Below are 72,089 nucleotides of genomic sequence, written 5' to 3' on the forward strand. Positions count from 1 at the left end.
AGGTTTCCTTTTCTACTTCAAACCCCAGGTTCCTCATTCCTATATTATGCAAGATCTGAATTTCTTTATTCTCCTTTCTGTCAAGTCACAAAATCCTATGTCTTTTTTGCAACCAGGATTGTTATTAGGGCCTCCTAAACTAATTCTGTTAGGGTACTAATAATGGTCAGTAGTTTATGTATAGCTCTTTATCTTCAAGCCATTGACTTAATACTGTCATAGTAGATTCTAGATAACGCTGCCTTTGTGAGCCATTCTTTAGTTAGTTCCATTTCTCAAAAACATGTAGCAAACACCTAAATTATAATTATTCTTGATTTAGTAGTACTTTATTCTTCCAAAGGTTTTATGCAGGCTTTGCATCCTTGATAGCTTTCTAACCACCCACAGCAATGGTTTCAGCCTTAATTTAGAAAGGATGCACAGCTGTGCCTCCCCTCAAAATTCAGGGACACTGACAGCCAACCCTCCTGTCTTAGTTATCTAGAGCTGCTATAGCAGAAATACCACAAATGAATGGCTTCAACAAACTGAAATTTATTCTTTCACAGTTTAGGAGGCTAGAAGTCCAAATTCAAGGTGCCAGCTCCAGGGGAAGGCTTTCCTTCTCTGTTGGCTCCAGGGGAAGGTCCTTGTCATCAATCTTCCCCTGGCTTAGGAGCTTCTCAGTACAAGGACCCCAGGTCCAAATGATGTACCCTGCTCCCAGCTTTGCTTTCTTGGTTGTAGGAGGTCCCGCTCCTCTCTGCTCGCTTCTCTCTTTTATATCTCAAAAGAGACTGACTGAAGATACAACCTAATCTAGTAGATTGAGTCTTGTCTCATTAACAAAACTGCCTCATTAACATCATAGAGGTAAAATTTACAACGCATGGAAAAATCACATCAGATGACAAAATGGTAGACAACCACACAATACTGGGAGCCATAGCCTACCCAAGTTGACACACATTTTGGGGGGACACAGTTCAATCCATAACACCCCCCTACACTCTGTCCCAAGACTCTTGCACTTAATTGGTGTATCCAGGAATGAGCCCAAAAGCCTTATACTTGTATTGCATCTCTCTGTCTGCCCCAGGACTTGGTTAGATTTGTCTGCCTACTTTCAACTTTAATTTTTTTTTTCCTGTAGACACTATCACTCAGCTCATTCTTAGCTACATACACTGTAGTCTTGAGACATTCTCATTCATCTCTACACCTAGACAAAAAGTACCTAGTCAAGGGTTCCCCTCCATCTTTGCAGCATAGAAACCACTTCTCCAGAAGGCAGATAGTAGGTCCTATTTTTTTTTTATATAGTAGGTCCTCAATAAATACATACCTGTTGCTGTCGAGTAGATTCCAACTCATAGTGGCCCTATAAGACAAAGTAGAACTGCTCCATAGGGTTTCTAAGGAGTGGCTGGTAGATTTGAACTGCCAACCTTTTTGGTTAGTAGCCGTAGCACACCATGGCTCTTAACCACTGCACCACCAAGGCCCCATAAATATTTATGGTATGTATGAATGGATGAATGAATGAAGGAACAAGAGTTCCCTTGTAACTTCAACCACTCAAAGAAAGCCAAGAACCTTGGAGTAAGTCCCCCAAAAGTTGACTCTCCAGATAGTCTGTCAGGTCTTTCTTTGAGTTTATTAACTTGCAGTTTATACATAATTCTAACATTATTGATATTCTGATTTTCCGACCATAAAAAAAAAAAATTCCCGACCATAGCCAATGAGAATCCACAAATTAGAAGATCAAATTAGTGCTGCAGGAAGTAAACACCCTGAGAGTGGCAACAAGCAACAGCCTGGCAACAAACCAGGAAGAAAACAGAAAAACTAAACAGACAATCTAGATGATAATAGCAAATTCGAAGAATAGACTTGTGAAACAGCCTTGCAAGTGTCATGTTTATGAACATGTTCATGTTCAGAAATAAAGCACTGAATTATTAAAGAAAAAGCAAAATATGTTTAGCATAACCCGGAGTTTTTCAATCTTGGCAGTGTTGACATTTTGGCTGGATAATTCTTTATTGTGAGTGACTGTCCTATGCACTGTAGGATGTTTAATAACATCCCTGGCCTCCACTGAACTGATGCCAATAGCAATCCACCCTCTCTTGAGTTGTGACAACCAAAAATGTCTCCAAACATTGCCAAAATCCCGGGGAGAGGGGCAAGCAAAAAATTGCCCTCAGGCAATTTATAAGGAATTATATAAATACTTCCACCTAAAATTGTTAGAATTTTGTGAATGGGTCTTAAGTTTTAAATTCAAATATTTTCGTGACATTCCTCTGGGTATATCAGTGCATTCCTAGATGATTGTCTTAGTTATCTAGTGCTGCTATAAGAGAAATACCACAAGCTGGTGGATTTAACAAACAGAAATTCATTCTCTCACAGTTTAGGTGGCTAGAAGTCTGAATTCAGGGCGCCAGCTCTAGGGAAAGGCTTTTTCTCTCTGTTGGCTCTGGAAGAAGGTCCTTGTCTCCTTTCAGCATCTGTGGACCTGGAGTTCCTTGGAGATCTCCATGTGTCTTGGCAGCATAACAGGTAATAATTCAGCATCAGAAACAACTCAGGATACCATTCTTCGGTCAGGACAGCTTCTCAACCAGGCCAGCAAGCAGGCCTGTCTCGGCCCTCGGCCCCTCAGCCCCTCAGCCCCTTGGCCCCTCAGTGTGGCCTGGCCTTTGCCCTGCCTGAGCAAGTGTTACAAAGCTCTTCAGTTCCACCAATAAGTGCCCACAGATACCCCACTCCACCGGTAAGCCTTGATCCGAAGGTGTTCAGCTCTCTAGGGTCATGGGTCAGCCTAGCTCTGCTAATAAGTACCCAGAAGCACCCCACTTCACCAGCAAGCCTCCTGACAGAAGGTGCTCAGCTCTCTCTTGCTCTATGTATCAGCACACCCACTGCACTGTCTCCTGCCGGTCTCCTGGTTCTACGGCTGCTGCAGCAGCTTCTCGTCATCTTGTGCTGTCCCTGGTGTTGCAGCTCTCTGTCTCCTGGGTCTAGGGGGTTCTCAGTGCAGGGACCCGGGTCCAAAGGATATGCTCTGCTCCCAGCTCTTCTTTCTTGGTGCTGGTGAGATCCCCTGTCTGCTTGCTTCTGTCTCCTTTTATCTCTTGTAAAATAAAAGGTGTGGCTCAAGTAAAAGTGTGCCTTGAGCCAGGGCATGACTTCAATCAAACCCTCCTGTAAGGCAGTGACTCAAGATACACGCCACCCTAATCCTGCCTTATTAACATATAACCCAAAACCAAACCAAACCTACTGCCGTTGAGTCGATTCCGACTCGTAGAGACCCTATAGGACAGAGTAGATTTGCCTCACAGGATTTCCAAGGAGCACCTGGAGGATTCGAACTGCTGACCTTTTGGTTAGCAGCCAAACTCTTAACTACTACGCCACCAGGATTTTTCACTAACATATAGAAGTTAGGATTTACACCACATCACAAAACAGAGGATAATTATATCAGGTCACAAAATGGAGGACTACCACACAATACTGAAAATCATGGCCTAGCCAGGTTGACACATATTTTTTGGGGACACAGTTCAATCCGTAACATTGATGTTGGATAAATATAGATTTTTAACTCTTGGTATTTACCTCTGAATTTGCATTTAACTGTAAAGTCAGCTTCGATACGTTATCTATCTCATATACAACTTTTTAACATATAATATTTAAATCATTTAACTCACAGGTCACTTGCACAATAAAACTCATATAGCAACCAGAATAAATTCCTCGATGCCTTACTGAGAACTCCCCAAAGCTATGGTCACCAATGGTATTTTCTCTACCACTTGCTGATCTGAAAGGAAGCATTTGATCTTCTAACCAGGCTTTAAGTGAAGAAAAGTTTAACTTATCTTTGCTATTCTGTTCTTCAAAACCAAAGAACATATGCCCATTACATATCAACTTATCCAGCTGGTTAGCCAGTCATCCATTCTTTCACTTGCCATTGATTAGGTTCTTCTGGACATGTCAGGCACAATGCTAGGTACTGGGAATAAATGAAGATATACAATCCTTGAGCTACAGTCTAGAGGTGAAGACCAAGGAGCAATTAGGAGATCCCTGTGTAATACAAAGTGCTGTTATGTAATTACGTGATGGTTGAAGCTGTCTGTCAACTTGGCTGGGCCATGATTCTCAGTGGTTTGGTAGTTATGATGTAGTTTGGCAGCTTTTAAGTGATGTAATCACTTCCATAATGAGATCTGATATAAAATGATCACCGCCATGATGAGATCTGTTGTGAGCAGCTAATGAGTTGAAAGGAGGTATACTTGGGGGTATGGTCTGCATCCAATAGAGGTGGACTTTCTGGCAAAGTTAGCTGGCTTTTGCCCACTCTGGATCCTGCAGCTGACTCCTGTTTATCTGACCTCTAGTTCTTGGGACTTGAGCTAGCAGCTTACCTGCTGATCTTGGAATTCGTCGGCCTCCGTAGCCTGTAAGCCAGAGGCCTGAGATCTGACCTTCTGATCTTGAATTCCCAGCACCTGCAGCTACATGAGTCAGGAGAAACCTCTAGCCTGATCCACAGACTTGGGACTTTCCGGCCTCTACATCCTCATGAGCCTTTTCCTTAATATAAATCTCTCTCTTTGTATATTTATGTGCTGCACTGGTTTTGCTTTTCTAGGGAACCCAACCAAAGACAAAGTATTACAAGTTAGTGCTATGAAGTGTGGGAAAGAATGACTCCCAACAAAAGTGGTGGGGAGGAGCTTTGGAAGACCACTCCCACACAGAAGTACCCAGAAGTGACCGGAAAGTTACATAGTCCCTTTGGCCTTTGAAATGTCTTTTGGGAGATGATTATTCTTAATCTTTTAAGGTGTGAGGCTTGTATAGGGCAGGCGATAAGGGTGAAGCAGCTTCAAGGATTCTGCCCCCATTGCCCACAATCAGGCAGGAACGTAGGCATTTGCCTTACAGAGTTCCACAGACTTTTCCTGAAGAGCAAGACCAGTAGCTCTGTCTCTTGACAGGCATCCTGGAAATGAGTTGGCTGGCTTGTGACGGTTTACATAGCTTCCACTAATAAGACCAAACACCATGTTTTTCTCAAGATATTCTTGATTCCTCTGAGATAGGGTTACTCACCCGCCTTCCCTGTCCTGGGGCTCAGAAGCCTGCCCAGGGCCCCGGGTGGTTCATGAGCAGAGGCATGCTACTGCTGCCACCATTTCCCACCCCTGTGGCCTCCATACTCCCCCCATACAAACTCTGATCAGGCAACTGCTTCTCTAAGTGCTTGTGACTGTAACACTGAAGAGATCTGAAAAAGCAGATGCGAGAAACATGGAAGAGATGAAGCTGGGGAGAGAGGTCTGGGGAAACAGCCAAATTTCTGTGAGTGGACACTGCTTGGCTGACTGATCACTTGACTTCTGACCTGAGCCCCTGGGAAAACTCACCACCCCTCCTTCATTTTATTTACAGCTTGATGCAAGCTTCCTATTTATGTTAGCATTCTGACTGCAGAGGGCTTTTGTTTGGCCAGATACTGAAACCCGAGGATTCTTTCCTCTCTGTGTCACCAGCTACCACTGTTACAGGCCTGTCGCTCTGCTTACATCTCAACTGAGCTTCTAGGTCTTTCCATTTGGGCTTCTAAATTGAGATATGCTGAGATATTTGAGACACAAAACCTTCTGTGATATGATTCTGGAAAACTCAGCTGTACCCCACCCATTTTCATCGCTGTTCATTAGGAACAGAGCAGCTAAATCTGTGTAATGAGTATTTGCTCCCTGTTCAGATATTGCACCCAGGGAGGGAGACAGCAGATACATGAAATGCGCTTTGTGACTCTCTGGAACACGGTGACCCCCGAACCCAGATTAGGCCAACCGTACCCAGTTTCACTTTTGGTTAGATTTCTGAATGACGAGTCTTTGATTCAAATCCACTTGAAATAGAGAGAGAGGCCGAGGAAGTCAGGGGGCCAATGGGCAGGTCAGTGTCTTCTGTGACAGCTGGTTACAAAGAGTGGCAGCAAATAACAAAATAAGTCCTGCAGCAAGGATGAGAAGATCCTCCATTTGAAAGTGAGTGAACTCTGACTGACTTATCTGCTACAGTCGTGTGACCAGAAAGGAGGAGAGACGGAGTCACCCAGGTCCCTTCAGAAACATGAGTCGCCCTTGGCACAGAGTTGTTTTTGCTTCCAACACTGCAGAACACAGGAGTGAACCCCACGACACCGCCCTCCCGACTGAGCGACCGCGGAGTACCATACCAGAGGTTTCCATTTTTAATTTCCGAGAGGAACAACTGAGCTTTCATGAATAGGAATTTGCTAATGTAAATTGAGCCTTTGTACGAAAGCTGACAAACAGCCCTGGAGACAGAAAGCACAGGAAATATTTGTTATGGTCCACGGGAGAAAAGGCTGTGCAGACAAAGCCCCGTCTCTTTTCAATCAAGCCTGGCTTTTCTCTATCCAAATATTAGAGGGATGTCCTTTTTATTTGCAGAACAAATTGAGCTAATGTTTTATTTATTTATCCTACATTCATAGAGCTGGTGAATAACACCTAATTATTTGTTTGCTCTTCATACCTGTCAGGCAGGTTGCTGCCAATATTTCAGAGGAAGCCTAAAAAAAAACCTGTTGCTGACGAGTCTATTTCAACTCATAGCGACCCTATAAGACAGAGTAGAACTGCCCCATAGGGTTTCTAAGGAGCATCTGGTGGGTCCCAACTGCTGACCTTTTGGTTACCAGCCTTGCTCTTAACCACTGCGTTACCAGGGCTCCTCAGAGGAAGCTGGTACCAGATAAAAAGTAATCCGCATCATCACAGCTCAACTGGAATACTAAATGAAAACTGAGACACAAATTAACTGTGTATTATTCTGCTGTTTTATGCGCCCTGTTGATTCTGACTCATAGCAACCCAACAGGACAGAGTAGAACTGCCCCAAAGGGTTTCCAAGCCTGTAATCTTTATGGAAGCAGACTGCCACATCATTCTCCCATGGAGTGCCTGGTGGGTTTGAACCCTCAACTCTTCAGTTAGCAGTTGAGCACTTAACCCCTGTGCCACCAGGGCTCCTTCATTGGTGCATTGAGTTTAGCAAAATAAAGGATTTGCTGCTCTTGGTGTCCTTTTGTCTTTGGTATTGGGCTGGTGGGCTTTCATCTGTAGCCCTTGAGGTCTGTATCCCTTCTTCCATACTTGAGGGCAGTACCTCAGGAGTACTCAGAACTGCTATTTTGAAGTCAGCCCTTTGAGATCAAGTATTGTTTTTAAGTGAACCTGGCAGATTTTGCTCATTATATCAATGTGTTTTCCAGGAAGGGGATTAGAGACAAGAGAGATACGGAAGTTTGAAGTAAAGGTAATGGTGGAGAGAGGAGAGCACGGGGCCTTCAGAGACGACAAGAAAATAACGCAAGAGAATGGAAGAGCGTCTGGTTGCTGAATCATAGGAAGCTGTGGAGAAGCATGGAGAAGACAACTTGCCAACAAGTTACAGAACAATCCTATTACGGTAGCCAAGTGAATGACAAAGAAGAGATACAAGGGAAGGAATTGCAGCGTTGAGTTAATACTTGGTGAAATATCAAAGTAAAATGTTTGAAATCTCATCAACGAAGGACATGCCCCAGTTTCTAACATAAGTGATATTTTTCTGAAATAAGGTATAGAAAAGCAGTCCTATTAAAGGAAAGAGAACGTCTTTCATTTTTGATGTAGGCCTCTCCACATTCTTTAGTTAAGAATGTAAAACTGAATCTCTTAAAATGAGCGAGGTTTTAATACATCATTCTCATTTTAAATAAGTGTGTTTTTTTTTTTTTTAGAAAACAGTATTTTGGTGGTGAATTTTGAATCTTGAAGAATACTTGTAGTTGTAAAGATGGGAACTTTTCTTGTTGGGATTTGATGCATCTACGAACTTGCCTGGGATGAGTCCTGGCTCTGGCCCACACATTGACCCTCAAAGACTGAGAAAAAGAACCTCGAACAGCTTTAACAGTTCCAAAAATATACAGTGGTGTTAGTACAAATGATTTCGAACTTTAAACCCAAGTGCTATGGCTCTATAGGAACACAACCCCAAATCAGGCTTCTAAAGTCTGGTTTCAGAATGTGACACATTGCTGTCTTGTCACTGTGTGTTTTACTTATCAGGCAATTGCATATTAAAGAAGTGGGAGTAGAAATCAAGATCAGACAACACTCCTTAAGCTGGCCAAATTCTCCTAATTCCAGAATCTTAGTCAGACCCTCAGGAACCCTGGTGGTGCAGTGGTTAAGCATTCAGCTGTTAACTGAAAGGTGTGTGGTTTGAACCCACCAGCTGCTCCACGGGAGAAAGATGTGGCAGTCTGCTTCTGTAAAGGTTTACAGCCTCGGAAACCCTATGGGGCAGTTCTACCCTTTCCTATAGTGTCGCTATTAGAAGGAATCGTTTGTGGGTTTGGCGGTAGATCATCTATGGAAAAAAAACAGGAGATGAGCTGATGGAGACCAGGCCATCCTGTATGATACACTCTAAGACTTCAGGCATCGTGGAAGCTGGACACCTGGGTCTGCCACCTTTGTTCCCAGTTTATCTTCAGCCTTTTTTCCAATTTACCCAGCTCCCAACTTACTTAGAGTAAATTGGACATAACTTGGAACCCTAGATACTTAACCAATAGTCACATTTGCAGATGCTGAGGACTTGAGATCCTGCCTGTTGTCATTGTTGGTAGTTGCCTTTAAGTTGATTCCAACTCGTGAAGACCCAACATGTGTCAAGAGTTGAACTGTGCTCCATAGGGTTTTCAAGGCTGTGAGCTTTCAGAAGCAGATCACCAGGCCTGTCTTCCAAGGCGCCTCTGAGTTGGTTTGAACCATCAACCTTTCGGCTAGTAGTTGAGCACTTAACTGTTTGCGCTACCCAGGGACTCCTTCCTAGTTAGAAGCAAATCCCTGACATGAATGGCTGCTATCAGGGATGAGGCGGTCCAATTGTTTTGCAAAATAGGTTCTTTCCTCTAGAAACTCAGGTATAAATATTATAATATGAAATGTTGTGACATTAAAATGTCATAAATCATGGTTCATATTTTAAATATTATTTGCAAAAATATAAAACTGAAGTAACTAGATTGTCCCATTGATGAGCAAGGCCATTTTAGAGCAGGCACACAAGATTTTGAAATAGATCTTTTCAGGCATAGAGACCTTGCCCTTGGATGTGGTCAGGAAACTTGAGCTATGTTCTTTACGAATACGGTCTACGTCTTACTATTCTTTATTCTGAAGCCTAGCTCAGTGCCTGGGTGAAGGCTAGCGGGCAATAATAGTTTGTACAACTGAACTGGGGAGCTTCCAAGCTGGTTCTGCTTGTTTGCTGTTCACTCTATACACTACCACCATAGAAATTCTCATGATACACTGCCTGTGAGATAAGCACTGACCTCTCGATTTGGCCTTCCAAGCCCTGATTTCAGGTTTTATAATCTACAACTCTTTTATGCATTTTTTTCATTAATTGCACAAGTATTTTCCGAGTGCTTTATATACACCTGTAATGTTACTAGCTGCTGTCAAGGTGGCTCTGACTCCTGGTGACCTCAAGTACTGCTGTACAGTCCTGTGCCATCTTTACTCACAAGGGATATTCAGTCCGTAGCGATGGCCACGGTGTGTTTTTTGTGTCCTCCAGCCCAAGGGACTCATCTTCTAGCACTACATAGGACAATATTCTGTTGTGATCCACAGGGTTTTTATCGGCTAATTTTCAGAAGTAGATGATCAGGCCTTTCTTTCTAGTTTGTCTTAATCAGGAAGCTTTGCTGAAACCTATCCACATGGGTGACCCTGCTGGGATTTGACATGCCGGTGGAAAAGCTTCCAGCATCATGGCAACACAAAGTTACCACACTATGACAAACTGACAGACGGGTGGTGGATACTTACAGTAGCTCCTATTTATGAAGAAGAAGGACATCACCTGACCACAATGACCTTAACATGAACCACTAAACTGACAATTACAATATAGCGGGAAAAGACCGTGAACACAGTGACAAGGAGAGGTGAAGAAGGTGGGTGCTGGATAACCATTTTACCCAACTTGACATCTCCTTTCATTCTCAGGCTGGCCCCAGATTCTTATCTCAGTTCCTAACCATTCAAAGCATACTTTCCAGTTAAGCACTCAGCTGCTAACCTAAAGGTCGGTGGTTCAAATCCACCAGCCACTCTGTAGGTGAAAGATATGGCAGTCTGCTTCTATAAAGATTACTGCCTTGGAAACCCTATGGGGCAATTCTACTCATTCCTATAGGGTTGGTGTGAGGCAGAATAGACTCAGTGGCAACGGGTTTGGTTTTTTAGTATATACATATGAAACGAATGGGTATGACCAACACTAAAGCCAAGATGGTGCTTTCCTGGTGGGGCGTGGAGGAGGGAGGGAAGAAGTAGGGGAGGGAAACAAACAGTGCTGGCAATGATTTATTTTTAAAATCATTTGGTAGGTACACAGACATTCACTGTATTATCGTTAATATTTTTATGTGTTTAAATAGCCACAAGTGTATTTTTTGAAATGTTATTTTGACTTCTTAGTATTCTGTGTTATATGCCTTGCTCTGGCTTCACAAAATATTCTTTCATAAAATGAACAACAGCCCAAGTGTCTTCTACTCTATTCTGACCTTGTCTAGCAAGTTTGCCTTATTAAAACAGTCATGCCCTTCAACGATTTGTAGTTACTAAATGAAACCCTTTTGAGAAAACTGATATGTGGGTCAGGCTCCACCATCTAACAGTGTTCACCTTTCCAAACTAAAGTCTGTTTTTGCTTGGGCGTACCTTTCTTTTCTTGTTTATATTTTGTGGTGGTGAGGAGGATGGTTAGCCTGTCTTCCCATGGCAGTCCTTTCATTTCTGGGTCAATACCTAGACTATCTTCATCACCATACCTTTCCTGAGGTACTGCAAAAGACCTCTAAGCCACCTTCAGTGATCGAAGACAAAAGTTGTACCAGGAGAGGTTAGGCTTTTCTGCTTGGTCCATAGTAATTTCTTGTGCTTTTCAGTTTCAGCATATCTGGCTGATGCTTTTAGGGGCCAGTCTCCAAGAATCATAAAGGTTCTTTGTTTTTCTCCTTTTAGCCCATCATTATCAATAACTCCAAGCCTAGCAGACACCAAAATACCATTCAGATTGCTTTTCTTTACACGAAATCCTTTTCCCACATTGAACTTCATCTGTTGCTTTTGTGGTCACCCCCACAGCCCCGTAATACCTTCCTTCTGGAGTTCAGTTTTCTCCCTTTGTCTTGGTATTTCATTCCTTGGAAAGGCTTGGGTCACCTTGGAGCATTTTGATTTCAGTTTGCAGGCACTCACTTCTAAACCCATTGAATCAATGCACTTAGGTTGAAATTGTTTCTTCAGCCCATCTGTCTCTCCACTAGGCTGTGGCCTCCTTGGAGGAAGGAGCTGGGTTTTTCCATGCCCAGCGCTGCGCTGTACGTGGCACTAAGGAGATGCTCGGGAGACATGTTTACTGACGTAAGCACGACCAGTTCCAGAATTAATCCTGGCCTTTCCTCCGGTTCCTTGAGCACTCCTGTAGTATGTCTTCATGCCTGGATGGAGTTCTCAACGTTTACCTTAGCCAAGGGGATTTTTGTTCAAAGGAAGCATAAGCTGTATAAACTGGATAAACCACTCTATTCACCCAAGATGCAAATAGTGACAGCTATTATTTTTCTTAGTCATCACCACAAGCCCTCACCTCACATATTAACCAAAAAAAAATTTCCAGTATGTTCCACATGAAGCTTCCCTTCCAAAAATAAATAAATAAACACAAACGCAAAGCAACAAAGTATTTTCCAGGAACCCTAAGGGGTAACCGTCCAAAGTTATTGGCCTGGGTATTTGCTGGTCCTGAGCATAGTGGTTGCAGATGGGCCCTGCAGCGTCTGAGGGTCTTTACTCACTCCTGCCAGGAGCCGTCCCAGGAACAGATTTCTACACTGACTAGCCATGGTTTTAAGACAAGAGGGGTCTCCTTGGCAAAGGATGTCCTCACATCTGGGCTGCCCAGGCCATCATTCTTAGTTCTTAACCCTTCTGTGACTCATGGAACACACGGTATCCAGCCCACTTTTTATGCCTCTTGAGTTCTTTAGGAGTATACTTCTCCCACTGAAAGCATTTGCCTCCCTCCACTGGGGACTCATGTAATGGTGAAAGGCAAAAGAAATGTTTGTTGAAGCAAAATAGCTGAGGTATTAGGCAAAACCAGAGGTGCCACATGTATCCAAATGAAAGACACCCTGCAATAAACCTGCTACCCAAGACCGGTGGGCCAGACGAGCTCCCACAGATCATGTATTTTTACATAATGTTTCTCAAAATCTATACCAAATATTTAAGCACACTCAGTGACTCAGCATGTATTCCATTACTGAAAACACATGGTCTCAACCAAAAATTGAAAGCAGGAAATAATTGGGTCTTGAAAGAGCTAACTCAGTTCCCAAACAAGGCTGGTGCAGCGTATGACCTGTAGGGACCACCTCATGGCCTCAGAAACCCCAGCCCTCTCTTCTGGGGTTCCACCCTAATGGGTCAGGCAGTGCAGTTTTTCCTTGGAAACCCACAAAACACAGAGTCTAGCTGCCTTCACCCCTTTTCCATAGACCATGGGGCTACCCTCCCACCCTCTTAGCATGGGCACCCTCATTGATTTCCTTTACAGGGAGGTTGTCTACAGTAACCCCAAAATGATAAGCCTGTCTCTTTTTCACTGGAGAAAAGGAAGAACCTCACAAGCTGATTCTCTGATGAGGCCTCCCACTGCAGAAAAAAAGTCTGACAGGCAAAACCAAATTAAAGCCAGGCTGCTCTGGGATAGCTAAGGGGACTTACCAGGATCCCAGGAACTCCCAGAGCGAAGTCTGGAAACCATGGCTTTAGTGGACGCTGCATGTTTTGGAGCTGTTTGAAGCCTTGATCACAATGGTTTTCTGAAGCTCCATCTTAGACCCTCAGGTAACCAGTCTTCAGAAATTGTTTCTTGCCACCCAGAAACCCACTGCCATCGAGTCAGTTCTAGCTCATAGTGACCCTGTAGGACACAGGAGAACTGGTGCACAAGGTTTCCCATGCTGTAATATTTATGGAGGCTGACTGCCACTTCTTTCTCCCGCGGAGTGGCTGGTGGGTTCAAACCACTCACCTTTCAATTAGCAGCCCAGTGCTTAGCCACTATGCCACCAGGGCTTCTTTTCTTGCCCCAGACAAGAAAATTTGGAGTTATTTGATTTGTTTGGAGCTATTGTAAAGAGGAAAATTCCAGACATCTCAGTTTCTGTTCTGCTAATGGACAGGTTGTGCCCCATAACCAAAAAATAAAAATTAAAAAAAAAAACCCTTTGCTGTTGAGTTGATTTTGCCTTGTGGTGACCCCACGTGTTACAGGGTAGAACTGCTCCATAGGGTTTTCGTGGCTGAAACAGGCCTTTCTCCTGCAAAGCCGCTGATTGGGTTCAAACCACCAACGTTTTGGTTAGTAGCCAAGTGCAAACTGTGCCACCCTGGGCCCTTTCATTGGATTCTCCCTAACCATAAAAGGTAAAAATGGGGTACCTTGTGCTCCGTAAGAGGTCATTCAGTGTTCAAATGCTCTATTCCAGTAGTCACATTTTACAATCAGAATTCACCTCCTCGGTCAGCATCCCTGGAAGGAGCAATTTGGTGTCTTTGCTTGCCCCTCTGTTGTAGCATTTATTTCATTCTATCATGTATTAGCAGCACTTGTTTGCTTATCTGTCTCCATTTTAAGACGGTGACCTCACTGAAGACTGGAACACTGTCTTTTTGTGTGTATGTGCGTGCTTTACATGAAGGTTTACAGGCCAAATTAGTTTCTCATTAAACAATTAATACACATATTATCACATACTTTGTTATCAGGAGGGGCCAGTCCCTAGAGGACAGCATGCTTGGTAAAGTAGAGGGTCAGCAAAAAAGAGAAAGGCCCTCAATGAGATGGACTGACCCAGTGTCTGCAACAATGGGCTCAAGCAGAGCAATGATTGTGAGGATGGGGCAGGACTTAGCAGTGTATTGTTCTGTTGTATGTGGGCTCGCTGTGACTCTGAACCAACTAGACGGCACCTAACAACAACACCACAGTTGTTTTGAAGAGAATAGTTTTTTTTTTTAATTCTCCCTACTCCCCCAGCTGAACTCTTTGGTCAAATAAAATCTCAAACAGAAGTCCTATGAAAGCACAGCAGTGCTGGCTGACACTGGACAGGAAGGGGGCTGAGCTCCCCGACCTGTGGGCCCCTCCCCTCACCTCCTGGGGGCCCCTGAGACAGCTCTGTGGAAACCCCAGGACTCCAGGGAGAAGAGTTAGAAAACCACAGGTGTAAACTAAAGGACTCTAGAAAACCAGTCTGCTCTGCAGCAGTTGTGCTCCGTTTTGGGGGCATGTGGGTTATGTTTCTTCAGCACCCAGCGTGCATTTATTGCCCTTTGAGGCTGAGTTGGAGTCAGCTGGGCTGTAATTTCGGTGGTGTTGTAATCACTTCCTTATCAGAAACCAGAGGCATTAGGGGTTCAAATTAAAAAGAAAAGTCACATCCTAAAACAATCCATGGGAACAGAGAGCCTTGCGTTTCTTGTGGTATTTGTTACATTTATGAGCATTCTTCAAAACCAGGGAAAGGCAATCTAGGCGTCATTTTAGCCAGACGCACTTAAAATGCTTCAGAAAGAGACTGTTCGAGGGATTTTCCACTATTATATAAGCATCCTGCCACTCATGGAAAGCCGCTTCAGAACAGGAGCTGGTGGGAAAAAAATAGTGCAGGAAGGAAGAAATCTTAAAGCAGGGGCTTAAATGGTGATAAGCAGACAGAAATGATTTAGTGTGTGCCAATTTACAGATGATCTAGAATGATTTGAAGCACACTCCATCAAGGAAATTGGGGGAGTGAGGAGAAGCGTGTCCATATTTCATCCACCAACGAGCATGGGGAAGCTCACTGGAATCATACTGATTATGTGAGCTGTCCTTTCCCCCCAATGAATGGTGTAGAGAGACCACTTATGTGAAAAAGTGAGAGAAGAGACACGTGTGATACTCAACCAACAGAGAAATCCATGTCCTTGTGTTACCGGTGCCTCTACGTCTTTAATTAAATAAAGTTCTTGCCTCTCACTGGTCAAAAATCAACAGGTAAGGCACGGAGAATTTTCCACATGAGCAAAGCTTTGTTGAAGAGGCTTGCAAGTGGAGATGAGGAGGGCCTGGGCAATGCTTACCTCTGCCTCCCAGAACAAAAGACTTGCCTGGGTTTTTAAAAATTCTTGGGGAGGGGGAGGAAGATTCATGTTTATTCAGAAGCATAGGCGGGGTTTTCTGGCAAGTAGCCCATTCTGAGTGGGGCTAGGTTAAATAAGGTGTGAGGGCAGCAGCTTTTTAAGATGCCTTTAAAACGGCTCCTGTCCCGGAGGCTTCTGGATCTGTAGCAGGACTTAATATGGGGTGTAGCACCTGTGCAGTTGCCTGTTCCTGGAGTTCGATTCCCCAGCTGCAGCCCCTCGCTGCCCCTGGTGGAAGGTCACACAGCCATCACAGGTGGATGTTCTGCCCGTGTCCCTGGGGCTGGTTTCGTCTGGCTGCTTCTGAAGGCAACTTTAAGGAAGTTTGTGGGCTGTTTTCTGGTAACCTGCCTCGCTGTTCTGGGGAACGGCTTAATTTCTGCACCCTGGCCCATTTCCGGTTACTTTGTTGCTTTAATTTGTTTATGCAAATTGCGGATTTGGGGGCCCCTCTGTTCCCTGTCTTACTTGGTCAGTGTTATCCATGGCTTTTTCATAGCTTCATTCTAGAGACACTCTAAAGGCTTGGCAAAGCAAGCTAAAAATCAGAAAATAATCTTCACCCATGTTTACCTTTTACGAATGGGGAAAATCCAGGGAAAGGTCCCTGGGTAGCAAAAATGCCTTTCTTTCAGCTACCAACGAAAAGGTTGGTCGTTTGAACCCACCCAGTGGCATCTGGGAAGAAAGTCCTGGCCGTCTGCTTCTGTAACGATCAGAGCCAAGAAAACCCTATGAAGACCTGTTCTACCCTGTAACCCTTCGGGTCGCCATGATTGGGAATAGACTCAATGGCAAGGGGTTTGCTGTTTGGTTTTAGGGCCTCTAGTCCTGGTGATGAATCAGATTCTGCTCACATTTACGTGTGCCTGCCCGTGTCTCCTTGCTGGGCACTTACATACAGACTGCATTTAGTATTCTGTGAGGTATACTTGGCAGAGCCCCCATTTTTCAGGGGTGGAAGCAGAGACTCATAGAACCTGGGGGGTTTCCTAGTAAATGACAGCACCAGAATTGAAACCAAGGTCCTCTCTCTTGCTCCTGGGTCCCAATGCTACGGTCTCCAGCAGGAATCGCACTCCCGGAGCTAGGCCTGGGGAAAAGGATCAGCTGGGTGAAGCTGCCATTGACGCATTTCTCCACCCTCTGTGTGCCTTACATAGTCCTTCTCCCAAACTGCTTCTCTCCCATTTGTTTATAGCCCTCTTTCTTCCATCTAAAACAAGCTCTATTCCTGTCTTCTGCTTTCAGTTTCCTCTCACTGTTTGATTGTGTAGCCTCAGCCTTATTAAGACTCATCTATTCTCAGGAGGAGGAAATGGAATGTGTGGCTAACTGCCTCCATGAACAATGGCCTCCTTTACCACGAGACCAGAAGAACTGGATGGTGCTGGGCTACCATTACTAACGTTTTGATCAGTGATTCTACAGAAGAATCCAGATCAAACTGGGGAAAAAATCTGGAATAGAATTTCAAATTCTCATGGAATCCAGACTTTCTGGAGCAATTCGGGCTGGATAAACCATTGAAACTATTGTCTTGAGATAGTCTTTAAGCCTTAAACCAAAATATCCCCTGAAGTCTTCTTTAAAACCAAACAATAGCTTAGCTTGATTAACAAAGAATGTCTTCCTTGAGCATTATGCTCTTTTAGGAACTATCTATATGGGATCAAACTGACAACAGTGACTGGAAAGATTAGATAGGAAGCTTAAGGGGCAGAGAGTTTTTGATGGTGGGGGAGGAATAGTCTGGAAAAGGACGGTGAGAATGGTTGCACAACTTGAAGAATGTAATCAATGTCCCTGACTCGTACATGGAGAAATTGTTGAATTGGTGTATGTTCTGCTGTGTATATTTTCAATGACAATGAAAAATAAATTATTTAAAAAAAAAAACTTAACCTATTCTCTGCTCTTTTTTTTTTTTTTTTTACAGTTACTGCTTCCAAAGATTTCTATCAGATAATCTGACTAACTCTAAATGTAAGAACTCCCTCCAGGAAGATGCGTTCATTTTGGCCAGGATTTTATACAGACAATGCCTTAGCCCAGTAGGAAACTCTCAGAGTGAAGGAAGAGACTTATTCAAGGGGACATTCTCTGCTTCCTCAGTTCATTTCTTGAGGACTGTTGAGAGATGGCCTTCTGAAGTGCCAAGGGGTGGTCCTCTTACATGTTGACTGTGTGGAGCCCACGGAAACTTAAGCTTATCCAAAAGGCCATAGAACTAGCTGTGGCAATCGTTTTTTATGTAGGTTTCCAGAGCAATTTGTTCTACTAAATCTTCATGGCCTCTGTTGTGGCGGCTCTTATATGAGTTACTGGCAGTGTTTTAGGAGGTCTGGATGCAGGGAAGGATGCTCTAACTGCAGCACCACACTCCCCTGCACCCTCGTCTGTCGATGGGATTCCTATAATTTTTACGTTGTATTGCCAGATGCTAAGAGTTTCGTGAGTCAGTTATAGCTTGATTCATCTTTCTCAGACACCAGACCAAGAATTTATTTCAAGCCATCACTTTTCAAATATCCCACACTGTAGGTTTTTTGAGGGCAGTGGTGGTTTAGTGGTAGAATTCCACGCGGGAGACCGTGTTAATTCTTGGTCAGGGCACCTCATGCATGGACACCACCTGTCTGTCGGTGGAGGTTTGCGTGTTGCCAGGATGCTGAACGGGTCTTAGCTGAGCTTTCAGACTAAGACCGACTATGAAGAAAGACCTGGGGATTGCCTTCCAGAAATCAGACGATGTAAACCCTACGGATCACAGTGGTCCTATCCCTTTGTGCATGGGGTCACCATGAGTATGAGGCTGACTTGATGGCAGCTAAAAACAACATACGTTTTATATAATAAATAAGATGCCGAGGACAGGTGTTTTTCCTTCATGACTGTATACCAGGGCCTTATCCTGCATAATCGTGTAAGAGGGAGGGGGAACTTACACTCAGGAGGAAGAGGGGGTGGTGGCACTCCTCAATAAGATAGTGCCTAACTTGATGGGGTCCCTGACTTGGCTGTTAAACGTTAACAGGGAGAGATAAGAGAAAAAGGGTATAAAACCCTAAGAAAATGACTAACGGGGCTCTCAGATTCTCTCTGTGTCTGAGTAGCCTGCTTGATGCTCCCTAGTCAAGTGTACTTCTGCTACTAACCCTCTGCTTGCTAATAAAGCCCTAGCTTGCTTGACACTCTTTGTCTTGGTATTTGAATTTTTTTCTACACCGAAGACAGGGACCAAGGCTATTCTCTGGTAGCACTCAGTGGCTACGCCACTGCCACAGACAAGCAATCCCAAGCCTGGACACTCATTGAAGGCATGGACCTTTCTTCCACTGTCAGGTGCAGCAATGGGGACTTCCCCTCAGAGAGGCTCACTTTCATCTGCAGCCATCGAAACTATCAAAACCCCAGGTACTGGGTAGGCCTTGCATTTGTGCTCAAGTTGAATCATCAAAATGGAGAGTTCAAGAAGATTCCATGTATAGTGTGTCAGAGGATTCCATCAAGGCCTGGATACCCATGATTCTTTGTCAGGATCAGTCTCTATAAATCTTTTTTAAAAAGTGCTTCAGTTATGATTAAAGTTTATAATATCCTCCACTTGACTTTGTTCTCAGCCTTGACTGCCCATTAGAATCACTTGGTGTCAACACCACTTGGGAACATATTAGAAATACAAATTCTCAGGCTCCACCCTAAGCCTCCAGAATGAGACCCTCAGGTGTGGGGCCGAGAGCAGATGTTTACCAAGGCCTTCAGGTGATTCTGATGCTCAGACAAATTTGAGCATCTACCCCCATCTCAGGTCAATTCCTTCAGAGTCTCTGAGGCTGGGCAAGGGAAGCGTCGCTGTTTTAAAAGTTCCCCAGTGGCTTCCAATATACAGGAAGGAAAGTTATAGCCCTGCCTTGAAACAGAAGTGGTTACTAGAGGTAGGATTAATGGGAATCATCATGTTTCAGAGACAAGGAAAAGAATTGGGAGGAAGCATAAGGAAACAGATAAAATCAAGCTAAGCAGAGATTTACCTCTGTTTTATTGTCTCACATACTTTGCACATGTTATCAGGAGGGACCAGTCCCTGGGGAAGGACATCATGCTTGGTAAAGCAGAGGGTCATCGAAAAAGAGGAAGACCCTAAACGAGATAGATTGACACAGTGGCCGCCACAAGGGGCTCAAACATAGCAACAGTTGTGAGGATGACGCAGGACCTGGCAGCATTTTGTTCTGTTGTACTTGGGGTTGTTCTACAGCACCCAAGCAACAACAACAAAGTCAGATAGACCTGGGTTTGGCTCTCAAATCTACTACTTATCAGCCATGTAAACTTAACGTCTCTTAGCTTGGGTATTTTTTTCCTCTTTAAAGTGGAGATAACAATCCTTTTGTGGAAATCGTATGAGATGATGGACTAAAATGTCTGGCTCAATCAGCAACCATTTAATAAATGAGAGCCATAATCATAGTTAATAATAAAATAATGGACTTAAAACCTGACCCGAGGCGAGGAGCAATGAGTAGAATACAACTTGCACCTGTAAGCTTCAGAAAAAGATAGCGCCGTGGACAGAGGTGAGGAGAAGCAGGCAGCCATGGCTATTGGGTGAGAAGAGGATAGGGCTGGATTTAGACTTGTCAGATGTGGCCTTGAGACATCCAAAGGGAATCGTGTTGGCTGGAGGGCTGTGAGGTTGAGATTTCGCAGAGGAACGGGGCCTGGAGATACGGAACTGGAGGGCAGGTTACTGCTCTGAGAGAACATGAAGATGGACCGGTGGAAGTCAAACCCGAGAAGGGACCCCACTGGGGAGAAAGAGATGCTGGTGAAGGATTCATGAGTGGTCAGAGAGGTAGTTGTTGAATCAGAGGATTTATAAAAATCAAAAAGATGGCCCCTCAGGGAGCTGTATATAGAATTCTCTGGAGAAGTTAAGGCGTACAGAAGTCCTCAGGTAAGGAGGTTGAATCACTTTATGCTCGAGCATCTTAGTAAGAAGACAAGTATAATCTTCTTTTCCCACTTCTCAACCCACTGGGCTAATCTACTTAAAGGTGGGACCCATTTCTTGTACATTCCCATCTCTATGGCATCTAAGACAATGCTTAATTCAATAAGCAAAGTTTTAAAGTGAATTGGATTGAAACTGGGAGAATTTAAGCCCTCTTTTTTTTTTTTTTTTGTTTAGGAAAAGTGATTTAAATTTGGGGGCAATTTTTTTTTTTTATTGTTGTAAAAAATATATACATAACACAACATTTGCCAATTTACCATTTTTTATGTGTACAATTTAGTGGCATTAATTACAGTAATCATGTTGTGCAGCCATCACCAATATTCAGTGCTAAATTTTCTAACCCCATAAACAGAAAGTCAATGCTTCTTAAACAGTGACTCCCAAGTTTGGGGGCAATTTTGAACAAAGCTTTCTTTTTCCACCTTTATTTTTGAGGTGTATGTGGGAAGGTAAAGGAGCCCTGGTAACGCCGTGGTTAAAGCACTTGGTGGCTAACCAAAATGTCAGTAGTTCAAACCCACCAGCAGCTCTGTGGGAGAAAGTTGTGGCAGTCTGCTTCCATAAAGATTTATAACTCTGGAAACCCACAGGGCAGTTCTTCTCTATCCTATGAGGTAGCTATGAGTTGGAATCAACTTGATGGCAGTGGGTTTGGGCGGGCAGAGGGGTACAAGAGTGGAACATACGCAGTAGAAGCCACAGGACAAACGCACGTGGGAGGGAGCCCCCAGGCCCCATTTCTACTCCCAGTGTGATACTTAATTATCTGTGGCTCAGGGTATGTTCCCTGGACCATGTTTATATTGATTTCTTCTTTAAAAAAAGGTAGCCCTGGTATAAAAAAATTTGCCCTCACTTTTAAACAATTGAACCAGCCCCTAAACCCATTGCCTTCCAGTCAATTCTGACTCATAGCAACCCTATAGGACAGAGTAGAACTGCCCCATAGAGTTTCCAAAGGAGAGCCTGGTGGATTCAAACAGCCAATGTTTTGGTTGGCAGATGTAGTACTTAACCACTATGCTACCAGGGTTTCCAAGTCTTGGTATAGTCTATATTTGCATGCTTGGGATTGGTAATTGTTACGAACTGAATTGTGTCCCCCAAAAATATGTATTCTAAATCCTAACCCCTGTACATGTGGATATAATCCCATGTGGGAAAAAGGTTTCCTTTGTTATGTTAATAAGGTTATATCAATGTAGGGTGTGTCTTAAACCAATCACTTTTGAGATATAAAACAAGCAGATTAGGCACAGAGAGCCAGCAGAGATGGGGGAAGATAGAGGCCATACCTCATGACGTTCACACAGAACCACACCAAGGAACAGAAGCTGCAAAGAGACAAAGGTCTTCCTCAGAGCCAACAGAGAAAGTCTTCCCCTAGATCTGGGGCCCTGAATTGGAATCTAGCCTCCTAAACTGTGGGAACATAAATGTCTGTTAAAGCCATCCGCTTGTGGTATTTCTGTTAGGGCAGCACTAGATAACTTAGACAGTAATTAAGAATTGAAATTAAAGCCATAGGTCTTTTTAAAAAATCTTTCTGTTGAATGGGTTTTACAAATTTCACTCTGGTTTCTTACTGCTGATGTAAAAAATAACCACAAACTTAGTGACATCAGACAACACTAATGTGTTATCTTGCAGTTCTGTAGGTAGGAAGTCTGCCTGAGTCTTATCAGACTTAGATCAAGGCGCCAGCAGGGTTGCATTCCTTCCTGGAAGCTCTAGGGGAGAAGCCAATTCCTTGCCTCTTCTAGCCACTACAGGCCACCTGCTTTCCTTGGCTCATAGCTCCCCTCCTCTACGTTGAAAGCTGGCAACTTCTGGCTGTGTCTTTCTCATACTGCCATATCTCTGGTTCTCTGTTCCTGTCCTCACATCTTTCTCTGACCTCCTCTTCTGCCTCCTGCTTCCACTTTTAAGGATGTTACATTGGACTGGATAATCCAGGATCATCTTCCCATCTCAAGGTCCTTAATCCCATCTGCAAAGTTCCTTTTGCCACTCAAGGCAACATATTCACAGTTTCCAAGGACTAGGATGTGGGCATATTTGTGTGTGTGTCAGAGGGGCATTACTCTGCCTACCACAAGGAGTAAGGGATGAGTACATACACAATCACAGGCTTTGGGGGAGAGCCTGCACTTTTCTCAGGGTAGATAGAGAGATACAGAGCCTGGTGGTGCAGTGGTAGAGCTTGGCTGCCAACCAAAAGGTTGGCAGTTCAATCCAACAGTCACTCCTTGGAAACAAGATAGGGCAGTTTTAGTCTGTCCTATAGGGTTACTATGAGTTGGAATTGACTCCGTGGCAACAGGTTTTTATAAAAAAACAAAAACCCAAATCCATTGCTGTCAAGTCAATAGGGTGGAGGGGAGCTATGAGCCAAGGAAAGCAGGTGGCCTGTAGTGGCTAGAAGAGGCGAGGAATTAGCTTCTCCCCTAGAGCTTCCAGGAAGGAATGCAGCCCTGCTGGCGCCTTGATCTGAGTCTAATGAGACCCAGGCAGACTTCCTACCTACAGAACTGCAAGATAACACGTTAGTCTGATGTCACTAAGTTTGTGGTTATTTTTTACATTGGCAGTAAGAAACCAGAGTGAAATTTGTAAAATCCATTCAACAGAAAGATTTTTTTTAAAAGACCTGCAGCTCATTAATTTCAATTCTTAATTACAGTCTAAGTTATCTAGCGCTGCTCTAACAGAAATACCGCAAGTGGATGGCTTTAACAGCTGGTGAATTTGAACCACCAACCTTCTGGTTGGCAGCCAAGCTCTTAACCACTGCACCACCTATAAACCCATTCCAAACCCTTTGCTGTCGAATTGATTCTGACTGATAGCAGCCCTATAGGACAGGGTAGAACTGCCCCATAGGGTTTCCAAGGAGAGGCTGGTGGATTTGAACTGCTGATTTTTTCGCTAGCAGACAGGTGTAAAAACAGTATTGGAGAGGTTTCTGCCTGGTACCATGAGAATGTGTGTAGACTGCCCCACTCTGGTCCTAAAAAAAAAAAAACTGGTAGAGAATTAGTGAAAAAGAGGGCAGGGGCAGTCACCGCATGGGGTAATAAGGCAGTCATTCTGGTTCATTCTGTGGAACAGGGGAAGTGACATTTTTCTGAGCTTGGGCAACCTTCCATTCCTCTTATTATTCCATGAAGGTCAAGAAAAGTCGTTTGCTCGAAAATGCTCTTTGCAGAATACTCAATCTTTACATAATAGCCTAAAGGCCATAGGTCAAAAAGCCCTGGCGCCTAAAACAATCCAAGACTCCCAGATTCCCAGTCTCATTTGGTAAATGAGAAACCCAAGGCTGAGAGAGATGACATAAACTCCCCAGAGTAGAAAAATGACTGTTTTGAGTGTGTTTTAATTAACATAGGAAGAGTTACCAGAATTTAAGACTGGCAGATGGGTGTTATTCACCTGGAGAGAGGTGGTGGAAATAACTGTCTCAGTCAGAAGCATCTACGAAGAATAAGAAGAAACAAAATTCCATTTTCAGGTCATTAGCTTTCATTTTGTTTTAAGGTGCTATGTATCCCAGGAAGATGGAGCTAGTGGGCTGCCATCAGTAGAATGGGCACTTGTTCCTCCCAAGGGTGTGATGGCTTGTGCCAAGCACACACTTGTTCAGCCCCCGTTATACCCGAGGGACACCACCTAAGTGACAGCAGACCAAAGTCACGCATGTTCTCTGTGCTGCCAGAGAAGGTACTGGCTGAGGGCTGCACCCAGGAGCGGGGAGCAAGAAACTGCCGAGTGATGTCATCCAAGCTCAGCCACAGGCCCTAGTCCCGGAATGCGCTCTGAGCTCCTGCGCGCTGCACCCGAACTGCCACCTTTAGAGAAGGTTGCCTTTGGGATAAGCATTGCCCTCTCCAGGTTGTACTTTAGTGTACAAGTTCTCTACCAGACCAAAACTAACCCCTTTGCCGTGAGTCGATCCTGACTCATAGCGGCCCTATAAGACAGAGTAGAACTGTCCCATAGGGTTCCGAAGGCTGTAATCAAGAAATCAAATGATGGTTTGCATAGGGCAAATCTGTTGCAAAAGACTTCTTTAAAGTGTCAAAAAGCAAAAATGTCACCTTGAGGCCTAAGATGCCCCTGACCCAAGTCATGGTATTTCCGATTGCCTCATAGGCATGTGAAAGCTGAACGATGAGTAACGAAGATCAAAGAATTGATGCATTCGAATTATGGTGTTGGTGAAGAATGTTGAATATACCATGGTCTGCCAGAAGAAGGAACATATCTGTCCTGGAAAAAGTACAACCAGAATGCTCCTTAGAAGTAAGGATGACAAGACTTCATCTCACATACTTTGAACATGTTATCAGGAGAGATTAGTTCCTGGACAGGGACACCATGCTTGGTAAAGTAGAGGGTCATTGAAAAAGAGGAAGACCCTCAACAAGATGGATTGACACAGTGGCAGCAACAATGAGCTCAAACATGGCAACGACGGTGAGGATGGTGCAGGACAAGGCAGTGTTTCGTTCTGTTGTACATGGGGTCGCCGTGAGTTGGAAGCGACCTAACAACACCTAAAAACAACAATCGTTACTGAAGCCAGCTATCACTGACAGCGGCTGGTGGGTATGAACCACAGACCTTTTGGTTAGCAGCACACATTAAGCTTATTCCAGAATTCTGTCTTCAGCTTGACTGCTGAGCGACATGGGGAGTGAACCTGAGATCTGGGTCTTCTCAGAGAGCATCCTATAATTCCTTAACACAAAGTATTCCTCAGGCTGTGTTCTGGGCTATGGGCTGACTGCAGCTTAACAGAGGTTAACAGGCTCTTGGGGTTCATTGGATCTCAGCACAAGATGGCTGTCTTCAGATTGCTGAAAAATCCCTTTTATAGAAAATGCAAAATGAAACCAATTCACGTACACATTGTGTGCAGCGTAAACAAAAGCCTTTTGCTATTTGAATGTTATTCAAATACAGGATTATAAGCTGTGTTAGCAGTGTACGTTACCATCTCAAAGTGCAAAAACAAAAAAAGATCCAGTGTTTGAAACAGTGGACTTGTTATTTGATCATAGAAAAGAAAGGTGTTTTAAAAAAATAATTCAAAATCATGGAAACTCAGGTGTGGAAAGCACTGGAGAGAACATTCTAGACTAATCCCTTCTCCTTGCCCCACCTCCTACACACACAAAAACTCGAATCCCTTTCAAAACATCTCTAACAAATGGTCTTAAACTCCTTTGCCGACAGGCATATTCCTTCTTCCTGAGGCTGCTGGCTCCATTTGTTTTGGTGATAAAATAAATCCTTAACATTTTAAAATGCAGTAAAAAGCAGAGCCGGTAGGTTTGAGTCCCTCAACCCGCCACTCTCCCACTCTCAAGCAAAGAGGGCCATATTAGTTTACTGCTGCTGCTTAAAACAACACAAATCTATAATCTCATAGTTTCTGGAAGCTAGGAGTCTGAAATAGGTTTTGGTGGGCTTAAATCAAGGTGTCGGCAGGGCCGTGCTCCTTTTTGGAGGCCTTGGGGAGATCCCCTTTCCTTGCCTTTTCCAGCTTCTAGGGGTTGCCTGCATTCCTCATCCTCTAGCCGCTTCCTCCATCATCAAAGCCAGCAGTGTAGCAGCTGCGTTAATCTCTCCCTGACTCTGATCCTCCTACCTCCCTTTTTCTCTTATAAGGACATTTGTGATTACTTTGGCCTCACCCGGATGATCAAGGATAATCTCCTCATCTCAAAATGCTTAGCTCCATTACATCTGCAAAACCCCGTTTGCCACGTAAGGTAATATATTCACAAGTTCTAGGGATTAGAACTGGGCATCGTTGGGAGCCACTATTCTGTCCACCATGCAGACCCAGCCCCGTCTTTAAAAGCAAGTTGGGGTAATACTTGTTGGAATCTTCATCTAGGGGCTGAGGAGATAGAGGACAGGACTGCAGCAGTAGAGGTAGAAACTTATGCACCACCTCAGTATCCCAGGCCCTCAGGTGGGAGAAGCTGGATGGTCTGCCCCTCCAGGTGGAGATGACGCCAGACCCCAGGCTCTCAACCTAGTCCTAAAGAGTCCTAACTGCAAACTTGACATGGAAGAAATATGGACTCCCTGGAAGGGATGCTTGGACTTAGACAACGAAGATATCAACAGTGGTCTATATTGGCTGTGATCCTTAAGCTTTTCATAGGCAAATTTTCAGAAGTAGATTGCTAGGACTTTCTCTCTTTCTGGGACTTTTGCATGACTTGGGGGATGGTGGCGAGAAAGTCCCATTGAGGACTGAAAATGAATTTCATGGCATCCTGGAAAATAGGGACTCGGGCACGATTACGATTTAGAAAAATTAAGTAATGTGACATTTTTTCTCCCAAGTGTAGAATTCTCAGTCTACAATTGTGCCTCACTAATGATGATCCTGGAGCCCTGGTGGTGCATGGTTAAGAGCTCAGCTGCTAACCAAAAGGGCAGCAGTTCAAAACCACCAGCCACTCCTTGGAAACCCTATGAGGCAATTCTACTCTGTCCTATAAAGAGTCTCTATGAGTTGGAATTGACTTGATGGCAATGGGTTTGGTGTTTTTTTTTTTTTGCTTTAATGATCATCCTGTCTATTAGAATTACCCTTTAATGGGCAATTCAGAAACAGCCTGAGAGTTGGCTTCTGCTGATGAGGTAGGCAGGTCATTCAAGACCCACCTCCAATTTCATCTTCTTCTAAAAATCCTTCTCAACAACTCTAGCCAAAGGGACACCTCCCTCTTCCTATAACATTTACTGACTCTCATCTGGCACTTGGCAGATATATCCTTGCGTTGTAATTATCTTCTATGAGCACTCATTCAACTCCCTAACCTTCCCAATCTGATTGTAGCCATCTATGTGAAGGGGCAAAACTGTGAGTTCTACATCCTTGAGTCCATCTTAGCACCTGATGCCACAGCAAGCATAATAGGCTCTAAAAAGAGATTTATTGACATCGATGATTCCATTGAAGCTCAAGAGATTTTCATCTGGAAAATACAAGCCTGTGCAATGAAAACAAGAAGGCACATGGGAAGAAGGAGACCTGGGAATAATGGTGTTGGCCTTCATGTCCTTTGTCCAGTGTACAGTTTTCTAACCACCCTAGATTTCCCCACCATACTCCATTCTCGATGTAGCTGCCAGGGTTGTCTTTCTGAAAAGCAAACTCTTCACTCCTAAGGGCCTCACTCTTAATCTGGCTTTCACAATTTACCTCTATTCATCCTTCAAGTTTCACCTTCAGACCACTCCCTTTTCCTTTACCTCTTCTACCTGCTTTCAGTGACCCAGAATTCCCTCTTCCTGACAACCCTGACCTTCTCATAACCCAACACCCTTGCAGATACATCTCTCTTATCAAACTCCTAGCGCTTACTCAAGACCCACCTTGTAAAGGCTGCTACACTGTCCCAACTGAGTGTTTCCTCAGAATTGTGTCTACCCCAGTGCTTCCCAGGCCTTAACAAGTGTGAGAATTCCCTGGGGATCTTGTTAAAATTCAGATTCTGACTCAGTGGGTCTGAAGCTGCTGAGATTTTACATTTCTGACAATCTCCCAGGTGACACCAATGCTGCTAGTTCAAGGTACACATTGTGTAGTAAGGGTCTATAAAATAAATAAGAATTCAGTGCATTGTACTGTCATTTGTCTGTTTACATGTAAACTTCTTCCAGCAAGATGAAGGCTCCCAGAGGCAGAAATGTGGGTTTCCTTTAGCATTCAGCAAGTATTTGTGAATGACAGAATGAAGCCCTGTGTCCCAAATGGTTAGCTCAATGCCTAAATCATAGCAGGTGCTCATTAGATGTTTATTAAGTGGATGAATAGATGGACTCTGTAGGATTAAAGAAACAGCTGCCTTTAGAATTGTTGTTGTTAGCCACCATTGAGTGGACTCCAACTCATGGTGACCTTATATACAAATGAATGGAATGATGCCTGGTCCTAGGGTATCCTCACAATCTCCAGCGTGTTCTAGTCCATTGTTGCTATTGTGCCAGTCCTTTTCACTGAGGGTCTCCATTGCCCTCGCTGACCCTCTACTTTACCAAACACCATGTTCTCCTCTAGGGATTGATCCCTCCTGTCACGTGTCCAAAGAAAGCAAGTTGGACAGTGTTCTGTTGTGATCTGTAAGGTTTTCATTGGGTAATTTTCAGAAGTAGATCTCCAGACCTTTCTTCCTAGTCTGTCTTAATCTGGAATCTCTACTGAAATCTGTCCACCACGAGTGACCAGGCTGGTATTTGGGATACCTGTGGCATAGCTTCCAGCATCATAGCAACATGTAAGCCACCACAGTGTGAGAAACTTAACAGACAGGTGGTGGGCCTATAAAATAGCTGGGTTAAATCTATTATCAGTTTTCAAACAAAAATATCTGGCAGTACTTTGTATTTTATAATATAAATCCAATTTCCATTTCAACAACAGTAATAGTAAGGTCATTTATTTAACTAAAGAAAGTTGGTATATGTTTCTCTTTGCCATTTATTAGAATGAGAAGTAATAATGGATGCCTTACATCATTCACCAGAAACCCTGGTGGAGTAGTGGTTAAGAGCTACAGCTGCTAATCGAAAGGTTGGCAATTCGAATCCATCAAGCACTCCTTGGAAACCCTATGGGGCAGTTCCACTCTGTCCTACAGGATCGCTATGAGTCAGAATCTACTCGATGGCAATGGGTTTGGGTTTGGTATATCATTCACTGTAGTTAGTGCGTTAGAAAAGAAAAGTATAATGGTTCTTGCTTTCCTGAACCTTCTATTCTCCATCAGATGCTGCTTAACACACTAAATACCCCTGTTAGAAGCTTGAAGTCTGACTTGCCATGGCTGTTGAGGTTTATCTCAACAAATGAAGCTGTAGGTGGTCAGACTGGTTTGTATATTTATGCCCCCCTTTCCATCAATGAGTATATTACAATGAAAAGATGAGTGACAAGTATACACACAAAAGTGTATGGAAGCTTTCTGCAATTTTATTTGAAGTCTACACTTTATGGACCTAAAACACGAGGATAATCAGATCCTGCTTCTCTCAGTTAGCTTTACCCCAATCCTTGAACAGAAATTGCCACAATAGGGAAAAAGGAGCCAAAATGAATGCCTGAGGAAGAGCAACATGGAACATTCCCCCGCCCCCCCGCCATGTGTGTTTCAAGGTCCATTTGTCAAACCAATAGAAATGCACTCCAACTAACGCAGGCAGAAAACCAGTGTAATTAATGGATGAGGAGTAGCTCATACTCTGAATTATAATCATAAACTGAAAGGACGTCACCCAGGGCAGGTCTGTGAGTCTGAGAAAACCAAACCTGTTGCCGTCGAGTTGATTCCAACTCGCAGCAACCCTATAGAACAGAGTACCCAGCAATAGGACAGAGTAGAACTGTCTTATAGGGTTCCCAAGGAGCACCTGGCAGATTCAAACTGCTGACCTTTTGGTTAGCAGCCATAGCTCTTACCCTCTACACCACTGTTTTCCTTTGGGAGCCTAGGGCGCACCAAAGGATGATCTCCTTTAGGTGCCACTGTCTAGAATTGTCAGTTTCAACCATTTTCCATCCTTGCATTATTCAACTCAAGGTGCAGACTCCCAGGGAGGAAATTCTGATTGGTGTAGCTTGGATCAGCTGCTCATCTCTTGGCCAGAAGAAAACAGGATGCTTGACTAAAAAGCCATCAAGCAAGCACACTGCCGGGGAAGGGGAGTTTTTAAGAAAAACAAAACTAAGCAGTGCTATCAGAAAAGAGAGGAATGGAGACCGGACAAGCCAAAACAGCAAATATCTGCCACCGCGGGCAGAGCTTAGTTCTACCCTCTGTTGCTGTTGTTGTGTGCTGTACAGTCGATTCCAACTCGTGCTGTTGTTAGGTGCCATGGAGTCAATTCTGACTCATGTACAACAGAACAAAACATTGCCTGGTCCTTTACCATCCTCACAATTTTTGCTATGTTTGAGCCCATTGCTGCAGCAGTCGTGTCAATATATCCCTTTGAAGACCTTCCTCTTTTTCACTGACCCTCTACCAAGCATGATGTCCTTCTCCAGGGACTGGCCCCTCCTAATAATATGTCCAAAGTAAGTGAGATGAGGTCTTGCCATCTTTACTTCTAAGGAGCATTTTGACTGTACTCCTTCAAGACGTAATTTTTTTTCTGGCAGTCCATGGTATATTTAGTATTCTTCACCAACACAATATTTCAAATGCATCAATTCTACTTTGTCTTCTGACTCATAGCGACCCTATATGACAGAGTAGAATTGCCCTATAGGACTTCCTAGGCTGTAGTGTTTTCGGGAGATCGCCAGGTCTTTTCTCCTGGCTGGTGAGTTTGAGCTGCTGACCTTTCAGTTAGCAGCCAAGCTCACAACCATTGTACCACCAGAGCTCCTTCAGTTCTACCCCTAGTGCCTAGAGAAAGGCAATGCTGAAGCAGGACATTAAATATATATATTAGAAAAAGACCAAACTAAACCCATTGTTGTTGAGTCGATTCCAACTCATATTGACCTATAGGGACAGAGTAGAACTGCCCCATAGATTTTCCAAGGAGCAGCTGGTGGATTCAAATTGCCAACTTTTTGGTTAGCAGCTGAGTATATTCTTGCTCTTTTTGGACTTTTAATTTTTATATAGGTAGTCACCAACTTATAATGTATTTGAGTTATGTCCAGCTGCACTTATGACCATCTTTCTTTTTTTTTTTTTTTTTGGTACATCTTATCGTATACATACAATGCTAAAATATATCTGTAAGTTTATATGTGAAGTTTCAAACCTCCAAAGACAAATAAAGGTCAGATTTATAAAGATACTGATAACAAGAGGCAAATTAATGAAAACTAAAAAAAAAAAAAAAAAACGAAGTATCTGACTTAACTTCAGAATCGACTTATGATGGAGTCGGAACAGAACCCTGTAGTACCTGTACTACATTTTCGTTAGGTTTATGGTTATTTCATATTACTTCAAATCAGCTGTTTCTTATAATCTTTGCAAATTTATGAATTTATTGCCATTTAGTTATGTGCCATGTCAACATTTTGAGCCTTCTCACCTCAGTGTACGGATGGGAAGAATTGACTGGGGAGACAGACATGGTCTTCCTCTGAGAGAAGGAGAGCCTTCCTATCAGGTTTAAAAGACTACGATTTTCTTCCCATTTAAGGAAGGCAATCAGCTCAGCTCAGCTCAGCTCACACAAATGCTGCATTTCCCTTGCAAATCAGCTTCATTACCAGCTTGTTTTATGACTCTTAGCTAGAGTGAGTTTTTTCTTATGGCTCTATGTCATAGTAGAAAACTGACTCAGCCCTGAATTATGTTCTCATCTATAACTACATTTAATTATGAATTTTGCACGAGGTTGTACTGTGAATGCTCTGTGTGTGAGTATTTTGGAATGAGATATCTGGTCCAGTGAGAATTCTCTCAACTAGATACTTATTCAGGATTTATAGGAAAACATTCTTTTTGCATATTTTATTTATCTTCAATATTATACTTATTAATGCCAGGTTTATAATTGTTGACTTGGCTTAAACCAAAATCAAATACCAGAGTGAGTCCAAAAGTTCTAAGTTCATGTAATTATCAACTAAGGGTGCCACACGACTTGATTATTAATACTGTACTCTGGACAGTGACTACTATAAAAATAGTTTGGTTAGGGGGAAATTTTTTTGCAATTGTATCTACACAATATTTATTCTAAAGTTTAAAATTTTCAAAGGCTAAGCAACTTCATTCTATAGACATTTAATTTAAAAAGACAGGGATAAATTAACAATTATAAAATATGAAATATGGTTAATATGCATATAGAAACACAACCATCTCACCAATAAGGGAGTAAAGTGCAAATTTAAACAAGCTAACTTTTTTTCTTTTTTTACAATTATTACCCTATTAAACTGACATAAACACTGCTTAATAGACAATATTAAACCAGTATTAATGAGAATGCAATCAAGCAGACATACTTAGATATTGCTAGGAGGTGAGAAAATGGGTATGTCCTTCTGAGGGACAATTTGACACTATGTTTAAGCATGTTGAGTAACGTATGTCTTTATAAATATATCCTAAGCAATAGTCAGCAGCCATTTGGTTCAAGAATTATGTACAAGGGTTTTCAATAAGTGTAGTTTGTTGTAGTGAAACACTGGGAACACATTTCTGTCCAATATAAGGGAAGAGTGAATAAATTGCGGCTTTTCCTTATGATGGAATATGATTATGGATCCATTAAAAATTGCGTTTTTGAACATTGGGGAAGTGCTAATTAAAACCACAAATGATACACCACTTTAAACCATCAGACTGATAAAATTTAAAAGTCTGACAGCCTTATGTGTTAACAAGGATCTGAAGTGATGTAAATTCCATGCACTGCTCATAGAAATAAAACTGTTAAAACCATTTTGGAAATCAGTTTGGCAATATCTAGTTAGGTGAAAATTGCATAAACCCAACAGTTCCACACCAGGTTTATTCTCTTAGAGAAACTCCTGTGCATGTGAAAAAGAAAACCTGTCCAGGAATGTTCACAGCAATGGTATTTGCAACAGAAAAAACACTGGAAACAATTTCCATGTTCCATGGATACATTGCAGAACATTCAGACAATGTTATGCCATATTGCAGTGGAAATGAATGGCCTAGATTGATACATGTCAACATGGATGAATCTCTCAAACAAAATATTTGAAGGAAAAAAAGAACAAATTTCAGAAAAATATATAAAATATGTTTATATTGTATACCGTATGTAAAATAGTAAGTCTTAAAACATAAAAAACGATATTGTATCTTGCTTAATGTTACCTAATTAGGGCCCATGCCCTGGAGCAGTCAAGCCAATGAAATGTTCTCCCTGTCAGAAAGAATGAGAAAATTTATTTAGGAGGTGTCCACCACCAGGAATCCGACAGTAATGCCGACTGTCCCTATGGAGTCTCACCCAAAAGTCAATTTTACATTACAGCTTATATATGATTTTTACAAGGGTTAGAAGTATCTTTGTAGCTCATAGATGGCATGGCCAGAGGAGTTATTCATTACAAGGTAAAGACAACAGACTCTTTATCAGACTGAAGAGATCCATACCAGATATCAGGCTAAAGATATACATGTCAGACATCTGGGCTCTAATCTCCTTATGGAGGTCAAGTCACAGGTGATTGGACAGAACAAAACAAAGTCAGTAGCATCAGATCAAAATAAAGAACAACATTACATGCATCAGATCAAAATAAAATCATTAACAAAGCTATGCAAAAAGGAGAAGACAGGCAAAGGAAGGAGAAAAACCTATCGGTTCATCATGGCTTTAGTCATGTCAACTCTCAGTTGCCCGTTTTGAAAAGAAGAAAACATGCTGGGGGGTATTAGAGTCACACTTAAGAATATAAGTATCTGAGAGGTAGATATAAAGAAATATTTAGGACGAGTAATCGCCAAAATCTAAAAGAAGGTTGCACCTTAGTGGAAGACAAATGAGATCTGCTGTGCGCACAGGGGCCTTCAGCTGTGTTAGAATTTTTTATTTCTATGGCTTGGGTCGGCTACATGAGTGTTCATTCTACCTTTGTGTAAAAATGTTAAAAACACATGATTTTTTTTCAAGAATCTGTGATGATATGAGAAGATGCAATAAAATATCACCTAAAAAAAAAAAAATAAGAAATTTGAAAAAATCTCTTACGTGTGAATGTGAGATATATATATTTCATGTTGCTTTGATACTGGATGCTATGCCACCAGTATTTCAAATGCTAGCAGTCGCCCTTAGTGGACAGGTTTCAATGAAGCTTCCAGACTAAGACAGACTGAGAAGGACCTGGTGATCTACTTCTGAAAAAAATTGGCCAGTGAAAACCTTATAGATAGCAGTGGAACATTGTTTGATATAGTACCAGAAGGTGAACCCCTTAGGCTGGAAAAAAAAAGGCTGGAAGGCATTCAAAATGCAACTCCTCAAAGCAGAGTTGACCTTAACGACGTGAATGGAGTAAAGTTTTCGGGACCTTCATTTGCTGATATGGCACAACTAAAAATGAGAAGAAACAGCTGTGAACAGCCATTAATAATCAGAACGTGGAATGTATGAAGTATGAATCAAGGAAAATTTAAAGTTGTCAGAAATGAAATGGAATGCTTGAAGATTGATATACTAGGCATTAGTGAGCTGAAGTAGACTGGTGTTAGCCATTTCGAACTGGACCATCACGTGGTCTGCGGTCCTGGGAATGACAAATGGAAGAGGAACAGCATCACTTTCATTGTCAAAAAGAACGTTTCAAGATCCTTCCCGAAATACAACTTGTCAGTGATAAGATAATATCCATATGCTTACAAGGAAGATCGGTTAACATAACTATTATTCAAATTTACTCACCAACCACTAATGCCAAAGATGAAGAATTTGAAGATTTTTACTAACGTCAGCAGTCTGAAATTGACCACACACGCAATCAAGATGCAGTGATAAATACTGGTGATTGGAATACAAATGTTGAAAACAAAGAAGGATCAGTCGTTGGAAAATACCACCTTGGTGATAGAAATGATGCTGGAGATTGCATGAGAGAATTTTGCGAGACCAACAGATTCTTTGGAAATAACTTTCTTCAACAACATAAATGGCAACTATACACCTAGACCTTGCCAGATGGAATAGATAGGGATCATGTCAACTACATCTTGGAAAGAGAGGATGGAGAAGCTCAATATTGTTAGTCAGAACAAGGCCAGAAGCTGACTACAGAACAAACCATTAATTGCTCATATGCAAGTTGAAGTTGAGGTTAAAGAAAATAAAACAAGTCCACAAGAGCCAAAGTACCATCTTGAGTATATCCCACCTGAATTTAGAGACCTCTCAAGAATAGATTTGATGCATTGAATACTAGTGACTGAAGACCAGGAGAGATATGGAATGACATCAAGGACATCATGTATGAAGACTGCAAAAGCTCATTAAAAACATAACAAAGAAAGAAAAGAGCAAAATGGATGTGAAAAGAGACTCTGAAACTTGCTTTTGAACATAGAGCAGCTAAAGCAAATGGAAGAAACGATAGAGTAAAAAAGCTGAACAGAAGACTTCAAAGGGCAGCGAGGGTGGCTTGCTAAGACAAAGTAAAATACTGTAATGAAATGTGCAAAGATCTGGAGATAGAAAACCAAAAGGGAAGAACACGCTCGGCATTTCTCAAGCTGAAGAACTGAAGAAAAAATTCAAGCCTCAAGCTGAAGGATCCTATGGGCAAAAAACTGAATGACGCAGGAAGCATCAAAAGAAGATGGAAGGAATACACAAGAGCCGCTGTACTAAAAAGAACTGGTCAATGTTCAATCATTTCAGGAGGTAGCATATGATCAAGAACTGATGACAATGAAGGAAAAAGTCCAAGCTGGACCAAGAAGCAGTTGTTCAAACAGAACAAGGGCATACTTCATGGCTTAAAATCAGGAAAGGTGTGTGTCAGGGTTGTATTCTTTCACCATACTTATTCAATCTGTAGCCTAAGCAAATAGTTTAAGAAGCTGGACTATATGAAGAAGAATGAGACATTAGGTTTCGAGAAAGACAAATTAACAACCTGAAATATGCAGATGACACAACCTTGCTTGCTGGAAGTGAAGAGGACTTGAAGAACTTACTGATGAAAATTAAACGCTACAGCCTTCAGTATGGATTACACCTCAACATAAAGAAAACAAAAATCCTCACAACTGGACCAATAAACAACATCGTGATAAATAGAAAAAAGATAGAAGTTGTCAAGGATTCCCTTCTACTTGGATCCACAATCAACGCCCACGGAAGCAGCAGTCAAGAAATCTAATGACTTATCGCAGTGGGCAAATCTGATGCAAAAGACCTCTTTCAAGTGTTAAAAAGTGAAGATGTCACTTTGAGGGCTCAGTGTGCCTGACTCAAGCCATGGTATTTTCAATCACCTCATATGCATGAGAAAGCTGGACAATGAATAAGGAAGACTGAAGAAGAGTTGATGCATTTGAGTTACGGTGTTGGTGAAGAATATTGAATATACCATGGACTGCTAGAAGAACAAACAGGTCTGTCTTGAAAGATGTACAGCCAGAGTACTCCTGAGAGTGAGGATGGTGAGACTTTGTCTCTCAGACTTTGGGCATGATATCAGGAGGGACCAGTACCTGCAAAAGGACATCATGCTTGGTTATGTAGAACGTCACTGAAGAAGAGTAAGACCCTTGATGAGATGGATTGACATGGTGGTTGCAACGATGGTCTTAAAAGAACAAAGATTGAGGATGGCACAGGACCAGGTAGTATTTCATTCTGTAGTTCATGGGGTCACTCTGAGTTAGAACTGACACAGTCTTAGCATGTGATGGTTAAGATTGTGTGTCAACTTGGCTGGGTCATGATTCTCAGTGATTTGCCAGTCATATAGTGTTATGATCACTTCTCTGTTGAGGTTTGATATGTGATCACCCGCATGACGAGATCTGCTGTAAGCAGCCAATCAGTGGAAAAGGAGTTTCCTTGGGCGTGTGGTCTGCATCAAATATGGGTGACATTCTAGCAAGGCTCAGGGGCTTTCTGCTTGTGCTGAATCTTGCAGCTGGCTCCTGTTCATCTGACCTCCGGTTCTTGGAATTGAGCTAGCAGCTTACCTGTGGTCTTGCCTGCTGATCTTGGGGTTCGTCGATCTTTGCAGACCGAGCAAGAACCCTGCTCTCTGACCTGCCAGTCTTGGGTTCGCCAACCCCTGTGGCTATGTTAATTAGGAGAGGCATCTTTCATGACCCATGGACTTGGGACATTACAGCCTGTACAACTGTGTGAGCCATTTCCTGGGTATAAATCTCTCTCTTGCTATATGTGTTTATATGCTTTGCTGGTGATGCTTCTCTAGTGAACTCAACCTAAGACAGTAACTAACAACAACAACATATATGTGTGTGTGTGTATTTAATTGTATATACTATGTGTGTGTGTTTTTAATTATATATACTATGTATATTTTTTTATATACTATATGTGTATGCATTTTGATTTTATATACTATTATGTACTATGTGTGTATATTTATTTATATACACTATGTATATACTATGTGTGTGTGTTTAATTATATATACTATGTATATACTATGTGTGTGTATTTATATACACTATGTATATACTGGGAAACTCTGATGGCATAGTGGTTAAGTGGTATGGCTGCTAACCAAGAAGTTGGCAGTTCTAATCCGCCAGGTGCTCCTTGGAAACTCTATGGGGCAGTTCTAGTCTGTCCTCTAGGGTCACTATGAGTTGGAAATCGACTCGAAGGCAGTGGGTTTTTTGGTATGTATATACTATGTGTGTGTAATTATATATACTATGTATATACCGTGTGTATTTAATTATATATACTATGTATATACTATGTGTGTGTGCATTTTAATTATACATATGTATATACTGTGTGTGTGCATTTGAATTATATATACTATGTGTACCACTAGAAAAAATACTTTTTATTAAAATTTTTTTAATTTGACACTTGTATTCTATTGGGCTTTAATAGGTGTGAGTGTGTTTATAATTTATTTTATTTTGTTGTTTTTGTTGAGGATACACACAGCAGAACATATGCCAATTCAACAGTTTCTACGTGCACAATTCAGTAACATTGATTACATTCTTCGACTTGTGCAAGGATTTTCACCCTCCTTTTCCAAGTTATTCCTCCCCCATTAACATAAACTCACTGCCCCCGAAGTTTCCTGTCTAATCTTTCTAGTTGCTGCTGCCCATTTGATCCCATATAGTTAGATCTTAAAAAAACACAATGATCAAGGCAGGCAATCTTTACTAGTTGAAATGAACTGTTGTGTGCTTTTAAGAATTGGTGTGTGTTTTTAATCACAGTTTCAGTTTAAATTGTAAGCTTTCTGGGAGCTCTCGGTAAATGCCTGTTAAAGCAACACTCCACTGTTGCAGAGGCATCTTTGGAAGGCTTACCATTACAAAGTAATATTCCCCTTTGAGACGAAAATAACCCTAGTGGTCAGAATTGGTGAAAGACCCCTGTTAGTAGTTATCAGTCTTGGAAAAGCCATTCATTGAGAGAGGGAACAAGTTGTTGATGGGAAGAGGAAAGAATGCTGATTTCATTCATTGTAAATTCCTGCACGTTTCCACAGGGAGGGAGAGGGTAGAAAGCTTCTAAAATTTGCTAGGAATGGTTAATAATTGTGAAATTTTACTAGCTGAAAAAAAAATTCAAAGAGCTTTTCTACCTGACTTTCTGTTCTTCTTGAACACCTTTTCTTCAGTAAGCTTTCATGCATGACAGGATTTTTGAAGAGAAAGGAATTACTCAAGGTCATGTGCTATTTAGGGGTGGGAAGGCATCTAGAACCCCATCATGTGAGTATCACCTGGTGTCAGAAGCAGGGAGTTTGGGGAAGTTTTACACAGAGTGTCTGAGGACTGAAAAAGATTGAGCGGTCTCTCACCTCCACTTGTTCATCATTGGACCCTTTCTTCAGAATTGTCTTTTTCAGAATCTGTAGGCCATGCAAACAAGCAGAATAATGGGTCTCAGCTAGCTCTGCTTATAAACTGCAAAATATTTCCAGTGGGCTGAAAATGTATCATAAATAATTGAGCGTGTGCTACATTGATTTCAAATCCACTCTGGAGTTTTCAGAGGCTCATAGTCTTGGAAAACTACAGTATTTTCATTCTGGTTGTCTAGCTTTTTCTTTCCCCTCTCTCAGCCATATTTACCCAGGTAGCAGCTACTGGACACCTAGCAAGTCGTGTGTTTGGACTGGCCTGGCCAGTGGCTACCTGACCAAACCGAAGACCGTTGATCTGAACATTAAGGATGCAAGGGCAGTTAGACTCAAAAATTCCAGCTAAAGAGCAATTCAGGAAAAAAACCCAAGGTTTTCAAGCTCTAATTTTCAAAATGTAACACTCTGCTAATTTTTCAACATTTTTTCTTGAGGTATAGCAAATATAGACAATTGCACAAATCATAAATAAAAGTCCACGATGTTAGCACTAGGCTTTAAATGAAGAGACATGCAGTTGAGGCAGTAGCTCGTCTTTTTCTCTCATTAAAAACACAGACTGCTTAAGATAATACCCATGGAGTATAAGCCAGAGCTGAAAACAAAGCAAAAGAGTACTGCGTTTCCAGCCCAGGAGGCCCACAGCAGCCTACTCGAAACTCTGTGAAATTGTTCTCAGTCAAGTCTGAGCCCTGAACACAAAGCCAGTTGGAGTGGCCCTCTGCCTCCTGCTGAGATCCCATCACTGTTGTCACTTTTGTGGTGACCGGCTCCTTGCCCACTGTCCATGATTCTGCTACACTCCTTTACTTTGGCCATGGCTTGGTAAACATAGCTGGAGAGAGCAATATGGCAGGTAAGACAACTTGGCTTATGTGTGGTAGACCAGGGGTGGCGGCTCAGGGGTGGATGGAGGAGCCGGAGGATGGGGAGAATGACCTGCCCATCCCACTCTTGCTGGACATCTGAGCATGGCTTTGCTGTCTGCCATTTTCCTTCCTACTGTCCCAGGGTTCTGTCCTCCTTCCCTAGTGGTCTGGTTGGGTAGAGTCAGATGACAGAGTGGCCTCCAAGTCTGTGATGACAGTCTTTAAGGAGTACCAAAATGTAGTTGAAGGCAAGTGGGGGGATGCTTTCTAAGAAATCACAGTCACATGATTCCTCCTCTCGGGGCCTACTTCTAAGGAACTCAAATAAGACAGCATCCTTTTGACTCCTCATAAATGTTTTCAGTACTCCAACCCTGCCTCATAAAACTCATCTTAAACATTCTTGTTTATTGCAAGGTGGCCCATGATCTCTAGCAGCAGTTTAATCTGAGGAAGTCTGCTAGCTTTACTTTCTTAATGGCTTTCAAGGAAACCCTTCTTTGAGGCAAGATGACAAGGCCTTTCATATTAAAAAAGAGAAAATCTATTACCCATAGAATTATTTTAACCAAATGTTTTTTGATGGATAACTCAGGGTCCCTCAAAATTTGAGAAAGAACTTGAGTTTTCTGTCATCTCTACTGACTTATTGAGAATATGAGCCAATGAGTTGGAATTGACTTGACAGCAATTGTTCTGTGTTTCGTGTGTGCTAAATGATAAACGGAAAGGAGGTAGGGGCACATCAAGAGGAGAAGGTATATAAGCACGAGGTTCATGTCTGAGACTCATAAGCCTGTGTCTGTCCTATCAACCCCTCACCAGCCACCTACTCTCCAGCCCCCATGATATATAATGGATTGTGGGTAGACTTTTCCTATGCACTCTTACTGCCATACCTGCCACTGCTCCTACCTACATGCTCATTGTCACCGTCTGTTCTCTTTGTTAGACAGAAAACTGAAGATGTAAGCAAGTGGTAAATGGACGCTTCACCAATCACTTCACACCTTCATGTTTTCTGATTTCATCCCTGTATTATCCTGGAACTCAAAAGGAAACCCAGAAGCAATTCATTTTCACATCCTCATGCCCCTTTGGTAATCCAGTCAACCTATGAAAACAATGATTATTTTTAAAAATCAGGGCTAAACGAATAAGATGAATTTAACTAAATATCTACTTATTAAAACATATTACTTATTGCTGTTGCCAATAAAGCCAGTATACCTTGTGGTGATAATATAGAGATGTATGAGGCTGCTCAAAAAAGGTAAAAATCAGAGGCTTTCCATGCTTAACCTAGAAGAGCCACACCCAGAAGAAAAAGCACCTTCAGCCAAACTCATTGAAATTTAGGATGATCAGGAAATCCCCCTTTTTAGTATCCTTCAGCTTGTATTTTTTTTTATGTGCAAGGAAAAAGGAGAAAAGAGTGGTATAATTATATCCCCCCATGAACACATAGCCTAGGAATGCAAGAAAAAAGAAAGAACTTCCTCCTTTCCCTTTTTTTTCCCCACTATAAAAAAAAAAAAAAAAAAAAAATTTTTTTTTTTATGTATGATGAGAGGACCTAGTGGTACAGTGGTTAAGCGTTCGGCTATTAACCAAAAGGCCAGCAGTTCAAATCCGCCAGGTACTCCTTGCAAACCCTATGGGGCAGTTCTACTCTGTCCTTTAAGGTCTCTGTGAGTCAGAATCAACTGGAGGCAACAGGCTGATATATGATGAGAGCACTCGGAAAGTCAGAAAGCTGACAAAGGAAGAGCTCCTATAAATATTTGTAATTTAGTTACCCCACTGCAGGGCGTTATGACTGCTTACTGGATTATACCCCTATCAATATGATAAGTTAGATTAAAATCCCTTGCATCAAATATTCACCACCTAACTGCTGGCATCTTAAAACCAAAAACCCAGTGCCGTCGAGTCAATTCCGACTCATAGCGACCCTATAGGACAGAGTAGAACTGCCCCATAGAGTCTCCAAGGAGCGCCTGGCGGATTTGAACTGCCGACCCTTTGGTTAGCAGCAGTAGCACTTAACCACTATGCTGCTAGGGTTTCTGCTGGCATCTTAGAAGTGATTTATCCTATTCGGAATGAGCTTCATATTGTGGAAACAAAAGCTCTATTGCTTAGAAGATGCAGTGAACAAATAATGCTCTCCAACTATCAGAAGGGCTGGGCCAACCTGCTGCCTTCTCTTCCACTATGCAGAGTGGCTGCTGGGAAGTGGCTACTTAGTCACGAACTACGTTTCCCAGTGTCCTTTGCATGTAGGTGAGGTCATGTGACTACCTCTTGCCAGTGGAATCCTGGAAAGTGATGTATGTCTCTTCTAGGCCTAGTGGTATTGCCTTTTCAGGGTCTTTTCCTCCACCTGGCAGCTAAATTCCCAGGGCTACTTCAAAGTCATGTGTTGAAGATGGCTGAGCCTGCACTTCTAAATGACTTCACTCCACTGTTGATTGGACTTTACATGATAAGGAAATAGATCCCTATTGTGGTAAGCCAGTACTTCTGGGTGGCACAGTTTGCACTTGCCTACTAATCGAACAGTTGGTAGTTTGAACCCTCCCATGGCATCTTAGGAAAAAGGCCTGGTAATCTGCTTCCCAAGGTGTGCGTCAGGGTTGTTTTCTTTCACTATACTTGTTTAATCTGTATACTGAGCAAATCATCCAAGAAGCTGGACTATGTGAAGAAGAATGGCGCATCAAGATTAATGGAAGACTCATTAACAACCGTCAATAGGCAGATGACACAACCTTGTTTGCTGAAAGTGAAGACTTGAAGCATTTATTGATGAAGATCAAAGACTACAGCCTTCAGTATGGATTACTCTTCAACATAAAGAAAGCAAAAACCTTCACAACTGGACCAATAAGCAACATCATGATAAATAGAGAGAAGATTGAATTTGTTAAGGATTTCATTTTACTCGGATCCACAATAAACACCCATGGAAGCAGCAGCCAAGAAATAAAATGACTCATTGCATTGGGCAAATCTGTTGCAAAAGACCTCTTTAAAGTGATGAAAAGCAAAGATGTTAGTTTGAGGATTTAGGCGTGCCTGACCCAACCCATGGTATTTTCATTCACCTCATATGCATGAGAAAGCTGGACAATGAATAAGGAAGACTGGAGAAGAATTGATGCATTTGAATTATGGTGTTGGTGAAGAATATTGAATATACCGTGGGCTACTAAAAGAACAAAGACGTTTATCTTGGAAGAAGTACAGCCAAAATGCTCCTTGGAAGCAAGGATGGTGAGACTTCATTTCACATACTTTGGACATGTTATCAGTAGGGACCAGTCCCTGGAGAAGGACATCATGGTTGGTAAAGAAGAGGGTCAGGGAAAAAGAGGAAGGCCTTCAACAAGATGGATTAACACAGTGGCTGCAACAATGGGCTCTAACATAATAACAGTTGTGAGGATGGCACAGGACCGGGCAGTGTTTCGTTCCGTTGTACATAGGGTTGCTGTGAGTCCTCACCTAATTTATTTTTCCACTAATTTTTTTTTCATTTTAATCCTGTCCATAATCTAATATCTGGATCATCAAGTCATTTTCATTTTAAAAGTATGTCAACTTACTAACCTTATGGCCCAAATATAGACAACTACTTCCTTTTTCAACCACCCAGCACCATGGTGGAAGGGCTATTTATGACAACTTCCTGGAGGAAATTTCCTCAGTCATCATTCCATAGGCTTTCAAATGGGTGAGGTCCCTGAGAAATAAGTTCATCTTCTAGAAAGATAGGGTAATTTTTTCTTGTTGTAGCTTAAACATCAGGCTTTGGGTAGGAATTGTTGTGATTTTTATGATTAACATATTTGGCAGCTCAGCCATTTGGTCAAACACTTACTTATTCACGCAACAGACCTTTGTGAGTTTGTTGCATGTCATTATTAGGCTTTACGAATGGCTGTCAAAAATTCCAAGAAGCTCCAAAGGGCAGATAAGAAAATAAAAGATGTGTGAACTAATCACCTTCTGAGTGCTTCCGGGTGAACCAGAGAGTTAAACAGAGAAAAGAAGAAATGAAGAGGAGCCTGGGAGCAAAGTTCCTCTTCAAATGTGAAATACAGGAGATAACTTTTACCCAACCTTCATCAAGAGGCTGGCTGAGTCTCCCCGGCTCCATTCCCCTGTAGAATATGCTGACTGCAGAGCAAGGGACTCTGGACTTTGCTGGCAGCAAGAAGGTCCCCGTCTCCTGCACCCAGGTGTGTCCGCCCCTGCTGCTTGCTTCATTTCCTTCTCTAAAGCGAATTGTATTTGCTCCTAAATTCATTGTTTTATTTCTTAAAATTGCTCATAAATGTTAAGAAATTTTCTTAAAATTGTTCATAAATGTTAAGAACTTTTTCTTAAAATTGTATAATTTGCTTACACATGTTCTAAACCAGTGAAATGGGAATACAAATGGAAAGAGAGTAGTTGTTTGAATGAAAAGTAAGTTGAATGCTTTGGGAAGAATCACTAGCCCTAACGCTCCATAACCCAAAATTAACTTGTACTGACGAGTCGTTGTGGTTAGTGGCCATCTAGTAGACCCTCACCCATGGGGAGCCCATGCATTGCAGAGTAAAACTGCTCCGTAGGGTTTTCTTGGCTATAATCTTTCTGGAAGCAGTTTGCCAGACCTTTCTTCTGGAGAACTGCTGGGTGAGTTCAAACCACTCGTGCCACCAAGGTTCCTGTATTTACAAGACATTAAAAACAGATACAATCCAGAGTAATTTTTTAAAAAGTCAACTATTAAGACCTTTTACCAAGGGGTTAGGGTTAAGGTTGATAAAATTCACAGAATCACCAAACGACAAAAAGCCAGTTCATAAAAGAAGCCTCTATACCTATCATGTCGAAAAGCTCAAAGTAAGTAGTAATCAAAGAAATGCAAAATGAAAGTACTAGTTACTCCTTCACATAAAATTGACAAATGAAAAGTAAAAGAATGCTCATTGCTACAAAGGATGATGTAGGAGGGTCCCCCTCATTCGCCCTGACGTGAGCCTACACCAGAAAAGGTTGCCTTAAAAGCAATTGATCCATATGTGTCAAGAGCCCTAAAAAAGGTTAATTCCTTTAAACCCAATGATCCTAGGTATAGTAATTTATTCTAAATAAATAATGAGATAACTGATCAAAGATATATACACGAAGACATTCATCATAGCATTATTAGAGCAAAAGATGTGAATTCACCCAAATATGCCAAATAGGAGACTACATACATTATATTTATAAATCATATACCCATACATATGGAAATTACATAGCCATTAAAGATTGGATAACTCAACAATATATATGGAACTGCTCATTTGATAATTTTAAGAGAAAAAAAGTTTGTAAAATATATATGTATATATATTTTGTATATATGTATAAATTTATATATAATTATTTTAATATATGATATATTTATAAGTAATAATTATATATACACAAAATAAGTTCATTTTTGTTTTTAAAAATACCCTACATATTCATATTTACAAACTGAAAAGATGTAAGGAAATATGCTAGTTTTTTTATTAGGTTGTTGAAATTATTTTTCTTCTTTAATACCTGTACATATTTTTCTAATTTTCTGCAATGAATACATGTATTACATTTATAATAAATTACATTTGTTTTATTTTTAAAAAGTACTAGCAAGCAAGATGTCACACACACAGAGAGAGACTTGAATTCTAGGAACAAATAGGTGGGTGATTTTTCCTAATCCAATGTATAGCTTGGTGTCAAAGGAAAGGTTCATTCCTGTGCTGGGAAGAGGACCAAACTTGTTGCCGCTAAGTTGATTCCGACTCATAGTGACCCTATAGGACAGAGTAGGACTACCCCATTGGGTTTCCCAGGAGTGGCTGGTGGATTCAAACTACCGACCTTTTGATTAGCAGTTGTAGCCCATAACCACTACCCCACTAGAGCTCTGGGATCTGGGTGACTAGGTGATTTCACAAATATTTCCAAAGACCTTTTTCCAGGTTAATTTCATTTTCTATTGGGAAGCATTGTGACTGAGTTTATAGACTAATTCAAATAACGTAAAGCCGATTATCGAATGGTTGAGTAATTTGATGCCACCTCATAGTTCATTGGCATCGCTGCATTAGATTCCACCAGATTCTCCTATTCTGTACCCTCTACGCCTTGAGTCTTTTCCTTGTGAATGACACCACCCCATCCCTGGTCCTAATGACTTTAACAAGCAGAAGAAAAAGGCCTCAGTGTGCTTGTCAGAGTTAAGCTTGGCCGGTTGGTATTAGTTGGTGTGAAGTCAAATCCAACTCCTGGCGACCCCATGGACAGTAGAAGGAAACATTGCCTGGTACTCTGCCATCCTCATGATAGTTCATATGTTTGAGTCCATTGTTGTGGTCACTGTGTCTTCCAGCCTAGGGGGCTCATCTCACAGCACTAGGTATACTGGGCAATAGTCTGTTGTGGTCCATAGGGTTTTCGTTGGCTAATTTTCAGAAGTAGGTTGCCAGGCCCTTCTTCCTATTCTGTCTTAGTCTGGAAGCTCTGCTAAAACTGGTCGACCATGGGTGACCCCACTGGTATTTAAAATACTGGTGGTATCACTTCCAGCATCGCAGCACTAGGCAGACCACCACAGTATGAGAAGCTAACAGAGGAGTGGTGGCAAGTCTGGCAGAGAGTTGATAATAAAGCGGTAGGCCGATTTGTTTATTCTTAGAGCCCAAATAAATCCCCAAACAAGAAAGTTACAAAAAAGTTCAGACGGATTTGAAAATGTCTGAAAATTCAGTAACTACAAAGCTTCCTCTGTGGCTCTCACAATTAATTTTGTTTCCAATTAAGCAAACCAGAAAGCCGCTGAGTACTCATTCCTACCAACGTCAGTTACTTAGAGTTCTTTTGTTCACTCCTCCTAGTTCTTCCAAATGCAACAGTCTAACAAATTTGGAATAATCTACACGCTAGAAAATGAGAAATCAGTGTATAGAATATATTTGTGTTTAATTCAGAGTTCTCACTTATCCACGTAGAAAATACATTGTTTATTGAAATGTAACTACTAAAATTTCTTCTTTAAGTTAAAATACTATTCAAGCAACCTAATATTCAAAAGTATAAAAAAATCCTTAGCAAAATGTCCTATTAAAAAGTAACCACTCTTTTTAATCAAATGAACAGAAGAAGCTAGTGAATTTGATTCAATTAAAAAAAATTACTTCAACAACAAAAAGATAAATAACCCAATTAAAAACTGGGCAAAGGATATGAAGAGACACTTGACCAAAGAAGACATTGAGGAGGCTAACAGACACATGAGGAAATGCTCGCAATCATTAGCCATTGTTGTTGTTAGATGCCTATGAGTCACTTCTGACTCATAGTGACCCACTGCACAACAGAATGAAACATTGCCCAGTCCTGCGCCATCCTCCCAATCGTTGTTATGCCTGAGCCCGCTGTGACAGCCTCTGTGTCAATCCATCTCGTTGAGGGTCTTTCTCTTTTCTGCTGACCCTCTGCTTTACCAAGGATGATGTCTTTCTCCAAGGATTGGTTCCTCCTGATAACATGTCCAAAGTATGTGAGATGCACTCTCATCATCCTTGCTTGTAAGGAGCATTCTGGTTGCACATTTTCCAAGACAGATTTGTTGGTTCTTTTGGCGGGCCATGATATATCCAGTATTCTTCACCAACATCACAATTCAAAGGCATCAATTCTTCAGTCTTCCTTTATCATTGTCCAGCTTTCACATGCATATGAGGTGATTGAACATTAACTATTAGAGAAATTCAAGTCAAAACTGCCGTAAGATACCATCTCACCCCGACATTACTGGCACCAATCAAAAAAACAGAAATAACAAATGTTGGAGAGGTTTCAGGGAGGTTAGAACTCTTATGCAGTGCTGGTGGGAATGTAAAATGGAACGACCACTGTGAAAAATGATATGGTGCCTCCTTAAAAAGCTAGAAATAGAAATACCATATGATCCAGCAATCCTACTACTAGGAATACATCCTAGAGAAATAAGAGCCATCATATGAATAGACAAATGCACACTCATATTCATTGCAGCATTATTCACAATAGCAAAAGATGGAAACAACCTTTGCCTATCAATAGATGAAAAGATGAACAAAGTATGGTACATGCATACAGTGGAATACTATGCAACAGTAAAGAAGAATGATGAATCTCTGAGACATCTCAGAACATGGATGAGTCTGGAGGGCATTATGCTGAGTGAAATAAGTCAATCACAAAAGGACAAATATTGTATGAGACCACTACTATAGAAACCCAAGAAAAGGTTTACACAGAGAAGAAAAACAATGTTTGATGGTTATGAGGGAAGGGAGGGGGGAGGAGAAATCACTAACTAGATAGTAGAATACTGAATATACCGTGGACTGCTAAAGGAAAGAACAAACCTGTCTTAGAAGAAGTACAACCAGAATGCTCCTTAGAAGCAAGGATGGCGAGACTACGTCTCACATACTTTGGACAGGTTTTCAGGAGGGATCAGTCCTTGGAGAAGGACATCATGCTTGGTAAAGTAGAGGGTCATCAAAAAAGAGCAAGACCCTCAACAAGATGGATTGACACAGTGGCTGCAACAATGGGCTCAAGCATAACAACAATTGTGAGGATGGTGCAGGACCAAGCAGTGTTTTGTTCTGTTGTGCATAGGGTCTCTATGAGTCATAACTGACTCGATGGCACCTAACAACTACAACAACGATAGATAGCAGACAAGTGTTACCTTTGGTGAAGGGAAAGACGACACAAAGTGTAGGGGAAGTCAACACAACTTGTCAAAGGCAAAGTCCACCTTGAGGGACTGAGTTACTGGGGCTGAGGGCTGGGGACCATGGTCCCAGGGAACATGAAGGTCAATTGGCATAACATAGGCCATAAGGAAAATGTTGTACATCCTACTGTGGTGAGTAGCGTCTAGGGTCTTAAAAGCTTTCGAGCAGCCATCTAAGATACATCTATTGATCCCATCCTGTTGGAAACAAAGGAGAATGAAGAAAATGAAAGACACAAGGAAAATATCAGTCCAAGGAACTAATGGGCCCCATGAACCACAGCCTCTACCAGCCTAAGCCAGGAGAACTAGATAGTACCCAGCTACCACCACCCACCTCTCAGACAAGGATCACAATACAGGGTCCCAGACAGAGGGGGAGAAATATGTAAAACAAAATTCAAATTCACACAAAAAAGATCAGATTTACTGCTCTGACAGAGACTGGTGGAACCCCCAAGACTGTAGCCCCCGGACACCCTGCTGACTCAGAACTGAAGCTACTCCTGAAGTCAATCTTTCAGCCAAAGATTAGACGGCCCTACAAAACCAAAAATAGCACACATGAGAAACATGCTTCTTAGTTCAATCAAGTATATGAGACTAAGTGGGCAACACCTGTCCAAAAACAAAAACGAGAAGGCAGGAAGGGACAGGAAAACTGGAGGAATGGACACAGAGAACCTGGGGTGGAAAGGGGAAGGGGGAGAGTGCTGACATATTGTGGGTATTGCAACCAATGTCATAAAACAACTTGTGTATACATTTTCGAATGAGAGACTAATTTGTGCTGTAAACCTTCACCTAAAGCACAATAAAATTTTTAGAAATATTAAATGAGGAAGAACAATGCACATTAACAGAGTTGAGGAGACAACTTACCACCTTCCCCTGAAAAAGGCACAGAGATTTTAGATAACCATATGTTCATTTAGAGCCAAAAATGGGTCATGGCTGCCAAAAAAGAGCGAATGCAATTTTAAGCTGTGTTAATAAAAGTATAGCGTCTGTTACAAGGGTGATAATAGTGTCATTGTTCTGTGTACTTGTCACAGCCCACCTCACCTAGGGGATCTGGGTCAGCTCTGACAATTGAGGCCTGCCCAGGGCCAGGGGCCAGCATGCTGGGCAGCCAGAATGCATGTCAAATGAGCAGATACACGGGCTGGAAAAGCTAGCTGGGAAGTGGGGTGGTGGGTGACATCCGTACTCTAACATTTGAAGGGTTGTCATGTGAGAGATGGATTCAATTTAATATGTGGCTTCAAACGGCAGCACGCAACACTGAAGGATGGAGCTCCACATAACCAGGGCTTTCTGGTCACTGGACCGAATGGGAGGGGAGCCCTCCATCAGTTAGCAGTTGGGTATCAGGGGGGTTTCAGTACCCTGGGAGATCCTGAAGGTCTTCTGCAGCTTTGGGTACTTTGATTTTTCTTACAAGAGAGGAAATCCCAGTGTCTATTAACAGAATTTCAGAGTTGGAAGAGACCTTTACAGGTCATCTGAAACAATCTCCTCTCCTTACAAATGGGAACAGTGAGGCTGAGGGAAGCCAAGACACAATCACAGGAAATTAATGAACGGGAGAATGGAGGCCAGAGTCCCCAGGTGGTGCGAACAGTTGACGTGCTTGGCTGCTAACTGAAAGGTTGGGGGTTTCAGTTACCCACAGGCACCTCCCAAGAAAGCCCTGGCAATCTACTCCAGAAAAACCAGCCACTGAAAGCCCTCTGGAACACAGTTCCACTCGGATACACATGAAATTGGCTCAATGGCATCTGGCAGAATGGAGACTAACACCAACATTCCCGATTGCTAAGGCAGTGTGATTGCATGACTAACCAAACCCAACACCAAACGCATTGCCATCGAGTCATTTCTGACTCACAGCAACTCTGTAGGACAGAGTACAATAGCTTTAAACCCAAGCCTACTGCTGTCGAGTCAATTCCGACTCAGCCACCCTGTAGGACAGAGTAGACTTTCCCATAGGATTTCCAATCTTTATGGAAGCAGACTGTCACATCTTTACCCACAAAACAGCTGGTATGTTCAAACTGCTGACTTTTAGTTCGCAGGTGAGTGCTTAACCACTGCGACACCTGTAATTTTCATTGGAAATGGACAATATCTGCATCTCCACTTCTCGTCTTGATGATGGAATGTGGGTTGAATTGAGGGTGAACAAATTGTATTAAGCCCCTAGTATTTGCAAAACATGATGCTCGGCCCTATAATGTGAACAAAAGATAAACAATACCAATCCCTGATGATGAAAAGTTTATTGTCTGGTTGGAAAGAAGAGATATACATACAAGGGAAAATAATTTCATTGCAAGGCAATTTATGAGTCAAATGGTTGGTTTGGACCACAAATGCTCTAGGAATTCCGAGGAGGGAGAGGCTAGACTGGACAGGAGGAGATACGGGCCTTGAGGTTTGCGTAAGATCTGCACAGTAAGCTTAAGGGAGGGAGGGAGGATGACATGAGAGAAGGTTGGAAGGGCAGATTAGAATCAGATAGAAAGGGATGAGGAAGGCAGCCAACTGTCAGTACCTCCTTTGCCTGGAGTTGCTCTCATTAAACAGTCCTGGAGTCATTAGCGAGCAGTGTCCATTAGAGAGAAGTTAATAGCAATATAGATAGCCATGAAGACTGGCCCTTATAGTGCATTTCCTTATTGACTGCTTCTCAGGAGGCTGATCTGATCAAATTCTGGCAGGTGCCTCAGGATCCAGGAGTTGGACATTTACGGCCAACTAGGTTTGGGTGGCGCTACCTGAAATGTCAAAGCCTGTGTGTAGCAATTGTCCATTTGGCCTGGTAGCACCTAGTTAAGGGGAGAGGAAAAGAGAAGGGGCTGACAAATGGAAAAAAATATTCACTTCACCTCCAACTCAGTTCAAACAATAGATAAGGGTTTGTGCTCATCTGATAAAGGATCTCTGTAGGATTTTTTGTAGGGCTTCAGAAACTCAAGTTTACATTGTCTATTATTCCTAGCAATCACCACCTGTCAGTTTGTTGTACTGTAGTTGCTTGCGTGTTGCTCTGATGCTGGAAGCTATGGCACAGGTATTTCAAATACCAGCAGGTCACCCATGGTGGGCAGGTTTCAGTGGAGCCTCCAGACTAAGACAGACTAGGAAGAAAGGCATGTCCATCTACTTCTAAAAATGAGCCATTAAAAGCCCTATGGATCGCAACAGAGTATTGTCTGATATAGCGCTGGAAGTCCCCTTGGTTGGACGGCACTCAAAATACGTAGTAGCCACAACGGACCAGAGCAGACAAATGATTGTGAGGACAATGCAGGACTGGGCAGCGTTTCATCCTGTGGTACATGGGGTCGCCGTGAGTTGGAGACAACTCAGCAGCAACTGACAACAATTCCTAGGACAAATGTGGAGACTTTCAGGATGACTTCCCCCTAATACTCAGTCACTAGGCATAGCCAAAGGAAGCCAAGTATTACACCATCTTTAGCTAGAAGGAGACTTCTCTTACTATCAGGCAAAGTAGAGAATAAACAACACAATCTGAGAGGAGAGGCAAAGAGACGACTCATCGGGAACAGTCAGATTTCTTCTTTACCAAAGCTCTTTCCTTCCCCCAAATAGAATGGAGACCACACAAGCCGCCTCTTGAAAGTGTTACATTTCCTTTTTTCTAAAGTGGGGTGGGTGGGGGGAATGATCCCCGCAATCCTTTATCATGAAGTAATAGCAGGAAGCAAAGCTACACGTCAACATTCCAGCTGATTTTCAGAACAGACCATCCAGGCAGGGTGTCTATAAAATGGCTGCGAGCTAGGAGAAGATTCTTGCAAATGAACAACAAACAATTCCAGGTGTGCAAATGAGGGACATTCCCTCAGATGCTACTGCCCAGACCAGCTTAGAGTGTTTTCTGGGCAAAGCTGTTGCTCTTAGTTCTGGGAACAAATTAAAAATGAGGTACTTATTTCCACCCCAGCTTAGCTCTTCCCTGGATCCTGAAAGGGCTGACTGTGGAAGCCTCGCTGTCAGAACTTCCAGGCTTCTTGAGAATGGCACTTTTCTTCCTGTTTCAACACGTTGGTTTGTATTTATCCCCAAACAACACAGTGGCGGTTTATTTCAGTGAAATCAAAATCAGAGTTTCTAAAGGGTCCAGATTCCAGGAAGAGAGGGCTCTATTGTTGTCTGCTGTCCACATGCTCAACTGCTTTGAGAGGAAATTAATGACTTTGGAGACTGACATTTCTGGAACTCCTGAGAAAGGGGAAAACTTACTGTTTTTGCTGAACAGAAAGTGTTAGTGTGAGATTTCTCTACCGCAGATGAAACTGGCCTGCCACAGGGTTGCTACTTTACCGTGCCTGGGACAGCAGAGAACCCAAGGGGCAAAGGAGAGGAGGTGTCGCTTGCCTGCCCTGCATGCTTGTTGTGTTGCATCCTGTCGTAACGATGAGCCACTGTGCAGTGAGCAAGCTGTCCCACATACCAGAAGACAGATCCCACTTGTTCACTCTCAAGAAGCTCGTGCAAACTCTATGCCCTTTATCATTTGTAATGAATTAAAAAAAAAAAAACAGCAAAAACCCATTGCCATCAAGTCACTTCCAACTCACAGCTACCCTATAGGACAGAGTAGAACTGCCCCAGAGGATTTCCAAGGAGCAGCTGCTGGATTCGAACTGCCGAACTTTTGGTTAGCAGGCGAGCTCTTAACCACTGCACCATCAGGGCTTCTCTACAGCATAAGAAGTCTGAGTGTAAGGATCACGGCCATGGACTAGAGCAGCTGCGTCTAAGTGAAAAATTCGCTAGACTTGGAGTCAGAAACCTGAGTGCAAACAGTGCCTGCCAAGTAGCAGGTGTTTCATTCAGACAAAGTCATGGCTGAAGAGGAGGCACAAAAATTCACATTTTTAGAGAAAAACAAAGTATCAAACAGGATGACTCCGGGATTCTGCTCCCTTCCTAAGACGGACTTTCTTTTTATCCAGCTTTTCCCCGGGTTTCAACATGCAGGGCCGATTCCTGATGTGGCTTCTGCGTCAGTTTAGTTTCAATCTGAGGAAACCTGCATTCAAAGCCTGGCTCTGCTACTTGCTAGGTGTGCAAGTTGGGACCACTAACATCCGGGAGCCTCAGCTCCCTCCTCCGCGAAGTGTGGATAGAAACACCCCCCAGACAGGACTGTGAAGATTCAGTGGGAGAAGGTATGAGATAGTGTTTTCTAAACTATAATGTCCTGTGCACATCTAGGAACCAGCTCTATTACATAATGAAATGTGAGCAGGAGGGAGAATAGAGAGACCTGCCTCTTCCAGACGGCCCGGGCGCATTAGTCACACACGGACAGGGCTGCAAGCAGAACAGTCACGCACGTTTTACTCACGCCTGCCTTAGCCTCTCAAGGCAGCAAAGGAGGCCGAGTCTCTTTTCAACCTTTCTGGTACCTTTCAAAAACCCAAACCAGCTACTGTCCAGTCGATTCTGGCTCACAGCAACTAACGCCGTGTGTTTCAGAAGAGAGCTGTGCCCCACAGGGTTGTCAATGGCTGTGACCTTTTCGAAGCAGATTGCCAGGCCTTTCTTTTGAGATACCTCTGGGTAGACTCAAACCACCAATGAACCACCGACTAAGCCACCAGCCTTTTGGTTAGTAGCCTAGTGCTTAAACGTGTGCACCACACTGAAGTCATCTATCTGCAGGAGATAATATTCAAAACCTCCTCACTGGAGGGCTTGAGAATTCATGTTGCATTGCTCATGTGGTCCCTCTGGAGAGATGTCCCACAGAATGAGTCTCTCAGGTCCCTGACTCCCATCCCCGCACCCACAGTTACCCTACAGTGAGGGGACCTGACGGGACTCCTGGCTCCCTCCCCTTCTGGCTCAGGAGTCATAGGGAACATTTACTGCCCCACCCAGGCCTGGATAGTTTATCCTTTTCATCATCTGCTAGAGAGGAAACCATGGCCTTTCTCCCAAGGCCTGACAGGGCCTATTTTGGAAGCAGAAATCCTGCTCCAGAGTGTTAGCAATGTTCAGTCACCTGCACTGTGGAGCAGGCTTGTCATCTGCGTGGCCCCGTCAGGGCTTTCAGTGACCCGCTCCTGAGCCGGCAGCTCTGTGGGGCAAAGGGAATTTGCTCAGAAAGCAAAATTCAGTTATCACATCCCCGTAAAACCTGTGGGAGAAATCTTATTCAATGAAGTTGTCATTTAAACAGAGAGTCTTGGGTTTTTCCTTGTCTTCAAAATCAGTATCACAAGGATGTCATCAGGTCCAAACGAGAGATGAGAAAGTGCTCTGGAAATGCTAAGGCGCATTATAGAAACGGCCCTTGTTATTCTCCTTACCACACTGAGCCGGTTTGTTTGGCCGGTTTCCCTCTCTAGATTACAAATTCCTGGAAGGCAAGGTGGAAGGTGGAAAATTCTTATCTGTCTTTGGATTTCCATTTTCTAGCACATGTCTGGTACATAGGAATAAATAAGGAAAGAATAACTAATGGGGTAAATGAATGAATAAGACTATTGTTATGAAATAAATGCAGAATCCAAATAGTTAGCAAGCTGAAGTCTTTGCCAATCAAAAAGAGACAGGAGACATTGAAGCCAAGCCGTCAATAAAAAAAAAATAAAAGCCATTTCCATGAAGTCAATTCCAAGTCACGGCAACCCCATGTGTGCAGAGTACAACTGCGCTCCATAGAGTTTTCAAAGCTGTGATCTTTTGAAAGCAGATTACCAGGTCTTTCTTCTGAGGTGTCCCTGGGGAGAGCTGAACCGCCAACCTTTCAGTTAGTAGTCAAGTGCTTAACTGATGGGGCAACCGCAGGACTCAGCCAATACTCTCTGTTAACCATGTGCACAGCATATTCCAAAGAGACCTTCAGTAGGTTCCCCTTGTATAGCTTAGACTGAAGTGTTCTAAAAATAGTTTTTCCAAAGTATTTCTCTCACATTGGTTTCTCAGAAAAGGTATTTCTATAATGTGTATGAGAGATGGAAGAAAGGCAGTGAGGAGAGAGAAAGGAAAGCTGGAAGTTACTCATCTAGTCAGGGGTCTATTTTAAGACTCTGTTTGACTAAAGGATGCCGCCTCTCATCAAGCTCTTAGTTCACTTGACTCATTATGTCCAATGAACTTTGCTTGCTCTTTTCCTGGAGTTGTGAGGTTGTTGGGTTTGCTCTGCATGGGAACTTGTTCATATACACTGTTATTTCAACAGCAAGTATGTATCATGGTATGACAAATGCCACAATAAATTCTGTATCTTCAAGCCAGCCTATTAAGGGCAGCTGAGAATCTAATATCTCTCCACACTGATGAGATCATTGATCTCTACCACCCTGATGATGGATCAAAACTATAATGCTTAAGATGGGCCAGGAAGGACTCTACAACTTTGCTAAAATAAGTCCTGGCAGTGACATGCTCCCAGTCTGGTGAGAAGATCTGTGTAAGAGCAGAAAACATTATTGATTTATTTTTAGCTATCTATCACTAGACTGCTCTCTAATGATTAGAAAGAATCTCTTGGAGTGAGGGCTTCTGCTTCTCTACCTTCTATTTGCATGTTGGAAAGTCTCTCAAACCTCCAGGTTTAGGGTTGCAAAATGGGAAGAGTCAAATGCTTTGACCACAGTACCAAGTTGTTAAACTGACAAAGGGTCCTGAGGGCATCAGGCATCCCAGAGGCATTTCTGGCTACTAGCGGAGTTGCCATGTAGTCTAATGTTATGGTTCCCAGACTTCAGTGTGCATCACAAGGGGGTTTATAAAAATATGGAATGCTGACCCCACCACCACCAGGTTTCTGATACAGTAGGTCTAAAGCGAAGCTGAGAATTTCCATTTCTAACAAGTTCTCAGATGATGTCCCTCTGCTTGTCCGAAGGCCACACTTTGAGTTTCCCACGTCTACTGGGTCTAGTGGACTAGAATCATTTGTTGAAGTCTCAGCTCTTCCACTTCCTGGCGGTATGATCTTATTCTCTCTGAGACTCAGGTTCCCTTCTGTAAAATAGGGGTAATCACCTACCTGCCTCATAGGACAATTGTGAGAATTAAATGAGAGAATATGAATAAAGCTCTTGGCCCAAAACCCAGCATATATTCAGAGCTCAGCAATGTTTGTTGTTATTATCTCCCATTTCAGCTAAAACTAAGAAGGATGGGGAATTTTAGCAACTTCCATCCCCCCAACTGAATTCAAGTATTGCTCAAGAATTTTGCTCTTGAGGAGTGAGTAGAAAGGAACCAAAGTTAGGACCCGTGTGACTGGTGAGGCTTAGGATGAACAGAAGAAAGGAAGCCAGGCAGGGCGGCAAAATCATGAATATCTCATTCCCCAAAAGCCAACGAAGGTGTATAGTAAGAGTCCCTGGGGATTGGATCACGAGCTGGAGAAGAACTATCACCTCAGGGACATGAGGCCTGAGCTCTGGTCCCAGCCTTCCTGCTGACCTGCTGTGTGACCTCGGCCACGCTTAACTTCTCTGGAAACTAATTTCCTCATTCACAAAACAAGGAGGTAAAACTGGATGAACTCTTTGCCTTTAAAGCTGTAAGAGTCAGACACTGAGAGCTCATAGCTTCAGCGGGGAGTGCAACGTAAGGAGAAAGAAATTCCTGAGAGATGGAAGGAGTGAGAAAAGGGGCCCAGGGCTCTGAGGGAAGAAGGAGGATGTGCCTGGGGGGAGGGGGTGGAGAGGGAGGAAAAGGGGCACAGACAGGGATGGCAGGACAGTGAACTTCGTTCATTTGTCCAGTCTCGGATCGCTGGAGGGGAAATTCCACGGGGTAGGGGGGAAGGACCATCTTGTCATGTCTCAGGCTTGAGTTAGACTGAATTCTGCATATGGTCCTCAAATTCAGTGGGTGCTCAGGCTTGACATAGCTAAACACAGGAAGAGTTGAAACCTGGGAAGTTACCGGAAGACAAAACAGGGCCACGGACCACACATCAAGAGCAATGTCAGAGAGGGGGTATGATAGAACTTGGTTGTCACCACAGAGCCTGCACCTTCTTGGAAGTACCTGAAGATGTTACTAAGCGCATGTTCAGAGACCACTAAGTGTTGAGACATAACCAGTATTGGGAAAAAAAAAAAAAAGTTGAGCTTTTTGAAAAATATTCCTATTAAGGTTTTAATTTTGTCTTTTTTTTTTTTCAAATGGAAAAGGACACGCAACATGATGTGATAATAAATGCACAAGCCACAATTTTCCAATGGGTTGAGTTCCAAAAAGCTCTAGATTTGTTGTTAGGAATTCTTTACCCTTAAACCCTATAAAAAGAAAGTCATGTCTGGAGAAGAATAAGGGGTCTTTGGCAATGAAAAGGGACAAAAGTAAGATTTCCTTATATTCCAAACGGAAGCCAGTCTTAGGTTGGGCAGAGTATTCCATGCTGGGAGCTTAAACGGGTGAGAGGCTCCTGGATGAAGAACTGTCTTACATAGAGAGGGAGGGAAGGCAGCTAGTGGTACTTCCTGCAAGACCACTGATGGGACCTAGGCGTCAAGAGGAGGAGGAAACCAGAACTGCAGGTAAAAGAAGATGTCAGGGGAGAGAGGGATTGGTTTTCCCAACCTTTTGCTACCGTAGCTCACCCTGGACAGACCCTAATTTGAGACTAACAATACAGTATTTGACATGTGTTACTGGCTCATTTGGAGTCCTTGAGTGGTATGAATGGTTAACGTGCCCAGTGGCTGAACCAAAGGTTCAAGTCCAACCAGAGGCTCCTCGGAAGAAAAGCCTGGCGATCTACTTCTGAAAGCCATTGAAAGCTCCATGGAGCATAGTTCTATTCTGACACGCATGGGTCATCGTGAGCTAGAGTCGACTCGATGACACCTGGTTATTAGCTTGTTTGGTCCTCCAAGCAGCTTCATCTTTATCAGCCCTAGTTTATGGGCAAGAGAGGTTACACAGCTTGTGAGGGACAGAGCCAGGGTTTGGTTCCAGAACACCAAGTCAGACCCTTCTCCAAGCTAGAACTTCTTGAGCAGGTCACAGGTAAGATCTGGCAGTAGCCAGCTGAGTAGCAGAGGAGAGAGAAATGCTTCGTGGCTGCAGACATCTCACCTTCCTTCTTGGTCTTTAGAGGTAAGGAAATTCCCTGTGAGGGGCCCAAGTAATAAATTTGAGTGTATATAGTTAGTGGAGCTCTGGTGGCGCAGTGGATAAGAGATTGGCTGCTAATCAAAAGGGCAGCAGTTCAAATCCACCAGCCTTTCCTTGAAAATCCTATGGGGCAGTTCTACTCTGTCCTGTAGGGTTGTTATGAGTCAGAATTGACTTGATGGCAACCGGTTTAGTTTTGGTTATATGTAGTTTGAGTCTCTGAGCAGTGTAAACCTTTAAGTGTGCTACTACTAACCAAAAGGTTGGCGGTTTGAATCTACCTAAAGGTGCCTGGGAAGAAAGGCCTGGTGAACTGATTCCAACAGGAAACCCTATGGAGCATAGTTCTACCCTGAAACACATGGGGTTGCCGTGAGTCAGAATTGGCTCGACAGCAACTGGTTTATCCATAGATGAAGTTTTTCATATTGATCCACTTCTTTGCAAATATTTTTTTCCAGCATACCAAAGGGGGATCTGGCAGGGGAGTCAGCTGTGAGCCAGAGCTAGGCAGGAAAACAGTCCCTGTTCAACCTTGAGCTGGGGCGTGGGAGCAGGTCAGGGACAGCATATTAAAAAGTGAATAAATCATCTGCTTCATTTAAGCATTTGCCTGTCCTGGGTGTTTTATCAAGCAAATTAAATAGACAGAACCTTTGTTAATTAGTAGCAAAGAAAGATCATGGGTGAGGATTCAGTCTGTCCCTGTTGGGTTAACCTTCACAAGGGTTTTACAGGCAGGAAGGTGAGAGCCAACCAGGAAAGGAAGTGACAGGAGGTGGGGCTACGTTTGTAGCAGCACAGTTAGGTGCAGCTCTGCCCCTTCCTATAGCTCCTCACACTTCCCTCCCAGCCTACAATTAACAGGGCAATGTTCCTCCTCGTTTGAGGTTTTTTAATCAAAAGCCTACCTTCCCTACAAGGCATAGATTGACAGACCTTTCTTCCTAGTCTTAGTCTGGAAGCTCCCCTGAAACTTGCTGTCTTAGTCGGGTTCTGTAGAGGAGCAAAGCCAGTGAGGCGTATATAAATACACAGAGAGAGATTTACTTCAAGGAAGTGGCTCATGCAATTGTGGGGGCTAGCAAGACCCAAATCCGTATGTCAGACACCAGGCTAGAGACCTCTGCTGGCTCACAGGATTGTAGGGACTAGAAATCCAAAATCTGAAGGTCAGGCAGCAGGTCAGAGGCTTCTGCAGGCTTATGTCCCAAGATCTGGAGCTCAGGAGACAAGAAAAGTGCAGGGTCAAGAGAGTGCAAGCTTTGCCAGAACATCCATTCATATACTGGGAGCAGGCCACACCTCCAAGGAAACTCCCCTTTCAACTGATTGGCTGATCACATCATGGCTGTAGATTACATTATATCACGTCATCACAGAACAGCAACCAGTCCAGTATCTGGCCAAACCACTGAGAATCATAGCCTAGCCAAGTTGACGCATAAAATTCACTATCACACCTGTCCAGCGCGGATGACTCTGCTGATATGTGAAATACCGATGGCATAGCTTCCAGCATCATAGCAACATGCAAGAGTATGACAAACTGACAGATAGATGATGGCAACGAACTCAAGCACACCAATGATCATGAAGATGGAGCGGGACTGGGCAACATTTTGTCTGTTATACATAAAGCCACCATTAGTTGGAGCCAACTTGATGACAAACAACAACAAAGTGCAGGTATAGATGTACATATTCTTTTTTTTTTTTTTCATTTTGTAAATTCAACATCTTTGCCCAAGAGAGGTGTTCTATTATCAAATTTTTCTGTTTCCATCTGCTGAATTCTGCCAAGCCCTTTCCACCCTGCCCTCTGTGGCCTCTTTCCCTGAAATTGGCCAGCTCCTCGTCTGTGCAGGGTTCATCCTTTTCCTCCACTACTCTACCCCACCAAGCTCTCCTTCCATCTGTCCAGCTGCTCCTCCTTTGTCCCTTCTGTGGTCCAGTTCGTCCACCATGTCCTGAATGAGGAGATGTCATATCTGGTCCAGGGCTTGACTTCCCAATGACCGGCACTCTGGGGAAAGCACTGTTTTCTCTATTTTGGTATTTCCGCAGTGGGGACCTCTCCCTGTCCCTCACCTCTGTTCCTACTCCTTCCATAACACCAATTCCTGTATTTAGAACTGCCTTCAGACCTGTCACAAGCAATTCTATCTCAAAGTGTCTAACACTAAGTCCTATTAATCATTTTCCATCAAACTCCTTTTTTTCTCCCCATTCCCAGATATTTTTTAGGATTCTGGAATAAATATTTTTCATCTCCCACCTGAAGTGGCCCCTAGCCTCCTCAGACCCCTGGGGCCTTCCACCTCCCCAGCTATAGCCACCCGTTAGGTCGGATGTTGTTGATATTGTTGTATACCATCAAGTCGATTCTGACTCACAGCAACCCTCTGGGATAGAGTAGAACTATCCCACAGGGTTTCCTAGGCTGTAATCTTTTACTCTTCCCCGATCTCCCTTTTCTTCATGTGTCTCCCCATTCATAATCCTCTCCTTGCTCACAAGTACTGATTCTTGATGAAAGAATTTAAAGTGTCTGACCACTGTGCAGAAACCCTGGTGGAGTAGTGGTTAAGTGCTACGGCTGCTAACCAAGAGGTCGGCAGTTCAAATCCGCCAGGCACTCCTTGGAAACTCTATGGGGCAGTTCTACTTTGTCCTATAGGGTCGCTATGAGTTGGAATCGACTCGACGGCAGTGGGTTTGGTTTTTTGGTTTTTTTGGGTCCACTGTGCGAGGACCTCCCCCTCTAACTCAATCTCTGTAGCCTCCTAAGTTCTTCTCTCATACACCATCCATTCAGTCTCAATTTCAGTCTGCCACCTGGCTTGGTTTCACACATCGTCTTCTCCGCCTGTCCACCTTCTATCCACATTATCATCTCAGAGTCGTCTCTGCCCTGGGAAGAAACCTTTCTTGGTGACACCACCTCTTCCATGCGTTGTCGTTTCTCCATGTCGTTGCTGTTCAGTTGATTCTGACTCCTGGTAACGCCACATGGGCAGAGTAGAATGATCCATAGGGTTTTCAAGGCTGTGGTCTTTTGGAATTGCCAGGCCTATCTTCCAAGGCACCCTTGGGTGGGTATGTACCAACCTTTCAGCTAGTGGTCAAGTTCTTAGCTGTTTGTGCCATCCAGGAACTCCTTATTCTGCATAGCACACGGTCAACTCTTTGTTATGTATTGTCCTGTTCTCTCTCTAAAGTCCCTGGGTGGTAGAAACAGTTTGTGCTTACCTGCTAACAAGAAGGTTGGCTATTTGAATCCACCCAGTGGCACCATGAAAGCAAAGCCTGGCAATCTGCTTCCATACGATGACTGCCATTGAAAACCCTATGGAGCACAGTTCTACTCTGAAACACATGGGGTAGCCATGAGTTGGAATTGACTTGACGACATGGGGTTTTTAAATCTCTCTCTGAATTGTTCAATTTAGCAAGCTGACCTATCTAGCTAACTACGTATATAATTATATCAAGGTAGATGGATAGTTTACCATCTTATTCCATAGTTATTTTATGTGTGTGGATAAAAAGCTGGTTTATGCTTTGTGGTTTATGCTGGGCTATGCTTTCTAAGAACTAGCACAAATGTGAAAAAAATAAAAGCTAACAGAGATTGAGGGCTCTCCTTTGTCTTCATATAAAGCACTCTGTTCATGTTAGCCCATTTAATCCCAACAACCTTCAGTGAGGGAGATACCATCATAAGTCTCATTTTACAAATATGGAAACCAGAGCTCAGGGGGATTTAGAAACTTGTTTAAGGCTACACACAAAGTATTGGTTCCACTTAGGTGAGAAAAAGTGGCCTTCTTCAAGTGTATAGAGAACAACGTTAGTAATTACCAGGAAGCCTGGTAGTGCAATGGTTAAGCGTTTGGCTGCTAACTGAAAGGTCTAATGTTTGAACCTATCCGGTGGCTCCACAGGAGAGAGACCTGGCTATCTGCTACTGTAAAGACTCCAAACCCATTGCCATGGAGTCGATTCTGACTCATAGCAACCCTATAGGACAGAGAAGACCTGCCTCCATAGGGTTTCCAAGGCTGTCACCTTTACGGAAGCAGACTTTCACATCTTTCTCCTGCAGAGCGGCTGGTGGGTTTGAATGAAAGACCTTACATTTAGCAGCTGAGCACTTAACTACTCCACCACCAAGGCTCCTTTACAGCCTAGAAAACCCTATGCACTAGTTCTACTCTGTCACATGGGATCACTATGAGTTGAAATAGACTCAACAGCATTAATAACACCACCAGGGCGAGCAGGTAGGAGAGAGAGGGGAAGAAGGCTGAGTGGTTATGGACACCGAGCTGCAGTTACGGGCGATGGTATAATCTGGAAAAGGGTAAGGGTGATAGTTGAACCGCACGATGAGCATAGTCAATGGCATTGAACTGCCATTGAACTGTACATGAGAAGATTATTGAAATGACAAATGCATTATTACATATATACTTACCACAATTAAAAAAATTTTTTTTAAAGTGATTCTATCCCCCAAAAGTGGCCTTCTTTTACCTTCTGTTAGCCCAAGACTGGAGCCATTCCAAAGCCAACTCTTCAGACAGGGATTAGACTTGACTGTAAGACAGAAAATGATATTGGTAAGGAGTGAGCTTCTTGGCTCAAGTAGACACATGAGACTATGTGGGCAGCTCCTGTCTGGAGAGGAGAGGAGAAGGCAGAGGGAGACAGGAGCTGGTTGAATGGACACGGGGAATACAAGGTGGAGAGAAGGAGTGTGCTGTCTCATTGTCAGGAGAGCAACTAGGAGTACATTCAACCCCCCAGTGCCGTCAAGTGCGTAGTAAGGTGTATATAAGCTTTTGTATGAGAGACTGACTTGATTTGCAAACTTTCACTTAGAGCACAATTAAAAAAAAAAAAAGTGGGCTTCTTTTAAAAATGGGCATCTGGGCCAGGGTTGGTGATTCCAGAAGATTCCTGGGAGTGTCGGCTACTGCGCTGCACTCATGAGTGTCCGGCTGTGCTGTCTCCATGTGACTACAGCTGAGATTTATCACAGAAAATGCAAAAGTATCCACTCCTCGCCATTGGTAAACAGTGAGTCACTGGCTGGAGCCTGATGGAAAATAAGATTACAGGTACTGGCATTTATACGTAAACAAGTGTGCTTCCTCCAGTCATGACAATGATTCATTTTGAGCAAAGAGCTAGAATTTCTATTCCCACCAGACCTAACCTGTATTTTCTTGTGTGGTCTGTCTGCCTCTCCCCTGTTGTTTAGGGTAAGCAGCTTCTCAGGTGGTTTAGCCAACTCTTGATTATTTTTGATAGATGTTTTATCTGGTAACTTTTGGCACTTGAGTTTTCTTTGGAGTTCTTCTGGAAAGCTCTTTTCCTGCTTCTTTTAGTCATTAATACTTGGTCTGTGAAGTTTACCATCTCGGTTCTTTTCTGATTTCGGTCAAATGAATGAAGGACCCAAGTTGTGAGAAGAACAAGACTGGATGTGTTGAGTGATGGCTCACAAGTCTCCCAGCCTACCCTGGTAGGCCCAGCACGGAAGGGACTTTGGAACCCATTTGATCAGGGTATATCTCAGCTCTCAGGTGAGAAACAGGGCCCCGGGGGAGGCTTTCTGACTTGGATAAGTCCCACAGTCAGGGGCAGAGACAAGGTTAGAACTCAGGGCTTTGAACTCCCAGTCTAGGGCTCTTTCCCCCAATTGCCTCTGAACATGTCACACTTCCTCCTGCTCTTTAATGTGGGTTTAATTCCTAAGCCCTACATCCATGCTTTGGCAGGCTTCCCTGGTCCAGCCTACAGGCCTGGAAATAGCCCTCCCCCACCTCCTCTCAGCTTCCTGACCTCCAGCTGTCAGGCTTCAGGGTGGATGTTTAAAAAATTCATCAGCCCTGGGAAGTGCAGTCTCACCAACTGCTGGATCAGCTCCTGAAGAGGAACCTGAGTTAATCGCAGGCAAGTGAAATTGAGTAGAGGCCTTGTCTGACTGTCTGGAATATTTGCTCCCGGACTTGCTCCCCACCTCAGACACAGGATAAAACATTTATTCTATTTAGAGGAGAAAAAAAAGTTTCTATAAATCGCCAGCACAAAAATATATGTTATATCTTAAGAAGTGGCATTAAGTTGATTGAAAGATTTCCTTTCCTCCATTTGAGAAATAAAGCAACGTGAGTGAGCCAGCCAGGGGACGTGGGCATGAGGGCACTGTAGCCCAGGGAGAGCCACCTAAGGACGCACAGAGATGTGGCTTTGGAATCGAAGGGTCAGTTTAAACAGAGACGGGTGTCGCCTAGATGGGAAGGGCTGTTGGCAATCCCCAGTTCCCAGAAAAGGTTTGGTTTTAGATAAATAAAACTAAAACAAGTTTTCTCTGCCCTTAGGAAGCCTGAACTCTCCCTTAGAACAGCTGGAAGAGGCTGCTTGTTCAGTTGAGTGGGGTTGGTTTGGGTGGGATTCCCAAGCAACTCTTACTCCTCCCCTCATCCCATTCCTAACACCTCATGTTTGGAAATTCTTGCTCATCACAAAACCAAAAACAAAACCAGTTGCCCTTGAGTCAATTCCAACTCATGGTGACCCCATGTGTGTCCCAGTAGAACTGTGCTCCATAGGGTTTTCAATGGGTGATATATGGGAAGTAAATTGACAGGACTTTCTTCCTAGGCCTTTGGGTGGTTTCAAACCTCCAACCTTTTGGTTAATAGCCACGTGCTTAACTGCTTGCTTCACCCAGGGACTCTCTCCATGGCAGAAACAGAAATCCTTAATAGGCTTTAGCACTAAAGACATATGCCGTTTGACTGCCATAACTGGCTACCACCTTCCACCACCATGACCGCGCCCCTTGACTACCCTACTTCCTGCTGTACCAGTGATTACTTCATTCTATTTTTCCAAATTTCAGCTTTTTGGAGATGCACATTCTGGGACTAAGAGTTATAAGAAACCTCATGCCCATAAAATAAGGTACCGCAAGCTCATGATTCATATTGAGTTAACCTTTAAACATTATTTTGATTAAAAGCAGGGGGTGGTGGATCCTAAGTTACATCGCAAGAGTGAGTGTAGCACTGGAACAGTGTGTTGCAAATGGGTTTCAGTTTTATACCTTAAAAAGTAGTGTCAGGGGCAGGTGTACCTGTGCTGCGGATAGATGGGCAGTGGGTGAGGCCAGGAGGCAGTAAGGGGCATAATATTAGTGTCACAGTTTGCTGGGACATGGATTTCTGTTTTTGAGAGCAGAGTCTATGCTGGAACCTGAGGCTTTTGTCTGCCAGGAAGTCGCAATGGCCTAAGGCCTGGAAAGATAAGGTGTCATGTTGAATGTGCTCTTGGGCTAGCCAATGGCATGCAAGCAGATGTGGTTTCCGTGGGTAAATGAAACCAGGCCCTGACAAGATGACCTCCATAAGATAATCGGCAGAGAAGGAAGAGAAATTGGTTTTAAAAAAAAGGCAAAGGTGTCCTGAGTTTTCAACTTGCTGCCAAAGCAATGGAAAAATACCTGAACCTTACTTTTTTTAAAAAAATCAAGTTTATAGATGTTACTCTCGTCATTCAATAATACAAAGGTTACCCAAATCCAGACCCCGGAATTAAGTTGCAAGGACGTCACTGCGGTGATAGAAAGCTACCTGACGGGTGAGAGGGTAGTTTATAACTGTTTGCTTGGTTTTTGTTTTAGACTATGTGTTTGTAGAAATTCCTCTTGGTTTCCAAATGGAAGGCCTACACATGCCGTTGTCTATTCTTAGCGACAGATATCAGCAAAATCTGGTTTCTGAAACTAATGTGTTCATTGGAGAGTGAAAAGGAACAGCCTTGAGGAAAACCTGAGCAAAATCCAGCTTTCTTTACACAAACCTAACTAGTTCAGGAAATTCATGTGACATTATGACCATGGGCTGTAAACTAAATTTTTAAGACGTATCCTTTTGTGTAAATCTAATACTAAGAGGAACTCCTTGTAACTGTATGATCAAAGAAGACAGTCCCTTTGCTTTTATTATGGCTAAGAAGGAAATTCTGACAAAAATTTCCATTGCCCTTTAGCATGCTATTATATGGGGGAAAAAAAGTTTACCTTAGTCTAATTTCTATCTTCTCTGACAAATAACTTAGCTCTTGTTCTAAATTGTATTGCATTTTAACTTAAGTATTTGGTAAATAATGTTTTCTATTTAAGTATTTGGTAAATAATGTTTTCTATAGCATGCTACATTTATTATCTGAAAACTTTAGCATATGTTTTAAAAACCAATTAAGTGTGGGTTTTTTTTGGTGTGTAACCATATAATTATTTGGAAATATGTTTAACTTAGTAAAAAATCACTAATGTCAAAGATGAAGAAATTGAAGATTTTTACCCACTTCTGCAGTCTGAAACTGATCAAATACACAATCAAAACGCACTGATAATTATTGGTGATTGGAAATAGAAAGTTGGAAATAAGAAGAATCTGTAGTTGGAAAATATGGTCTTGGTGATAGAAATGATGCCGGAGACCACATGATAGGATTTTTTTTTTTATTAACATTTATTGAGCTTCAAGTGAACGTTTACAAATCAAGTCAGACTGTCACATACAAGTTTATATACACCTTACTACGTGCTCCCACTTGCTCTCCCCCTAATGAGTCAGCCCTTCCAGTCTCTCCTTTCGTGACAATTTTGCCAGCTTCCAACTCTCTCTATCCTCCCATCCCCCCTCCAGACAGGAGATGCCAACACAGTCTCAAGTGACCACTTGATATAATTAGCTCACTCTTCATCAGCATCTCTCACCTACTCACTGTCCAGTCCCTTTCATGTCCGATGAGTTGTCTTCGGGGATGGTTCCTGTCCTGTGCCAACAGAAGGTTTGGGGACCATGACTGCCGGGATTCCTCTAGTCTCAGTCAGACCATTAAGTCTGGTCTTTTTATGAGAATTTGGGGTCTGCATCCCACTGATCTCCTGCTCCCTCAGGGGTTCTCTGTTGTGCTCCCTGTCAGGGCAGTCATCGGTTGTGGCCGGGCACCAACTAGTTCTTCTGGTCTCAGGATGATGTAGGTCTCTGGTTCATGTGGCCCTTTCTGTCTCTTAGGCTCTTAGTTATCGTGTGACCTTGGTGTTCTTCATTCTCCTTTGATCCAGGTGGGTTGAGACCAATTGATGCGTCTTAGATGGCCGCTTGTTAGCATTTAAGACCCCAGATGCCACATTTCAAAGTGGGATGCAGAATGTTTTCATAATAGAATTATTTTGCCAATTGACTTAGAAGTCCTCTTAAACCAACATGATAGAATTTTTCAAGACCAACGATTTCTTCATTGCAAATACCTTTTTTCAACACCATAAATGGTGAGTATACACTTGAACCTTGCCAGATGGAATGCAATTGAATCAAATTGACTATATCTGTAGAAAGAGACAATGGAAAAGCTCAATATCATAGGTCAGAACAAGACCAGGGGCTTGTTTATATGGCAAGTTCAACTTGAAGCTGAAAAAAATTAAAACAAGTTCATGAGAGCCAAAGTACCATCTTGAGTATATCCCACCTGAATTTAGAGACCATCTCAAGAAGAGTTTTGACCCAATGAACACGAATCACTCCAGATCAGACGAGTGATTGAATGACATCAAGGATATCACACATGAAGAAAGCAAAAGGTCATTAAAAAGACAGGAAAGAAAGAAAAGACCAAAACGAATGTAAAAAGAGACTCTGAAACTTGCTTTTGAACATAGAGCAACTAAAGCAAATGGAAGAAATGATAAAGGAAAAGAGCTGAACAGGAGACTTCAAAGGGCAGCAAAGGCAACTCGAGAAGACAAAGTAAAGTATAATTAAATGTGCAAACACCTGGAGCTAGAGAACCAAACGGGAAGAACACACTTGCATTTCTCAAGCTGAAAGAACCGAAGGAAAAACTCAAGTCTCGAGTTGCAGCGTTGAAGGAGTCTGTGGGCAAAATATTGAACAAAGCAGAAACCATCAAAAGACGATGGTAGGAATACACAGAGACGCTGTGTCAAAAGGAATTGGTCGACGTTCAGCCGTTTCAGGAGGTAGCATATATATGATCAAGAACTGATGGTATTGAGGGAAGAAGTCCAAGCTACACTGAAGGCACTGGTGAAAAACAAGGCCCCAGGAATTGACAGAACACCGATTGAGATGTTTCAACAAAGGGATGCAGCACTGGAGGTGCTCACTTGTCTACGCCAAGAAGTTTGGAAGACAGCTTCCTAGCCAACTGACAGGAAGAGATCCATATTTGTGCCTATTCTAAAGAAAGGTAATACAAGAGAATGCGAAAATTATCTTACAAAATCATTAATATCAAACAGAAGTAAAATTTTGCTGAAGATCATTCAAAAGCAGTTGCAGCAGTACATTGACAGAGAACCGCCAGAAATTCAAGCCAGATTCAGAAGGGGACGGTGGAACAAGGGGTGTCATTGCTGATGTCAAATGGTTCATGGGTGAAAGCAGAGAGTACAAGAAAGATGTTTATCTGTGTTTTATTGACTCTGCAAAGGCATTTGACTCTGTGGGTCATAACAAATTATGGATAACATTACAGAGTGGGAATTCCAGAACACTTAATTGTAGTCACAAGGAACCTGCACATAGACCAAGAGGCAGTCATTTGAGAACAAGAGAACACTGTGTGGTTTAGAATCAGGGAGGGTGTGCATCAGGGTTATATCCTTTCACCATACTGATTCAATCTCTATGCTAAGCAAATAATCTGAGAAGCTGGACGTAGCATCAGATTGAAAGAAGACTCATTAATAACCTGTGATATGCACATAACACAACCGTGCTTGCTGAAAGGGAGGAGAACTTGAAGCACTTACTGATGAAGATCAAAAACTGCAGCCTTCAGCAGGAATTACACTTCAACATAAAAAAAAACCAAAAATCCTCACAAATGGACCAATAAGCAACATCATGATAAATGGAGAAAATATTGAAGTTGTCAAGGATTTCATTTTATTTGGATCCGCACTCAACACTCATGGAAGTAGCAATCAAGACATCTAATGATGTATTGCATTGGTCGAATCTGCTGCAAAAGACTTTTTAAAGTGTTAAACCAGAAAGATGTCACTTTGAGAACTAAGGTGCCCTGACCCAAGCCATGGTATTTTCAATTGCTTATGCATGTGAAAGCTGAACAATGAATAGGAAGACTGAGGAAGAACTGATGCCTTTCAATTATGGTGTTGGCAAAGGATATTGAATATACCACGGACTGCCAGAAGAAGAAACAGGTCCATCTTGGAAGAAGTACAGCCAGAATGCTCCTTAGAAGTGAGGATGGTGAGACTTCATCTCATGTACTTTGGATATGTTATCAGTAGGGACCAGCTGGTAAACTCAGCAAAAGAGAGGAAGAGTCTCAACAAGATGGTTTGACACAGTGGCTGCAACAACGAGCTCAAGCATAACAATGACTGTGAAGATGACACAGGACTGGGCAATGTTTTGTTCTGTCATACATAGGGTTGCTATGAGACGGAACTGACTCAATGGCATCTAACAACAACATTGTCTTCATAAACTTCCTGCCACATCTTCTTTGAAGGGCACTGTCTTAGTTATCTAGTGCCACCGTAACACAAATATCACAAGTGGGTGGCTTTAAAGAGCAGAAAGGTATTTTCTCCAAGTTCGGGAGGCTAGAAGGTTGAATTCAAGGTGTGGCTCTAGGGGGAGTTCCTTCCTTGTCTATTCTAGCTTCTAGTAGCTGCCAGCAATCCTTGTAGATGCATCTGTCTCTGTCATCTGTCTTTCTCTTCTCCCTGCGTGTTTCTCTGTGTCCATTCTGCTTATAACTCAGAAGTGATTAGATTTAGAACCCACCCTACTTAGCTGTTGCCTAATTAACATAAACAAAAGAAAACCCCTGTTTCTAAACAGGCTCATATTTACAGGTATAGGGACCAGGATTTCAATACATTTTTTAGGGAATACAATTCAACCCATCTTTCAATCAACAAGAGAGTATAGAATGCATTTCAATAAAATAAATCTCTGTGATCCACAAAGTGTTTTTAAAGGCAACTGCTCAAATCTACTTCACTTGAATTTCATGCTAGTAAAATGTTATAATAGCAAGTCTTTTTTCCTTCTCGTTAAAAAATATATATATTTACCTTAACATGGCAATTAAGGTCCTGGGAAGTGAAAATCATATAATTACAGAAAATCATTGTCACAGAAAGAATGTCTACCACTTTTAAGGACAAAAAAATTGAGTGACTCAATGGATTACACGCATATTGTATTCTAACTTAACATGTTTGATAATATTGTACAAATAGAGGTAGACGGTGAGTACTAGTGCATTTGTTGGATTGGGAAAGGAAAGAATATCCAAGTCCACATTCTCTGGAATTTCTTATTGGAAAGATCTTTGTCTGTTTAGGAGAAAAACCAAAAAACCAAACCCATTGCCAATGAGTCAATTCCGACTCATAGTGACCCTATAGGACAGAGTAGAACTGCCCCCCATAGAGTTTCCAAGGAGCACCTGGTGGATTCATATTGCCAACCTTTTGGTTAGCAGCCATAGCACTTAACCACTATGCCACCAGGGTTTCCCTTTTTAAGAAAAGTTGGAAAATACTCTTACGTAGGATAGCATTAGATGGCATTATCCCAAATCTCATTGAGCTGGTTTGACTAGAATCTCAAGATTCTGCAAATTTGTTGGAGTTGTAGCCAGCTTCTTCTTTTATTATAGAAGGTAGTTCTGCGCAGAAACTACGTGGGGCAGTGTCCAGCAGGAAGCAGCAGGCCAGTAGGAGTCAGAAGACCTGGTATCTAGTTCCATGTGACTTTGGGCAAGAATTTAACTCCTTAAGATCTTGGTTTCTAATCTGTAAAATAAGATGATAGGCCTAAGGCCCTTTCCAGTGATAAAATTCTATTAGACTTTAAACAAAATCAGAAATTATGCAACAAATAGAGTAGACCCAGTTGCCAAACCAGTCTCAAACTAGGCAACCTTTTTTTTTTTTTTAATAATTTTTATTGAGCTTTAAGTGAATGTTTACAAATCAAATTAGTCTGTCACATATAAGCTTATATACACCTTACTTCATACTCCCACTTAAAAAAAAAAAAATTTTTTTCCCACTTATTCTCCCCCTAATGAGTCGACCATTCCAGTCTCTCCTTTCTTGACAATTTTGCCAGTTTCCAACCCGCTCTACCCTCCTATCTACCCTCCTATCTCCTCT

This window comes from Loxodonta africana, chromosome 15 (assembly GCF_030014295.1).
Source record: "Loxodonta africana isolate mLoxAfr1 chromosome 15, mLoxAfr1.hap2, whole genome shotgun sequence".
NCBI classification, from domain to species: Eukaryota; Metazoa; Chordata; class Mammalia; order Proboscidea; family Elephantidae; genus Loxodonta; species Loxodonta africana.